Genomic DNA, 71295 nt, shown 5'->3' on the forward strand with positions numbered 1-71295 from the left:
GGGCAGTGGGCACACGGCACAACCTTGGGCAAGTCATTTAACCCTCTGACCTTCAGTTATTCCACCTGCGAAGCAGGGATGAACAGTCACCCTATGTCGCAAGGTGGCCGGGAGAATGAAACCAACAATGGTCAGTACTGTGATGGGCACCGGCCAGCTCTCTCCCACTGCTACTCGAATACACTCTGATATGTTCCAATAAACGCATGGTTACCACAGGTCCGAAGTCTAGAAGGAGCAGGGACGGGAGATTCACTTTCGTGGGGGTCCTCGCTCCTGCCCGCAGGGTAAATGTTTGCAGGGTTCATGTCGAAGCATTGAAGGGCATCAGCTCTCCACAGATAGAGGTGGGTTCTTTGGAGGAACGTGTCAGAACGCAAGCAATTAATATGCCAATTGCAAACCAAGTTACTCCACTCAGCAGACCTTCCCCAGGGGACAAGTTGTTGGTAGCGCTTGAGAATTTAGCTTGAGTTACCGTATGAGTTCGAGAGCCATAAAACTACAGGTCACCTTTTTTGAAAAAGTGCAGTTCACTTCTTATTCTGACTGATCTTCCCTCCCGTTAGCCTGGATTAATGCAGCGTCTGGAATCATTTCGAACTCACTTGTGTTTTAGTTCTCAATGGCAGGTGGCTGTGCTCTAAGGTGGGGATTGGGGGACACGCTCCTCTGCCTCCGGGGAGTCTGTCTGAGTAGCCGTGGGCGGCGGATGTTGTGAATTAGGATGATAAACCCAAGACCCCTCACCAGGCTCCAGGCTGACCATTTCTCCAGCCCACAGAGACAGACCAGTTGAACCAGAAGGCTTGAGAAAGGGGGCCTAGTGACAGAGGGGAGGAGAGGACAAAGAGGTAGGCCCTCTCTATCAGTTCTCTATTGCTGCGTAAGACACTGCCCCAGACTCGGTGGTTCAGGGCAGCGGCTCATCTGACTGGAGGCTTCTCTGCTGGGCTCACCATGGGGCTCCATCCAGTTTGGCCCCGGGCCCCGCCTGGAAGTCTTGGATGCCTGAGCCTCCTCCAGTGCCTGGGTCATCCTGACCTTCCCCTTGTTGCGAAACCGGATCACGTGGCCAATGCCAGCGTCCCTGTGGGCGAGGGGACCACATTAGTGTGGGTTCTGAGAAGGGGGATTTATTTGTTGGGGTCGCTACTAAGAAGATCTACTCCGGGAATCCACGCACTGTTTCCAAGATTCCAAGGGCTCACTGAATCACGGGACAGCGATGATGAGGATGCTGGTAATAACCCTAATACTACGATTAATAATGTATACCTTCTTCTTTAGTGCTTATTAAGTCCTGGGGCCTAAATAACGCGTTCGCTATTTAATCTCAGCAATTCTGCGAGATCAGGGCCGCTCCCGGGTTACGGAGGAGGAAACCGAGGTTTGAAAGGTGACGTTTGTTTCTCAAAGTGCATCTAGAGGCTGCAATTCTCTCTGAAGGGGGAGAGGCCTGTGGGGGCAGAGCGGGCGTGGAATCGTCCCACTCTGGCCCGGAGATCTCAGGACAAAGCCAAATCACCGTTTGCAAAGAGGGTCCTTGGATTTGTCGAAACGTAAGCAGCTTTCACCAAATAGCGGTTTGAGGAGCTGAGATGGTGTGAATCAGAAACACGAGGCTGATGTTTGTCTCCATCCTCGTGGGGGTTTGGCAGGCTCTGAGTTCCCTTGGCAGGCGGGATTCGGCCTCCGTCAAAACCTGGAGGTCTGGCAGAATAGTGTGGACCTTCCGGTCAGGCCAGGCCTCCCTTCCTGCCGTTCAAATCCCAGGCCCAGCCTCTTGTGGCTTCTGGCTTCTCCTGCTGCCTCTCCCGGCCCTTGAGCCCCGAGGACAGAACAGCAGGAGGCGTCTGCACAGCCCCGTCCCCGGCAGAGAAAGACGGCACAGAGCATGATTTCCTGGAGCCCAGTCAAGGAGCAGTTCCCCGGTGCCAGGAAACCCAGGGACGGAAACTGTGGCTGCGGGACCCATCCACGGGACGTGCTGTCGGGAATAAGCCCAGAGAGAGGAGGAGTGCGGCCGAACAGAAGGGCCAGACCTGCCCCGGGGGCGCCGACCAGGAGGTGACCTCTGCCGGGTTCCTTTAAGACCGTGGGATGTAATTCTGAGAAAAAGCGGCTTTCGGGCAGAAAGTGTTTAGAGCAGACCGGGTTCATCAGGCTTTTCTCTAATTGCACACCTTCTCAGAGCCTTCACTCTCTGAGGTGAAGTCCAAGGTGGGAGCAAGGGCTGTAGCAGATTCAGGCTCATCTGACAGAGGAGCACAGTGCTGGGCATTTTGTGGGACTGCTGTTCTACGGGGACGCACCGGGAGGAAGGCGTGCCGGTGTCCCTGCAAGTGTCAGGACACAAGCTCCGTGACGCGGGGACCTCATCTGCTTTCCCCGTGCCCCGAGTCGAGTACAATGTCCGGCACAGTAAAGAGTGGATCAATCAATCACTCGATGTGTGCAGGGCTCTCTGCTTTCTTCGTTCTTGTTTCTCTCCCTTCCTGCAAAGCCATGTCCTCCCAACCTTCCTTCTTGTTCTTCCTTCCAAGTGTTTACCGTGACAAGCTCTGTGCTGATCCCGGGGACACATTAGTGAAAGAAAACAGGCCTGCTGCGTGCTCACTAATCGCGGGTGAGTAGCTGGAGAAGGTGAGAGAGGGGGGATGGGGTGGGGGCCGCCCAGACCCGCTCACGGCAGGCTGGTGGCTGGCTCGTCTGGGGCAGTCTCCTCCTTGCTTCCGTTGATACCCTTAATATCCCATTGTCCCGAGGTCCCAGATACCCCAGACCCGGCAAAGCAGGCCAGTGGCCCCTCACGGCTCCCCCACTTTTCCTTGCCTGCTGCTGCAGGAACAAGCCACTGGCCTGTGAACTCTGCGAGAGCCTGGCCACATCAGTCGTGCTCCCAGGGCACCTCCAGGTCTGGCTGGGACCTGGCACTAAGGAACGTGGGACGAGAGATGAGGCCCCGGGGATGAGGCTGGTTTAAAGCAAAGGCCCACAGCCAGAGGTGAGGGAGAAACAAAAGGGGCAGGGGATGTTCTGGGACGTTCTGGGACGTTCTGGAGTTCCCGGCCACGGACGCAGCTCTGGGGATCCAGATGCTTCTCCTGTGAGGGCCGCAGGATGTCCTTCCTAGCCTTAGTCTCTCCTGTCCCTTATTGATCCCCAAGGCTGCGGCTCAATCGGTGCCCCTCTTTCTCCTTTCCTCATCAACTCTTCTTCCGGGGATCCAGAAAGGTCTCTTGGCCCCTTAGGGAGCTTTGCAGGTGCCATCAAGGAAGAGCGGTGTTGTTACTCTGAAGGGAGAAAGCTTGTGTGGGTTTAAGGTAACCCCAGCTTGCTCCCTATTGGCTGAATGCTTCGGGTCTTAGAGAGTCACAGGGGGTCCCTGGGGCCGTTTCTAATCCCCTGTCTGCCCTTAGTGCCTGCATCTGGTGGTGACAGTGTTTGGTTTATCAGGTAGATGATGGAGCTCCCCTTGCTGGATTCAGGGCAAGGATCTGAAAGTGTGGGGAAGGTCAACGTTGTCTTAACCTAAGTGTGAAATCTGCTTCAGACCACAGTGAGGTGATTATGAGAGATGTGGTTTGAGAGGGCTTCCCCCCAGGACTGAGCCGACACGAGGTTCAGGGCGCTGGGCTAGGCCTTGTACTCAGGCTCCATACAATCCTGCAAGGGGCGGCTGGGTGGGGGGGGGGGGGTTGCTGCCCACTTTGCAGATGAAGAAACTGAGTCCCAGAGAACAAACGTGACACGTCCAATTTGCTGAAATGGGGTTTGAAATCAGGAATGGCAAATCTGAAGCCAAGGTGACTTTCAGGCCACCCTCTGTCTCCTGTGATCAGAACGATGTGTGCCTGCTGAGGCAGCCTCCCTTGGGAACCTTGGTGACAGAAGGGGAAGGCCCAGAGGAGAATAGGACCAAAAGGCCATGTGGTGAGGAGAGAGGAGGAAAGTTACTCCTTCGTTCATTCAGATAATACTGAGCATCCATGTGACTGAAATGCCGGAGATCCAGCAAAGCGATACCCAGCTCTTGGCCTTGGAGACTCAGTAGGTGAGTCAGATATTTTTCAAGTATTACACAGAAAGTATAAATCGCATCTGTGGGCAGTTCTCTGAAGGAGAAATACAAGACACTAAGAGAGATTCTGAGAGGGCTGTGGCATGGTCAAGGGGATCATCAAGGTGGCTTCCCTGAGGAAGGAATGCTTTAACTGAGATCTCAGACAGGAGAAGGAATCAGCAAAGTGAGTGTGAGTGCGGAAGGGGAGGAGCAGGAAATGTTTCAGAGAGTCAAAAACACATGCAAAGTCCCCGTGGCAGGAGACATCTTGGTGCTCTCTGGAGACAGAGAGCAAAGGGTCGGGTGAGGTCCTGAAGTTAGAGCATAGGAAGCCAATGAAATATCTCAAGCAAAGGAGGGGACATGATTCTATTTAAGTTTGGAAAAAGATTCCCCTGACTCCTGTGTAGGAGGATTTGCTTCCTCTTAACCATTGAGAGTAGGCTTGGCAAGAAGGGACTGGGAACTAATGGGCAAGTCAATTTCTTTGGCCAGGCTTCAGTTTCCCCCTCTCCCTAGTGAGTTTGGCTTCAGCGGTTGATCATTTTCACCTAGAGCGGATGTTCTGCCTGCCTTCCTCACTCCCTGAGCTGTCTCTCAACAGGACACTGAGTACCATTTACTATGAACCCTTCAAAAGTGAGTTTCCATGTGCACATGGACACATATCTCTACCCCTGGAAAGCAGAGAGGAACTGCTGTCTTGGGAACACCATGCAGTGCTATGTACGAAACCTAAATGTGCTGGGGAGCGCAGATTCTACCACTTGGCATCGACTTTCCAGAACTACCTGCAGTGGGCGAAAGAAGAGTGTGGGTGGGTGTTCATGTTAACATTGTTTATGAGCAGTGCAAACCCTGGAGTCTGGACTTGGCAACTGGTAAAGACTAGGGCACATGCCCACTATGGGATACTAAGTAGCCATTAAAAGAACTAAGTGGAACCTTTGGGTGTTCAACGGCAAATCGCGGAAGCATTGTGATGGATGAAAAAAGCAAGTTGTAGAAAGATACATTGTGCAGCGCTAAGAATAGAAATGCCCCCTTCCCTCCCCCAACCAGGCCCCTAGCCTTTACTATGAGCTTCTATGTAACACATAACACCATACAAAGAACAGAGATTTGCAAGAGAAATAATTGACACTAGGGGTTGCCTCTGGAGTGGATCAGGATTGGAGGTACCGGCCTTCCCAGTAATAGTCTACTCTTTTTAAAAAGAAGGATGCATTGGGACACCTGGCTGGCTCAGTTGGTTAAGCATCTGACTCTTGATTTCAGGTTCTCTTGATTTCACAGTTCGTGAGATCGAGCCCTGCGTCGGGCTTTGCGCTGACAGGGTGCAGCTTGCTCGGGATTCTCTCTCTCTCCCTCTCTCTCTCTGCCCCTGCCCTGCTTGTACTCTCTCTCTCTCTCTCTCAAAAATAAATAAACTTAAAAAAAGAAGGGTGTATGTATAGATTTCTATGTAACTTAAAAGTACTTAAAAAAATAACAGGGCTCTTGAACATGCTCGGGAAAATATTGACTAGATTTGCTGCTGCAAAGGGGTGGCTTCCTGTTTCTCGTGTTCTATATTTGATTGTCTTTACATTGTTCAGAACGAGAATATATTTACACATTCATGGTGTAATAACACAAGGAAAAATGAAGCAGTTCTTCTCATTTAGTCTTCTCTAGCTCCTTAGCCAGGAGCGCTCGGGGGGGAACTGAGGCCCAGAAACCCATGTGACTGCAAGCCAGCCTGCAGTGAGTCAGTGAGTGAGGGAAGAAAAGGCCATCCCAGAGCCCGCTGAGTCACGTGATGCCGAACACAGCAAACTGGCTTGTTTTGCAACCCAGGCAGGCCCTTTAACCACAAGCCTGCTGGCCGGCCCCATGCAGGGGCGGGGGGTGTGGGGGTGTGGGGGAAGAGTGGAGACGATGCCAGTAGTCTCCCCTCCATGAGTCATGCTCCTTCCCGCAATAGTTAGGGGAGGATGTGGAGACGATGGGCTGGGGAGTAGAGGCTACTGCCTTTAGACCCTGCCGGGCTGGGTGCCCCAGAGGGTAACGGGCCCCGGGGCCCCTACAAAGGGGCTGCTGCTCCCCTGTGTAGATTAATAGAAGCACGGACGTTTGCATCAGACCACCGCTGTGAGTGCCTGCGTGGTGACCAAAAGGACGAGGGCTTTCGGGGGCTTTCGCTGACCAATGAGAGCCTGTGGATGTGCAGGCCACTGTGCTCATGGGCCAGGAGAATTCCTAAGGCAGGGTTTGCTGGCTCTTTTCTACAGAGGAGAAAACTGAGCCTCCGTGGAGGTAAGTGAGTTGTCCAAGGTATAAGGTCCAAGCTGCAAAGTGGCTGCAATGGGATGAAGTCAGATGTGGCTGAATTCAAAGCCCAGATGGCTTTCTTTGCCCTCTGTTGCTTCCAGAGAGGCGTGTGCTCACAGGTATGTGTCCTTGGAAGCCACTCCTCACGGGTCACACTCCAGAGTTTGCTTGTGGAAAGGAAGGTCGGGTAGGGGAAGTGGGAAATCCTCCGAGGTGGCAGCAAGAACCTGGCACTTCTGAGCACTCACTTCTCTGGCCAGGTGCTGGACTGAGTGCTTTACTTTCATGGGCTCCTTAGTCCCTTCAACAACTAGCAAAACAGGTGTCTTTGTTCTAAGGACGGGCACACTGAGGCTCAGGGAGTGAAATGACTAACTGCACAGCTAGTGAGACGAGGCAGAGTTCGAAACGGGGTCTGTCCGATTCCAAAACCTCCCCTCCATACTTACCCATAAGCCCTTTCCCCCTGCAGACATATGAGGCCCAGGTCTCAGCTCTCCCTTTGCTCCGCAGTCTCATCCTTGTCCACCAAGCAAGTCCTCTTTCGCGCTCAACACCCCATGCGGCATCACCTTCTCCAGGAAGCCTTCCTCAGCTCCAAAGCAAGGGCTTCTCACGGTGCCCCCACAGCTCCCTGACCACACGTGTCGTTATTACCCGTGGTTTTGTGACTCTTCCTACTTGTCTTTCCAGAGGACTGTGAGCTCTTTTAGGGTAGAGACGATGTGATGGTGCGTTTTATGTGTCAACTTGACAGGGCTAAGGGATGCCAGTGAAGCACCTGTAGGTGTGTCTGTGGGGGTATCTCTGGAAAAGATTAGCAGAATCAGTAGACAGAGTAAGAAGATGGGGCGGGGGGCGTGATCCAACCTGTCGAGGGCCCGACCAGAAGGAAAAGGCAGCGTGAGGGTGACTTTGTCTCCACTTGAGCTGAGACGTCCATCTTACCCTCTCAGGCCTCGGAGCTCCTGGTTCTTGGGCTTTCCAGCTCCCAGTGGGGCTTCTCAGACCTTCGGCCTTCGGCTAAATCTCACCACCCTCTCTCCGGCTACTCCAGCTTGTAGATGGCAGCTTGCGGGATTTCTTAGCCTTGGCAATCACATCAGCCAGCTCCTAGAATAAATTTCCTCTTACATGCACATCTCTGTGGAGTCTATTGGTTCTGTTTCTAATACAAATGGTATCATGTTCACCAACAACTTTTAACACCCTTTGGTCATATTTTCCATCCAAGGCTAGGGCAGTGGTTATGCCGTGAGCCTTATCAACCCATAGATCTGGGTTCGAATCTGGTCTGGGTGGTGTTGTGTCAGTAACTTGACTTCTCTCCATTCCATCTACAAAATGGAGATTCTAATGTTTACTTCTCAGTGTCAGTGGAGGGACTGAGTGAGACGTTTATGGAGAGTGCTGAACACGGTGCCTGACGCACAGAGTGCATTAACATCAGTAGCCTCCCAGCCTAGCCCGGTCAGAGGTCAGCAGATGACGGGCTGGGAGGAAATATGGCTGTCCTTCGGTGTGGCTGCCCCCAGGCCGGGGTGAGGACCGTATTCCAAGCTCTGAGTGATGCCCGTCATTTATGATGCCATCCTCTGAATAGATCATTCCTTATTTCCCAGAGGGGGGTGATTTACGCCCAAACTTACAGACGCAGAAAAGGAGTGAGAAGGTGAGCTGAATCGACCTGTAAACCAAAATTCACATACAAGTAATATGAAGAATAAACAAGCATTTAAAAAATGTTCACTCTTCTTCTTTTTTTAATGTTTATTTTTATTTTTGACAGACAGCACAAGCAGGGGAAGGGGGAGGGGCAGAGAGAGAGAGGGGACAGAGGATCTGCAGTGGGGTCTGACCGAAGAGAGCCCGATGCGGGGCTCGAACCCGCAAACTGCCGAGATCGTGACCTGAGCCTGAGTCAGAAGCTCAACCGACTGAGCCACCCCGGCGCCCCCAAAAATGTTCATTCTTAATTCTGTCCAAGGGAATTACAATAACTTACATCAATCACCTAAGGAAAAAAAAAATTATGCAATGATGCCCGATTCTAGTGAGGTTGGATCGAAAAATCATATACACAAACACTGCTTGTGACCATCCAAATTCTTACAAACTTCGGGGATGATGTGACAATTTATTGTCGCACCCTGGTATTTATCCCGAGAAAAGAATGTTGAAGGAAGGAATAGGTGTAAGCAGAGATGTTTGCTGTATCAGTGTCTGTCAGGGCAAGCACCTGGGTAACCCTCAGAGGATCATTTACAGGGGACTGGTAGGTGAAGTGGGACATCAATGGACTTGTCAACAGTGTCAGTGATGGAGGTCTTGTTGAAACATGCAAGATGTTTATTACACAATTACCAGGAAAGTAAAATGTGACCTGGAATTTACTCTGCGAAAGCAAGAGTGTCACGTTTGGGTAAATGTGAGCAAGGGCAGGGAGGCAAAAAGAAAGAGTCCTTGTGGCAGGGGTGGGGGAGGGGCTGTGGGTGGCTTCGGATGTTGTTGTTGAATTGAGTCACTATTTCTGGGGCACACTATAAGTGGCCGGGAGCAGTCCCCTCACAATGGGATTTCATACCCAGATTGCTTCCTGCCAAGCTGCCCAGCCTCTCTCTGGCTTTCCGGCAGCCAGATCACCCCAGCAGGCCAATACCGCTTCCGTGCTAGCCTCAAGGTGCAAACACACGTAATGGCCTCTTGTCTGGCCTCCGAAAGAGGACTCTTCTTCACCAGGGACTTCCAGGAAGCCAAAGCACTCCAATCTGGACTGGAAGCTTCTCCCTTGAGGTGCTTTCCGGCACTGGTCAGCAGGGGCTGGTCTTGCAAAATGGCTCCTGAAAGCACTTTCCATAGAGGCAGAGAGCCCTGCACGGGAGGGAGGCTGCGTGAGTCCTAATGGGGCTGATGGGAGTCCCATTAAGTTAGGGACTTTCACCGCCCAAGAAGCACACGTGGGAGTCATGCACTTTTGCCCACAGGACCTTTTCGAACTTTAGACAAAGCGAAGTCATGGATGAAACCATTTCTATCTGGACGGAACTCCAGAGGGACCCTCAGAGCAGGAGGGAAAGTGCTCAGCTCCCCAGCAGCCTTCTTCCCAGGATCCTCTTTGGTCTGGCTGATGCCCATCGGTGTCGGATGCAGGCCCTGCCCCCTGCTGCCACAGGTCTCTGTCACAGACAGCCTCTGCCTGTGCCCAGCTGCAGAGGACAGGCATCCATTCCCAGTCAACCCCGACCTTGCCCCAAATCCTGGTCTTCCAACCTGCATGACCAAGTAGATGGAGACTGATTTGCCTTCATTGCCTGCCTTCCTTCCTTCCTTCTTTCCTTCCTTCCTTTCTCCCTCTCTCTTCCCCCTTCCTTCCTTCCTTCCTTCCTTCCTTCCATTTATTATGTTTTTCAACCATTAAGTACCACCTATTCTATGCCAGGCATTATTCTAGGCCCTGAGGTTATGACAAGACAGCAGTGGCCCTGGGTATGAATAATAAACAAGTGAATAATAAAAAGCTAACAAGTTCTAGAAAAGAAACCCCCTGAGTGTTGTTTTCTGTTGGAGGACAATAGCTGGGAGCAAGTGGGGCAGACCTTCATTGCCTCGAGTGGCCATTGGAGGCCTTTCCGAGGAGAGAGGAGAAAAAGCCAGCGATACAAGAAGCAGGCAAAGCATCCTCGAGGCAGGGGTAACAGCTGAGCACAGGCCTCGGGTGGGGGCTGCGTGTGCTCTAGACGTCCCACCGGGCCCCCTCACCCTCCTTCCTTTTCTGTCCGTCTGCCTCGCCTTCCCAATCTCGCCGATGACTTGATGTCTGTCCCGTTTTGGCTCCTGGCTCACTTCGTCTGAGCCTGGCCTGTGTCTTCCTGACTCTTGTCTTCCCCCACCCAAGTGGCTCAGGGCCCCCGAGTCGGCACTGCCCTTTCTCAGCTGTCGTCTCCCGTCCCGAGTGCCGGTGCCGTCTCTCTCCCTTTCTCGCTCTGTCTCCACTGACTTCAGCTCCGTCTATCTCCCCTGTCCCACTCCTCTGCCACGTCTCTCCTGTTCCAGAGCAGAGGCCACCGCGAAGCCCGTCTGACTGATATTGCTACTGACAGCTTAAAGCCCCGAAATCTTCCCACAGGGCATCTCTGGGAGGTGTTAAGCTGGCAGTGTTTTGTCTGCACCCGGAGAAAGACAGGGGTTTTTAAACAAATATATACATTCTCCAAAATCCCAGCGATTGTATTTCTCCATTGATCCGTTATGACGTTGAGTAAGTATAAAGCTTCCCTGGTGCCTGCGGGGGGATTACAGAATGAGCAGGCTGTGCTGGGGAAGGAGAGGGAGGGCAGCGGAAATTGTCCCAGTGGGGGCCGGGGCTCGGCCTGGGCTCTGAGGACCTGACAAAGGGGCTAATTTGTGGAAGGGAGAGAGATTACTTCTTGCCGGGGGAGTCACAGGAAGCCTGGTGATGCCCGAGTATCACCCCTTCAGTAGAGCCTTGCTGACTGCCTCTCCAGCCCCACGGGGTGGGGGGGTGACAGACAGCTAGCTCCCCTCTTTGTTTCCACTTGGCTGTGTTGGGATATCTAGCACAGCGCCGGGAACTCTGACAGGCCTTTATCTGCCACAGATTCCTCTTCCCCACTGGACCGTGAACTTGGTGGAAACAGCGACCCAGAGGAGCTCCGGGTCCCCAGCGGCCGTCCCCCCAGCCCGTATCCCGTCTGGCAGGGCCAGTTTCCAGTGAAACGCTCATTCGGGGGTCTCTGCAGGGAACACGTGGCAGATGGCATTTAGTGGACTTTGGGAAAACGCCTCAGTTTCCCCGTCTCTGAAATAAAGGGGTCAGTGAACCGTGCAGTCATAGTACTTGGAACACGGTGAAAGTGCTCCGTAATGTGAGCTCCTGTGACTCTTAGGACCATCACCTTTGTATCACTGCCATCAGGGACACCGTCGCCCTCTCCAGGCCTGGGCGCCATGCAGATGATTGGCCACAGAATCCTTGCGCGCTGCGTTATGAAAGGATAGAAGACGGTGATTTTGGGTGCAAAAGGCTAGTCGTGACCCGTGTGAGCTCTTTCTTTCTTTCTTTCTTTCTTTCTTTCTTTCTTTCTTTCTAAATTCTCCCAACTATGTTCTTTTACACCCTGTGTCCCTGCCGTGAGATATTTGAAGATTTCGGGGACCAGAGCTTGGTCACATCAGAGTGTTAACTCTTCTCTTTTCTCTCTGTGTGTCTGCTCTGTCTGGAAAGATCTTTCTGTGGTGAGGCTTCTCCCCTACCTCCAGGTTGGCTCAGTGCCTGATTCCAGGCCCTCCCAGGCCTTGGACCGAGCTAGGCAATCCCCTAAAAGTTTCCGTACCTGCTGAGTCCCTGCTCTGTCTGCTCCTTTGAGCAGTGTTTTGGGGGTGCTCAACTTATTTTATTCCAGAACTTTTTACCACTTCTCTGTGAGTCTTAGTGTCCCCAAGGATAGAATGGGAGTATCTTATAGCTTGAATGTCAAGATGAAGTGAGATGGTGACTGAGATACACTGTGTCCCAACAGTCAGCAAATCTCAGCGCTCTGTCCTCACCCGAGTGTGAAGTCTCCAAGGGCAAAAGCTCTCAGATTCATCTTCAGAGATCTACAACTGGGCCGTCCAATATGGTAGCCGTGGACCACGTGCGGCTGTTGAGCACTTGAACTGTGGCTAGTCCGGCCGAGCTGAGCTGCAGGTGTGAAATGCACACTGGGTTTTGAAAGCCTAGGATGAAAAGAAAGATGTCAAATAACTGGTGAATGTTTTTATCTTGACGACATGTTGAAATGATCATACGTTGGCTATACGGAGTTAAAATGAAACGAATGACAATGTCAGTAAATAGGATTTGTATTTTGTATGAAAATAAATATGTGACGTATGTTAAAAGACTTACACCATTCCATAACAACAATAATTATTAAAGAATGTAATTATTACATAAATTGACTTCATTGGTTCTTTTAACTTTATTTTTTATTATTTTTTATTTTATTTTACTGAGAGAGAGACAGAGAGAGAGAGAGAGGGTATGTAAGTATGCAAGAAGGGGAGAATGGGAAATTGGAGAGACAGAGAGAATCCTAAGCAGAATCCACACTTAGCACAGAGCCCAAAGTGGGGGCTCAATCCCATGACCCAGGGTTTATGACCGGAGCCGAAATCAAGGGTCAGACACTCAACTGATTGAGCCACCCAGGTGCCCCCTCTTTTTTTATTTTTTAATGTGGCTGTTAGAAAATTTAAAATCCTTTATGTGGCTCACTTTATAGTTCTGTGCGACAGTGCTGCCTTAGGACATAGAGAAGAGTCTTTGTAGCACAGAAAAACAATACACGTGGACGGCGTGGACACGTGGAGGGGTAAGTGGAGGAAAAATAAATGCGTGACAGATACATGAGTAGATGAACAAGTTAACAAGTCGCTAATAAATGGATAAATGAACAGATGGGCATGGATGAATGGGTAGGGGAATGAATGAATGAATGGAACGGTGGGTGGACAGAGGGACGGAAGGAATGATGAATGTATGTGATGATGGAACGGAAGAAGGGCTAGAAACAACAACAACAAAAAGGATAGATCAGCAGATGAGTCAATGACTGAAAAGATTAAATATAAGTAAGTGCTTAAGTACAAAAATAAATACATACGTCCAGAAAGAATAGACGCCCGGTGAGCCCAGGGTTTGACTTTGATGAGAAGCCCTGCTCGTCTTGCTGGGCTCATGGAGTGTAAGCCTTTGACCAAGAAGAAAGGTTTACCCTTGCTCTTGGGGGATTTATTATTTTAATTGTTAGTCTTCATCAGAGGTTATTGGAATTTTTTTCCCCCCTCGGACAGTTTATCACTTGTAAATTATTTGTCACATCGTTGTAATTCTATCCAGATCCTTAACTTTCTAATCATGCATCTTTTATGGGGTCTCCTTTAAAGAAGCACTATAATTACGTGCCAAGGGTCCCAGTAAATTTTATCAGGCCATAAAATATTATACTTTAATTATTTGGAAGGGGAAGAAAGGCAAATGTTCCCTCTACAAGGCTGGCGATCAATGCTGCTGGGCTCGTGGTGGCACAGGTACATTCAGACGTCCTCGTCTGCCCCAGTCGCGTCTTGCCCCAGAGCAGTGGGGCCCCGCGGGCTCAAGCCTCTGTCGTGATTCCCGGGCGGACGCGGAGCCATCATGAACTCATCGTGTCCATCCTTGAAAGGGTCTCGCTGTGCACAGCAGGTCCAGGAGGAGGTTGGGGAGGGGGGAAGTTGTTCTTTCACTGTCTTCACACATGAGGAAACTTCGACCCAAAGAGCATTTGGAGATGGGACTCCAACTCTGCTCTCTTGACTCTGCGGTAGATTTTTCTTCCCTCACCATGCCACACCCACTCAAACCCGAAAATATATACACGCTCAGCGGGGGTCGGGCTTTTTTTTTTTTTTTTTTTTTTTTTTTTTTTACTCTCCAGGTAATGTAGAAATGCTGTGGCAGCAGAGATTTCCTCCAACATTTCAGTCATTGGAATAAATATTTTAACCAGGCCCCCACTGGGTGCTGGGCCCTGATACTAGAGTGAAGCTGTAAAAAAATACAGATAAGTCTCTGGGGCTCATGGTGTCTTTGAGGAGACAGGCATTAGTTAAGTCTTCCCACTGATCATGGAAATTGCATCTGTGGTAGGTGCTAACCAGAGGGGCTTTGAACACTTAAAAAGAGAGTTTGTTTTTTTTTTTTTTTTTAATGAGTGGGGGAGGTCAGGAAAGGCCTTCCTGAGGAAACAAGTGATCTGATATCTGAAGGACAAGTAGATAAACAGACAAGGGAAAAGTATTCTAAGGAAGGGAAAGAGCATGTGCAAAGGGCCTGTGGTAGGAAGGCCTGGACAATAATCCAGGGTGGCCAGAGCAGAGTTACCAATGGGAGACTGTGAGGTAAGGCTGGAGAGGTATCAGGAACTGGGTCACACAAGGCCTAGTGGGTCATGTTATGAAGGCTTTAAGTTTTTATCCTAAAACGTTGAAACTTCAGTAAAGGTTTAGGTGAGGGAAAAGAGATGTTTTATAAGGCAGTGCAGGCAAGGGAGGACTGGGCCCGGGAGGAGGGAGGGAGAGTGATCTTCTGCATGGATGGGTGTTGGGCAGGCGAGGGTTTTTCTGAGCACAAGGGCAAACTCAGGAAGAGGAGGAAGGCAGAGGGTGATGACTAATCCCCATTCATTCCCCTGGTCTTGGCTTTAGTGTCATTTCCTTGAGAAGACCTCCCCTGACCCCCAGTTGGGCCAGGTCCCCCATCCCCAAATGGTGGTCCCCACCCTCCACTTCCCCTTTCACAACACACAACACTATTACTGCCACGACTTACGTAATGGCCTCTTCCCCTCGCTGGAGGGGGGCCCCCTCCCTGAGGCAGGATTCAGAGTGTCTCCGTCACTCGCAGTGACCCCACTCCCAGCCCAGGACCTGGCTCCCAGCTGGCAAGCAATACACAGACCTGAGTGAGCGAGTGCGTGAACGGGCAGCCCAGAGAGAAGAATTGATGGGGGGCACGTTTCTTCCAGCCTCTTCACCACTACTGTCCCTCCCGGGCCCTCCCCCTTCTCCTCCCTCCCTTCCTTCCTTTTATTACCCTAAAGCTGGACTCCTCCAAAATCCCTGCCCAGGGGCTCTCAGCTGAAAGACGTGATGACACATGAGACAGTGTCTTAGCTCTGGATTTGAAGCATCAGTTTCCCCGGGAAGGCCTGCGACGCATATGTTCATTTTAGAGAACTGCCTTGTGTCCAGAGGTAAGGCGACTTGGGCAAGACTGCTCCCAAGGAAGGTGGCGGAGCAGCTTCTGAAGCTCCTCCGTGTCACTGACTTAGGGTGACTCATCTTGTCGCTAGGCTTGCCGCTCGTTATGTCGGCGTGAACACTTTTTGGTGAACCCTGTGGTTATGGGGCTGGTGAAATCCCCAACAAACTCTGCTGCCTAAAGACAGTTGCATTTATATCAACAACAATAATGCATATGCTAATGGTGGCTGGCACTTATGCCGGGAACTTTCCCAATCCTTTATTGCAGGGGTCTGAAGTCTCTGACCCTCAGGCCAGATCTTGTTTCCGTAAAAGAGGTTTTATTGGCACACAGCCATGCCGATTTGTTTATGGACGCCTGTGTCTGCTTTCTTGCTGTCATGGCAGAATCGAGTGGTGACAGCCCGTAGGGTCCTCGAAGCCTAAAATATTCACCATCTGCCTCCTCACAAAAGGGGTTTGCCAGTCTCTGCTTTATATTCCTTATTGCAACACCATGACCTAGGTCCTATCATCACTCCCTTACAGATGAAGAAACCGAGGCTCAGAGAAGATGGTTAATTTCCCTGAGGTTTCAGAGAGACCAGAACTCGGAGATTCTATGTTCAGAACCTGTAATTATCCTCACTTACTCTCCTAGAAGTGACAGCACGGGGTCTGGCCTTGAAGGAGAAGGCAGGGGCCGGGCTGATTCCTAATAGACTCCGGGACTCCAAACACCGAATTCTCCAGCAGCATTTGCTTCTTGGGCAACTACTCTGATTCTCTGTTGTTGCATAAAGATGACCCCCAACAGGTGATTGGAAACAGCCATCACATACTTGGCTCTCAAATCGGCAGTTGAGCAGTGTATGGAAGGGACAGCTGTTGTCCGCGTAGCATTGGCTGGGGCGGATCAAGGGGGGGCTGGGGACCCACCTCCAAGGTGACTCACACATGGCTGGCAAGTCGGTTCTGGCTCTGGGTCTTTCTCTGCAGGAGCTGTCTCCGTGGGCTTCCTCATGGTGTGGAGGCTGGGTCCCAAAGAGGGAGCATCCTAAGATACGGGCGGGGGGAATTTGCCAGTTGCTGAAGGCCTGGTCACTGCACGGGACCACTTCTACTGTGTGCCGTTGGTCAGATGTTATAGACCTGCCTGAATTCAGGGAAGGAGACAGAGACCCCATCTCTCAGTGAGACAGATGTCAAAGAATTTGGGGGCCATATTAAAAAAACCCATAGGAAATATTCATATTCACCTCAGGGGTCCTTCAGGCCATCATTTTGGTCCAGCACAGTATATCTCTGGTTAGGGCGACCTGGTCATTTTTTTTCCCCAAACTGGGACTCACCAGGGGAAAGAAAGAATGGCCTGAATAATAACACCACCAGTCAATGAGTGCAAAACAGAACCGTCTCAACAAAGTAGCTATGCGGTCACCCCGGGGGCAATGATAAATGTCTTCTTGATGTCCTCAAGTTATCTTGGGAAGGTTATATTAGGACCCCTGTGCTCTGTTTCATTATGGAACACATTAAGGAAAAAGTTGGCAAAAAGTTTAAAAATGAAGAGTGATTTTTCCCTGGGTGTAAACCTTCAGTTATCTGGAAAACTCACTTAAGTAGAGCTTCTGCTTCCCCGAATATTCCAGTTAACCACACTGCTCTTGTGGGATAGGGCACCCTCGCACAGAGTCCCCCCTGAATGCAATGGCTGTGGCCGTGCTTGACTGTATGTTCCATGTTCAGTCAGGTACCAGATCCTGGAAAAACAGAGATGGGTAAAACACGGTCCTGACCTCCAGCTGCTCATGACTTATGACATAAAATAGTCCAGTCAATCAACCAGTGCAACACCAGGTCATAAGGGCCATCAGAGAAATGGAAACCAAATATCATGGAAGCACCAGCAAATGGCTCCGTGGAAAAATCCAGGCAGGTTCCGCAGAGGAGGTAACATTCAAGTTGGGTGATTTATTTACTTTTTCATTACCTAGTATGTCTCAGGCGCCTTGCTAAGCATTTTACCTGTATCATCTCATTCGATATTGAGAAAGCCCGCTGTGAGGTGGGCATTGCTACTATCCCATTTTATAGTTCAGGAACTTGCTTAAAGCACTTGCAGTAATTTTCTGGAGTCTCAACAGGCAGCAAGGAGCAAAAGCAGAGCAGGTGTTGAGGTTGGAGGAAGGATGGGTAGGAGTTTCTAAAGCCGCCGAGAAAGAGAGGACATGTTGGGGGCAACAGGTGTCAACACAGGCAGGTGGAAGAGGGCTGGAGACCTGGGGTAGAGCTGGCTCTTTGGTGTGTGTGGAACACAGTGGGGGTGGGGGGACGCAGTGGGGTCCTGGCCGGGAAGGACTCTTGCAACACGGGGGCCTCGGATCTTCCCATCCCAGGCACCCGGCACCAGGCATCTCGAGAGTGGGCTCCTTGCCATTCCGGGTGTGATCCGGGACCAGAGGCGTCGCCTGGCTTTTGCACAGAAATGCAGCATCTCAGGCCTCGCCTCAGACCTCCTGAGTCGGAGCCTGCATGTTAACAAGACCCCTGGGTGGTTCACCGGCACACAGACGTTTAGAAGCACCGATCCAGCACGCTGCAGTTCAGAGTTTATAACGTATATCATGTTTGCTCATGGTCAAGATCGTCCACTGATAGCTCCCAGTTCCGAAAACCCTAGCAACGTCTGGCGAGGGATTTGGGGGAGGATCAGAGGTCAGTAGGACCAATGACTGCAATCCGTCCATTAGATTTTCTTCCGGTCATTTTAGTGACTGCAGCCTGGACCTTGAGGAGTGGAGCCAGCCCCAGCCCTGGTTCCTGCTCACCCCTTCCAAAAAACTCTGAGCAGGTCAGCTCTATGGCACAATTTTGGGTCACCGAGCCCCCTACCCTGAGCATCTGCTGGGTAACGCCCCAGGTGCCGGTCCCTGGGGACAGGCACAGAGATGAACAGATCCCTGCCTTGTCCAGCTCCCAGAACCACCAGCCAAGGCTGCAGGGGAGGGTGATATGGACGTTTCACCAGGGTAGGTGTTGCTCTGGCTGAGGGTGGGGGGCTGGAAATTGATCCCTTTGGCTGTCATACTCCCTGCCACCAGGAGATGCTCTGGGGCGGAAGTGGGGGCAGAATCTGTGTGTGTGTGTGTGTGTGTGTGTGTGTGTGTGAGAGAGAGAGAGAGAGAGAGAGAGAGGAGAACACGCAGAAATGTTGGCCCTTACATTTTCCTCCTGGCTCTCAGAGAGCCTTGACTACGTCCTGACGTCAGAAGTGGTGATGCTGATAAGACCGAACATTCCCGTCTCTCTCTCTCTCTCTCTCTTTCTCTCTCCCATTCCATGAGCACCTCCTGTGCAGCTGTGGGCGCTGAGGAAAGGAGAAGGAGCCTCTGGTTCTAAATACTAGACAGTCCTGTCATTCACTGTCTTTGTGCCTGGGAACAAATACCAGTCTCTTGGGTCCTCAAAGTTGTGGCCCATGTCAAGGTTGTGCTAGGTCCCTCCTTCAGAGTTTGGATGGGCACTAGACGGGGCCCAGCCGAGGATGTGGTGGGTGATTGGCGTTCGTAGACTCCTGGCCCCTGACCTCAGACTGCGAGCTGGGCCATCCATCCCGGCACACCATGGACGGTGAAGTACAAGATCTGGTTTCATTTCACAAACCACACTTGGCCCGAGCTCCTCCCCGTGTTGCAGGGAAGTGAGCTTCCTCAAGTGCCCAGAAGACAAAGGGCTCTTGCAACACTGACGATTCCCTCGCTGCTGTGCAGGAGTGAGGGGGAGAGAGGAAGCAGGGGTCCCTCGTTCCTGCATGGTCTGCAGGGCTCTGCTGCTGGCTGTGGGACGTTAAAGCCATTGTTCTGCGGATGGAATTCGGGGTGATTGAGGAACTTGCCCTGAAAGTCTGTCTTCCTTTTCCGCTTTCTCCTCCTTCTCCTTCCCCCTCTTCTCCTCCTCTTTAACAACACACCTTCTAGGTGCTTCCTTGAGCCTTCTTCCACAGCAGGTGGCCCTCAGAAAGCAGGGAACCCGTCTAGGCTCTGTCAGGCTTGGCAGATGGGCTGGGCAGACAGCGTAGAGGAGGAGGCCGTGCTCGCAGGAGAGCAGCGAGGCATGAGGCTGGTTCGCAGAACCCACAGAAGCTTCAGAGACCCGGAGCAAATAGGTGTGGCATCAGTGGGGACTGGGTCCAGCGGAGGACGAGAGACATCACTCATCCCCCCTCTGGCCAGACTCCACTGGTTCTCGAATGCTCAACCCAGAAAGTTTTCCCCTGAGAATCTGCTTTCTTGGCATCCTCAAAGCCTTTAGTCTCGGCAACAGGCGATGACTAACCCCCTCGTGGGAGCAGCCAGGACTCTGCTGTCCTTTGAAGACAGCGTGAGTAATGGGTACATTTCTGCACTGTGGCTTGGCCTCCTGTCCTGGTAGTCCCCTGGGGTGACCCATGGCACCGACTCTTAGGGGCTCACAGCCACCTCAGCTCCCCTGCATGCCCACTGGCGCGTGCACGTTGACTTTCACCCTGCCACACACTTGCACGCCCGGCACGGGTGCAGACACCTGCCCCCAATGGCTCACAGTCTCCTCCACACGCGAGTCCCACCCACCGGCTCCATTAGGGAGCTTTACTGCCTGAGCTCGCAGGTGTTTGCAGACCTGATGTTGGCAGTGACTGAGTGGGCCTTTTGGTGACACTTCCATAAAACCCCATAAATCGCCTCTGTGCAGCGTCACATGCACATTTTTAGTTTCCTCAATAAATATGCACATTCTTATTTCCTAACTGCTCCAGCCTTGGCTGAGTGCCCGGCCAGAGGGTCCACTTCCTGTGCGTTTGGCCGGGATGCATCGTGGACAGGAACGGGGACCACTCCCGTTGGTTGTTGGAGGCCCAGGACATCCTCGGGGATCTGGGGTCACAGAGGCCTGATTTGATGGGATATTTAGGGTCAGCTCGTCCAGCTGCAAATTACACCCCTCCCCTCGCAAGCCATTCCTCTTTGTGTTTGTTCATTTATTCCATCTAGACTCTTCCACTGACATTTTAGGTAAGGGCTGCTACTAAGCCTGTTTTTCAGACGTGGAAGCTGAGGCTCAGAGAAATGAAGTAACGGTCGATGCCAGGGCCTGAAATCCACATTCAAACAGTATTTCAGAGCATTCTGATGCAGGTAGCTTTGGTCACACCTTGAGAATGAAGGCCTCTTTGTGAATGGCTTGGGTCTCAGGGTATAAGCCATGTTTCCCCCTTTCTTAGGACAAGAACCCTTTGGAAATGATTGCTTTGAAGGGGTAAAGAGCCATTCCAAGGACAAACCTTTTTTAACTCAGAGCATTGGTATCCCTTACAGCTGTAAGGACCTTGGGGTTGACTCTCCAGAGAGGCCGGCTGAGGCCGGCTCTCTGCCAGTTTCCGTGGCTGTGTAGCCCATCACCTCTCCTGGCTTGGGTGTAACTTCAGTGCACTGTCCTCTGCCCCTCCTGGAAGCACAATTGCACTACTTGTACGAGGTGATAAATGTTTACCCCTACAAGCCTCTTCCAGTGGTTGTTTTCCTCTCTGTGGTCCAGATTGGGAAGCGGGGACGTCAAGGTAAGTTTCACTGCCAGAAAGTGGCAGAGCCTGGCTTAGGAGTCCGGTGTCCTGACCTTCGGAAGAGCTTGTTGTCTGAGCAACATTGTGTCCACCTGTCCACCTGATGTCAGGGGGTTAGAGAGGGGGGAACTTCCGGGGCCAGTGGGATGTGTGTTCGGAGTCCCAAGACTGCCGTGCATATGGCCGCGCTAAGCGATCTCATGGAATGGAGAGAAGGCAAGAAAAAGAGAGGTGAGGGCTGGGGGCAGCGGTGAGGGGGAGAGAGAGGAGGGTCTCGCACTCCGTGCTGCCCTATTTTCTGCCATCAAGTCATACTCGGTAGGTGCCATGTCAGGAGCAGAGGGACGGAATGTAAAGTAAAGGAGAGGCCTTTTCTCTGAGGCTTTTAAAGTTAAAAGCTTGGCTAAGGTGGAAGGGAGGGAGGTGGGTGCAGGATTTATATCTTCACTTTGACGTGGTCCGTTGGGAGGTCCATTACGAAGGAGCCATCAATAGTCCGTGAAGGTCGCGGAACAGAGAAGGGCATGGGCCACAGGAGGGCCCATCAGCTCTGATGCACTCACTTCTCTCTGTGGGTCCCCCAAACCATGCCACGAGGATGTGGGACAGGGCAAGGGCTTGCCTCTGGGGAATGCCCGCTGAGTGGGGTGTGTGGGCAGATGCATGTGGCCGATCACTTACAAGCGCTGTGCCCTTCAGAGATACTTCTGGAATACACCGTGAGAAAGACGATAATATTACCCCCACTCTTCTGACTCACCCACGCGCAACCATTGGGCGCTCCAGAGTCCTGGCTTCCCTGGTTCCCATTGTCCCTTCCTGCTGCGTCCTGCTTTGCTCTTTTGTCCGCCTAGCACAATGAGATGTGACCCGGGAGTCTCTTGAAACCTCCTCTGTTACCTGAGGCCTGTATCTCATCAGCCAAATGGCTGCAGTGGCAGGGATGGAGGTTCACATGGGTTCAAGAACAGGGACTCTCATCCGCCAAGGTTAATCTGGTTAAAGTGACTGCTTGGTGCTCTACCTGCGGCTGGGAACAACCAACTCTGAGCCCCTGATATGGTTCTGTTCCCCAAGGGACCAGCCCGGTCGCAGAGAGAGCGCACTGAATTGTTTCTGTCATAGACGGGGCCATGCTTTGATCTCATTGGAATAGAAACATGGATGTCATTGGAACTCTGGATATCGGTTTGCCTTCCCTGCCTTTTTCCCAAACTGCAAAATACACGTGCAAAACACGCCCCTACAATCCCCGAGGTCTTCATTCATTCCCACATCAACTCGGAGGGCTAAAAACCCAAAGTCTCATCTAAATATCATCTAAATCAGAGCTGAGTGACCCTCCAGGTGTGATTCATCCTGAGGCAAATTGCTCTCTGGCTGTGGAGCTGTGAAATCAGACAAGTTAGGTGCTTCCAAAATGTAAGTGTGCGACATAGAATAGATATCCCCATTCCTAAAGGGGGAAATAGGAAAGAAGAAAGGGTTAACAGGTCCTGTGAAAGTCCAAAACCTAACAGAGAAAACACCATGAAAGCTTAAGGCTTGAGAATAATCTTCCTTGACCTGATGCTCTGGCCTTAGACCCAATGGGGTCCTGCCGCCATCGCTGTCTTGGGTTGGAGTCATCGCCTTATATATAAGGGATATGAAGGAAGGTAATTAATGTGACTAAAATAATGGAAAGACAATTCACATTACCATGTAGTGAAATCAGGTGCTTTTCTACTGTATTATTTCCTTCCATGTCTGGTGGAAAGCATTACAGTTTGTTAATAAATGTCTCTCCCATTTATTGATAGCTTATTACCAGATGTTTTATGTTTTAAGACAGATATAAGGGATCTATATTTTTACAGTTGTAAAACTGAGAGATTTCCATTCCATTTTCTAATATGTTATTATTGCAATATTGAAAAATGTATATTTATTTCATATGATGCCCCTTTTAAATTTTAAAAAATTTCAGTTTTTAAATTAATGCATTTTTAGTTGATTTTCTTTGGGCTTGAGGTAGGCCAATATATCATGAACAAATATTCATAATTTTGTTTTTTTTTTAAATAATTTCACATCAGTTTTTTTTCTTTCCTTATTTCATTGACTAGAATTTCCAGAGTGATTATTAGTGGTGATACTGTAGGGAAAATTCTTGTCTTCCTCTTGTTTTTAATAGCAGTGCTGTTTATATATTGTCATTAACTATGAAATTGAGATAGATATTTCAATCATGATATATTAGACTTGGTTATTCTTTTTTTTAAATTTTTAACATTTATTTATTTTTGAGAGAAAGAGAGAGACAGGGTGCAAGTGGGGGAGGAGCAGAGAGAGAGGGAGACACAGAACCCAAAGCAGGCTCCAGGCTCCGAGCTATCAGCACAGAGCCCCACGCGGGGCTCAAACTCACGAACTGTGAGATCATGACCTGAGCCGAGGGCAGATGCTTAACTGACTGAGCCACCCAGGTGCCCCCTAGACTTGGATGTTCTTATTCATTATATTCTGTAATTTTTTTTAAAGGCATGGGCATCAAATTCACCAATTACTTCTTCATATTTGTTACGATGATTGCATTTTAGTTGACCTGATAAATATATTTGTAACAGATTTCCTAGCATTAAATAATCTCTTCATCACTGGTTCTGAGTGACTATGCTTTTTATATTTCAACGAGTTAAATTTGCCGGTGTGCTTTGAGAGTTTTTGCAACAATCGTTAAAATCAAGATACGTTTGTAGCTCTGATGTTAATATAGTACATGCATACTGTTATAAGAGATGGAAGCAAAATAAATCAAACTGTTAGCAGTGGTCTCCTGTCTGTTAGGTGGTAGAATAAGGGTGGATTTTGTTATTCTTCCTTTAAAATTTAATATGCATTTTAAAATGAAAGAATCGAACATTGTATCAGTTATGCAGAGCTGTGTAACAAGCCATCTGAAAACTTAGTGGCTAAAATGACAATGATTTTATTTGGTCACGATTCCAAAGGTCAACCATTTGTGCTGAGCTCAGATGAGCCTTTCTTCTGTTGCTCTTGCCCAGGGTCACACGTTTTGTTGTTTCAATGCTGCGATTAAATGTGATTAAATGCCGAATTTGCATTCAGCTTGTGGGTCCGCTGGGGGCTGGTTCATCTAGAGACCTCAGGTGGCACAGCTTCTGTTTCTTGTGACATCCTTCTTTTATTTAAAAAATTTTTTAATATTTATTTTTGAGAGAGAGAGAGAGAGAGTGAGAGCATGAGCAGGGGAAGGGCAGAAAGAGAGGGAGACACAGAATCTGAAGCAGGCTCCAGGCTCTGAGCTGTCAGCACAGAGCCCGATGCGGGGGCTTGAACCCATGAACTGTGAGATCACGACCTGAGCCGAAGCCGGACGCTCCACCGACTGAGTCACCCAGGCGTCCCTGAAATCCTTCTTTTTGATGGAAGAAGCTGCAAAGTCACATTGAAAAGTGGGGTGCATGCAGAGGTAGGAGGAACTGCTGGGGACATCTTTGCAAACAATCTGCTATGAACACATGTTATAGTTAAAAATAAAAACCACAGATTAAGAAAAAGACAAAAGGGATAATACCCAACGCTGATAAGAATATGGCAAGATAGACTTTCTTACACATTGCTGATGGGTCTATTGAAAATATAATAAAAAAGACTTGACAATGTATTTCATGAATGGTAAACTATTTTTAAAATTATTATTTTACTGAAATTAACCAGTTTATTAAAGGGTATGATAAAGGGTGTGAATCAACATCCAGATGAATAAATCCATAGGGTGAGGTCTGGGGAAAAAGTTGGTTTCCATGCTCTCTCCAGGCAATCCGTGAGGGGTAAAACGTTAATAGACTTTGACTTAGTTTTTCAATACCTTGGAATTTATCCTAAGAAAAAAATGAGAATTCCGCATACACAAAAAATTAGGCGCAAAGATTTTTATGTATAGCATTATTTGTAAATGAGAATCTAGACCTAGCCTAAATGTCCAATACGAGAGAAATTAATGACATCATCTCCATATGATGGCATATTATATAACGATTACATTCATGTTTGAGGATATAAAGTTTAAAAAGTAGATTTGTGTGTGTTTGTTGTAATTCTAACTTTGAAAGTTGATTGCATTCATACATAGGTATGTGTATTCCCATATACACGTTGTATTGCATATGTTGAATTCATACGTATATTTGAATACAGTCAACTTTCTATGTACATATATATATATATACATAAAATACTACACGTGAGCATAGTAATGGTGATTATTTCTTGGAAGTTATTGTGTTTCTGGTGTTTTTCATATTATAATGATTATTGGAGCCACAGGTATTAGAGGCGGGTCACCTTGCCATTTTGAACTGAAAAGAGTGAACTGTAACTGTCACCTCATGTCCCGTGGAAAGTCTCCATCTGACTCCTTGAGGGTTTTCATTCCCATTAGAACCTCTGTGAGGGCCTTCCTATCTTTGGAATCATGTTGCTCCTGTCTTTTGTGCTTCCTCTTTGATACCTGCCCGGGCATCTTGCCCGATACATGGGCCACAGTCCCTTCCCCTTTATTTCGACTTCCAATCTTCTCACAAACATTCTGGAACTTGCTGCGTGTACCAGACTTTTACTAAAGATCTCTGTTCTGTGTCCCATCATGGAGACGGGTTATCGTGTACAATATTGTAGTCAAATTAAGTCCCATATTAGACCAGAGGGACTTGAAAGATTTTTTTTGTTGTTGCTATTTCTTAGACCCTCTTGGCAATCTTATGAGGACTGTAGACCTCTTCCAAAGTGTAATGTTTTTAAACGCATATAATAAAATACAGAGGATTTCCAAGAAAATGAATGATATTGAAACAAACTCGTTGAATATTTAAGAAAAAACAAATTTGTGATATGGTGATGCATGCGTTTCTTCATTAACAATGCATTAAATGATATGCAAGGAGATCTAGTTAGCCAGCAATTGAGTATAATGTGAAAGTAGCAGTAGATATAAGTGGTATTTTGTGATATAAATACAACAACCATACTATGCTATAAAAATATCTGTGATTTCTATTGGTTACAAAGCTGTAAAGATTGCAACTACTGTCGTTATGGGTTGTTTATGTTCATAACTTTAAAAATGCCAATTTTCAGTTGGAGAGTGGTAAAAATCAAGCTGTAACTTTACTTGGTTATTTATTACTTACTATTTATTTTAGAGAGAGAGAGAGAGAGAGAGTGAGCACACATAGGGGAGAGGGGCAAAGGGAGAGGGAGAGAGAATCCCAAGCAGACTCCACGCTCAGTGTGGAACCCTGATGCAGGGCTTGATCCCACAACCCTGGGGTCATGACCTGAGCCAAAATCAAGAGTCGGATGCTCAACTGACTGAGCCTCTCAGGCGCCTCAAGATGTAACTTTTCCCTCATCTCAAGGATCCCCTGAGTTCTGTCTGAGCCATGTGGGACCCATGAGCCCTGAGTTAAGAACCCTGGTCAGGCATGCCTGTTCTGCCACCGGAGGCCATGTTAAGCCCCGTTCTCTTACCATGTTTCTTTACTCTTCTTCCCTTTCTCTCCTTCCGGTTTTTTTTTTTTTTTCTGGAAATGTGGAATCCTTCTCAACTCTATTAATGTGATTGATCCTTCAATCTCTGGTTCCTAATTTTGAAGCTAGCTCCTGCCTTATCTTTGTCCATAACCCATCAGAGTGTTTTTAGCCAAAAGACGTGGTCATCTACTCCATGTGACATCACCAGAGTCAACATTCATGCAGTATTTTCCTCCTGGGCACTGCTCTGAAGAAGGCATTATTTCTTTTTATTGCCCAGCATTGGGAAACCTGCTTGAAGTCATGTAGTTATCAGGCTGCGGACACCAGGCTTGTACCCACTGCACTGCACGGCTTCCCTTTAGTGGCACCCAGAAGAAAGTGAAATTCAGCTACTCGGGTCCCTCCTTTAATAGAACCAGCCATCTTTAGGAGGTAATGGGACTTGAGAATAATACTTTGTTTCCGCGGGTACGTCTCTAGATCTTCCACAATGGTCATTGATTTTCAATGTTCTGTCCGCCCAGGCTCCTGATGCTCTGGGAACCGCTGGGAGAAAGCAAATGCATCTGATGTGCAAAAACCAGGGGAAGGACTGTGAGAGGAGCAGAGAGGGGACGTGCCGGCACGTCCTGGTTCCAGCTTGTCCTGACGCTTGGCTGGTGCCTGTACTCTGGGTTCTATATAACCCATGTCGTTTTCTATCACAGGCTCCCCTTAGACATAAGCTGGCTTCCATTGGTTTCTGCTACTTGCAACCGAAAGTGTTTAATAGTGAATAATAGACATGCTTTACTTTTAAAATCGGAAAAAGGAAATATGTTATCAGCAAAGTGTTACCGGTTGTGGGAAAGGATTTGTCATCCTTCCCAGCCTTACTCCGGAGGCATTCTAGTGACAGTAGAAGTGATGACCATGGTGGTAGAATGTCGCCTCCCATGTGTCTCAGATCACCCAAGGAGAACACACACCCTTCTTCGGGTTTCTGCTCTCTTATACCTCCTATCTTAGTCATTCTTTTTAGGACAAAATAACCTTCTGCTGCACATAAATGTTTATTTGTTGAATTTGTCTTTCTGTATTTCCACCCTTTTGGAGCATATATATCAGCAAAGCAAAGGCCTCCTTTGTATCTCCCAGAACCAAAAGCCCAAGGAAAAGGCCAAATGCTGGATGGCTACCAAGATGCTTTTGATACTTGGTGGATCCTGATGCTGGTGAGGGTGGTACCTCCCATCCTGATTTGTATTTTTGAAGTCAGACCCTTACCTCTACTACCACAAATGTCGATCCATAGAGGAAACTCACTGCACTGCACTGGTGTTGGGAGCACTTGTCTCAGATTGTCTGCTCTTGTTGCGAACCTGATCTTAGCCTAATTCTTCTAGACCTGACGCTTGTGTTTTGTCGCCTTGGTATGAGGTGCCTGCTTTTCCTTGTGGAATCTGGCTTCATCTTATCCCACTCTCTTTGGGCTAACTTGGGTAGGAGAAGGTAGTCAGCCATTAGAATCTCTGGCCCGGGCTCTGGCTTAGCAGACAAAACCCCAATATGGAATGCCAACCCTAAGTGTATTTGGGGGTGAGGGTGAATGATGTAGAGTAGATGACAGGATAGTTGTTTTGATCAGAATTCTTTCATTTGCAAGTGAAAGAAATCCCATTCAAACCCTGTTTCAAGCAAAACAGGCAACATTTGGACGTAAGTGATTGAAGATATAGGCGTGGCCAGATCTAAGGGGTCTGATTTCCTGAGGAATCCTCTTTCCTTCCTTCTGACCTGCTGCCTCCGGTGTGCGCATCACTTTAAGTAAGCTCTCTTTACTTGGTGGCTCTAGAGGGTCTCTAGCAGTTTTAGGCTTTACCCAGTTCATCTCTGTGATCCCACAGAGAGAATGAAAAGAACAGCTGTGAAACAAATATGGTTGAGTCTTGGACCCAAATGCAGACTGATGACAGATCCACATGGATGGGGAAGGGAGAAGGGAGAAGAAAGAGGTGTGATGGGAAGACCCAAACAATAGATGATTCACTGCAGCGGAGAGGGCTGGAAGGACAGGGATTGTGGGGAAGGTGGGCAGGGCAATGGTGAGGATGAGAGAAACACAGTGTGCTGGTGCACGTGGTCCAGGACGTGGTGATGCTGCTTGTGGCGAGGTGTTGGTGGTCGTGACAGTGAGGCAGAACAGATATTCCTTCTTGTTCCAGGTCCTACGGAGCCCAAGACCACAGTCCAACAGGATGGTGCCTCCAACCCCATTAGTGGAGACACATGATTTCCTGTGGTTCTTGCCTTGAAGGGCAGGGAGGGCGGCACATTTGTCCGAGAAGAAATCCAACGGTTCCTGAGTCAGCAAACTCCCCGGGCTGTGGAAGCAGATCACATGGTATCTCAGAAACGTACCTGTGCATGTTAGCAGAAAACCAGAGCAAAACAAGCTTCCACCACCAGGATGGCAGGAAATGTGGTCAGCTTTCTTTGAGCACCCAGGGAGGTGGAGCCAGGATGGAAGGTCACTGGCTTTTCCTAATGAAGACGCACAGAAACTGCTGATTTAGAGGATAATAATAAAAAAGGCACCCCGGGGGACATTTTATTGCACTTAGAAATGTTCGATTTCATCCCTCATATGAAAAAAATAAAAAAAAGAAGCATTTTGATTTTCATAAAAGCCAAAAGATGAATATGAAGAGGAAAAGTTCCCAGCCAAGAACTGAGGCAGTGTTGTGTTTGTGGGTATGCCTGAGCTGACTCCTCTGGCCTCATGTGAGTGCCTGCATTTGGCCCGCAGATCCCTTGTTCTGTAAAAACTATTTCAGGAACACTTTGAAAAGGCTGCCCAGTGATGGCTGCCTCATTTGGGATTTATTATAATATCATTAGGAGGGGTTATATCACTTGGTATAATGTCAGACACATTGTAGCCTGTGGTTTTATGATGTGGACAAATATCACACTCAGGAATAAGATGGTTCTGAACAAATCAGTTCCATCTGGGTCCTACTGTAAACAGAGCTTTTCCCTTCTGCTGTGGGCAGAAGGATTCCACTCTGCATCCGGCCCCCTGACCTTCTCTCTTGCAGGCTCTTTTTCTTCTAGGTCTCCTTCCTCTTCGACCCCCGGGGCCTAGGAAAGAGAGACAGAGATGGTTCTGTAGGACCCCCAAACCCACTCTGCGGGGGAAGGTGCTTGTCAAAAAATGTGGGGAGAGAGGGGAATTAGGTTCTATCCGATGTCTGCCGCATGTCTGCACCCGTGCTGTATAGCTTCACCTGTGTCACCTCACTCTGCCCTCACAGAGAACCTACAGAGTAAGTAGATGTCTCGTAGCTGTTTTACAAAGAAATGTTGAGACGGTACGATTAAAAATGGTACTTTGCACGAGGTCTGTACCCTACGAAGTGAGGGTATGGAGTGTTGAGGGTTGTCTGACTCTGAACCCTGTGACCCCTCACGGTACCCTTCAGGGTCTGTGTGCTCATGAGAGGGAGGGAAGGCAATCAGGACAAGTGGGTGCCAGTTGTGTTTAGTTAAGACCTGGACGTTTTCAAAGCATGTAGGCGCATGGCGGAACCACCTTGGAAAGCTATTTGGCAGTTTCTAATAGAGTTAAATGTGTGCCTCCCCTAAGACCCGGCAATGTCATTCTCAAGAGAAAGGAGTACCTATTTCCACAGAAAGACTCGCGTGAGAATGTTCACGGCAGCTGTTCCATGACAGCTGGGAACTGGAAACAGCCCAAATGTTCATCGGTGCTGACCTCTGGGATAAAAGGTAGATCCTGCTTGGGAAGGGGAGAGAAGACTTGCTGAGGGGTGCCTGACGGGCTCAGCGGGTGGAGCACGCAACTCTTGATCTTGAGGTCATGAGTCTGAGCCCCATGTTGGGCCTAGGAAAATAAATAAAGGGGCATTAAAAAAAAAAAACTTGCTGAGAATGGCCATGGAAATACTCTACCTGGGTGGTGTGGCATGGGTGTATACGTAAGTATAGACGAATTGAGCTGTTTGTTTAAGGTTTTACTGGTTATAGACTACACCTCAGTCAAAAAGCAGAAAAGGGGCGCCTGGGTGGCGCAGTCGGTTAAGCGTCTGACTTCAGCCAGGTCACGATCTCACAGTCTGTGAGTTCGAGCCCCGCGTCGGGCTCTGGGCTGACGGCTCAGAGCCTGGAGCCTGTTTCCGATTCTGTGTCTCCCTCTCTCTCTCTGCCCCTCCCCCGTTCATGCTCTGTCTCTCTCTGTCTCAAAAATAAATAAACGTTGAAAAAAAAATTAAAAAAAAAAAGCAGAAAATAATAACGAGTTTAATAGAAAAACTAGGAGAAGGTAGCCAAATGTGTCATGTCCCAAGTGTTTTTTATAAACTGGTTGTTTGATTAACTTTGACTGTATTCATAAAAAAATAGTATGGAAATGAGGAAAGATAACACGTTATGCTGGAATACCAGATGTTGGATGTTCGGCCAGAATAGTCAAGTGTCATTTCCTCCCTCGATAAATCGTGACGCGCACCTCCGACACCTGCCTGCCCGCTTTCCTTTTCTGTTCTTCCTCCTCCTATGAATGCTACTGCAGAGTGCCACCGAGGAAGAGATTTTAGGTGGAAAGAAAGAGGAGGAAAAAGAAAAGCGAACCACTTCCATTTTGGTGTTAGAATGTGACAAAGCACTTTGCACACACAGTTTGCACAGTTTTTATTTTCTCAGAAGAGATCTTGTGGGTCGATTCCCAGATTGTCGTAATGACCTGTTTGTTTCTGCCCACAGAGACAATCGAAATGAGATTGTTAATTTATTTGAGCAGACGAGGATCAGATTCCCTCCGAAGACCAATGCCAGGATGTCGTATCGGCAGATACTCTTGAGGATCGCAAACATGGTTTTATTTCTGTCACTCTGAGGACAGCACTGCTACACTGGGATTTGTGTCTACGTATATTTCTTCCACCAACACTCCTCACCTCGGTGGTCTCAGTGAAGGGTAGGGGAGAACAATTCTCGAGGAAGGTGAGGCCACCTAGGAGAGGATGACCCCACTCTCTGGCTGACGACATCCTATTTTGCAGAGATGTTTGTTCTGAATACGCAAGGGAGAAGGGTGAACGGGTCAGGGTGAGTGGAAGATTAACCTTTCGATGGTAGAAATGCAGGAACTCTTGGATTCCTTCTTCCCACGAACCACAAGATGTTCTCCACTTCTGTAGTTGGAGAAGAAGTGAGAGCAGAGTTTGTATCATCGCTGGTGGGGAGTAAGTTGTCTGGGCTGGCACAGAACAGAGGACACAAGAGCCAAGTGCTGACCTCAGTGATGTATGCCTAATTTCTAGTGCAAGGCTTGGCTTGGTAATGGGATCTTGGTCACAATTACTCATGGATGCTCATGGCTACCTCGACAGGCCCCACACCCTCTCTGTTCATGGCAGGAAGTCATATGAGGCCAAAAGATGTGAAATTCATAAAGTCCTTTTAAATACCTAAGTCTGTGAATACTATTAGTCTGTGAAACATGAGGATAACGGGACCGTTTTTTCCCCCTTAATTTAAACCTTCAGACTTTAATTTCACTCTGTTCCTTATAAAATAGATGTTTTCTCAGCTACATTAGGACACTTTAACTTTTAGTCTGTGGAGGTTTTTTTTTTTTTTTAATTTTTTAAATGTTTATTCATTTTTGAGAGACAGAGAGAGACAGAGACAGAGCATGAGCAGGGGAGGGACAGAAAGAGAGGGAGGCACAGAATCCGAAACAGGCTCCAGGCTCCGAGCTGTCAGCACAGAGCCTGATGTGGGGCTCGAATTCATGAACGTTGAGATCTTGACCTGAGCCGAAGTTGGCCGCTTAACCAACTGAGCCACCCAGGTGCCCTTAATTTTTTTTAAAAGTCTATTTACTTTTGAGAGAGAGAGAGAGAGAGAGACAGACAGAGAGAGAGAGAGATAGCATAAGCTGGGGAGGGGCAGAGAGAGAGAGAGGGAGACACAGAATCTGAAGCAGGCTCCAGGCTCTGAGCCGTCAGCACAGAGCCAGATGTGGGGCTTGAACCCACGAACCATGAGATCATGACCTGAACTGAAGTCTGATGCTTAACCGACTGAGCCACCCAGGCGCCTCTAGTCTGCTGAGGTTTAACATCCAAACGCTTTAAGGTTTTCTCCTCCATGTATTATGGTTATTCTTTGTGTACACAATCCATTCCACAAATGTGTGTTGAGCACCTAGTATGTGCTAGGCAGAATTCTAGGCCATGGGAACAAAGGGGCGAAGGAAGCGGACAGCATCCCTGTTATTACAGGGCTTGTATTCTCGTGGGGGAGATGAGCAGTAAAGGGATAAACACACGCACACTGCCAGGTAATGAGATGTACTCTGGCTGAGAAACAACATGGGATTCGAGGGTGTGGATGGAGCAGGGGCTGTGCTTGTAGCTGGGCAGACAAGGAAAGGGCTTGCTGATCAGGAGCCTATCGCCCAGTCGCCCTCCAAGCATTTGTGAGGGTGGTAGACCTCAGGGACGAGTGGCAGTAGGGGCGCCAAGAGCAGCTTAGATCAGGGCATCACGAGCTGCTTTCGAGCGAATGTTAGACGATGCACTTAGTCAAAATATTCTTGGGTCCCAGGAGCTCTGGAGAAGGCTCGCTGGCCCATTCCCTAGCCAACGCCACCTCAGCCTTCTGGAATCTTGATGGCCTTTTCATTCTTTCCCCTTCCCCAGCTCTCCTGTTCATACCCGCTTTCACGGAGCACTCTTGGAACCTCCAGATTCCTCTGGTGTTGTGCAAAAATGTTCGACTGTCCCCGGCTCCAACTCTACCTTCAGTCAGTACTTATCTATCTAAACTTATCAACATCCTCGAGGAGCCTGGGTGGCTCAGTCGGTTAAGCGTCCGACTTCGGCTCAGGTCATGATCTCGCGGTCCGTGGGTTCGGGCCCCGCGTCGGGCTCTGTGCTGACAGCTCAGAGCCTGGAGCCTGTTTCCGATTCTGTGTCTCCCTCTTTCTCTGACCCTCCCCTGTTCATGCTCTCTCTCTCTCTCTCTGTCTCAAAAATAAATAAATGTTAAAAAAAAAATTAAAAAAAAAACTTGTCAACATCCTCAACAGGACAAGGGCCTTTTATTAAACACGACACATTTCCTTTAGAGGGCATCCGAGACAGAAGACTGCCAAGAACGAAGCACCGTGTGCATAAATCTGGTACGGATTTATGGTGTATTCTGCTGTGTTTGTCTAGGGGCTGAGTCCGGGGTTGCCTCCTTATGAAGGGAAAGGGATGATTGTTATGTGTAAGAATCACCCGGAGAGGAGGCAGATCCCGAAAAAGGATCTGGCGATGTGGAAGCCACACCTGTGACTGGAGAGATTCCCTCTTTAGGCTTCTCTCTTGGGCCCAAGAGTTCGGGATGTGTTCAAGGCTTCCAGGAAGAGAGATCTAGGTTTTATCTGGGGTTGCAGCTCTACGCCTACATGACTTGATAGCCTGGAAACGCTTCGCGAGAAGAGGCCACGTATGGCCACGGAAGCACGTACAGCTAGCATTCCGCTTTCAGGGACACCGTGTGATAATTCTGTTCTCTGCGAGTATTCAGCAAAGGCACCAGCCCCTGATGAAGGCAGGATGTACATCAGAAGTGAGCAGGCCCGTTCTCTTTGACCACCAATTCTTCTAGAAATATGACCCACGGATACACTTTTACATGGCATATGCACAAGAATTATTTATTGAATCCGTGTTTGTGATAACAGGTCACTGGAGAGAACCTCAACGTACGTATTTGGGAGATTTTTAAATTTCAGAAATGATATGTTTCTAGATGCCTATAATGGGAGCCATTGGGAAGGATGCAGACTTTGTTCATGGACCGATACGGAACGATATCCAAGATATGTTGTCAAGTGGAAGAAACAGAGAACAGGAGGATACATACAGCAAGCTCTGTAGACGCAGCCTTGCAAGAGTATTTCCAAGGAAAAGACTTAGTGGGGATTAGTGTTAGATTGAGCTGTGTCTCATCGTCTGGGCTGGTCCCTCCTTTTTAAAAAAAAAATTAAAAAAAATTTTTTTTAACGTTTATTTATTTTTGAAACAGAGAGAGACAGAGCATGAATGGGGGAGGGTCAGAGAGAGAGGGAGACACAGAATCCGAAACAGGCTCCAGGCTCTGAGCGGTCAGCACAGAGCCCGACGCGGGGCTCGAACTCACGGACCACGAGATCATGACCTGAGCTGAAGTCGGACGCTTAACCGACTGAGCCACCCAGGTGCCCCCCCCCAAAATTTTTTTTAATGTTTATTTTTATTCTTGAGAGAGAGAGAGAGAACGAGCAGGGCAGGGGCAGAGAGAGAGGGAGGCCCAGAATCAGAAGCAGGCTCCAGGCTCTGAGCTGTCAGCACAGAGCCCGACTTGGGGCTCGAACCCATGAACCGTGAGATCATGACCTGAGCCCAAGTCAGGCGCTTAACTGACTGAGCCACCCAAGCACCCCTGGGCATGGTCCCTCCTAACCTGGGTGTTCTGGTTCCCTGGGAGTAGCTGTCCGAGTACCTGGCATGGTTTCTGACACATGGAAGGTCTCCATTTTTTCTGGAACCCCTCCAGGGACAGAGCCCACCACTGCACTTTTGTGCTTCACGATGCCCGTTCTCAGGAGAAACCCGATGTGAGCCCCTGTGCCTCTTTCAAACCTCTAGCAGGAGTCCCCGCTTGGCTTGGGAGCAGGGATCGCTCACTTCAGGAGGGCTAGTACCTTGCACGGATGCGTAGATTCTCAGCCCGATCTTCTTCCAGATTCTCAGTAGCTCCGACGTAGACGCCAAAGCTGGGAAGAAACATCCACACTTTTGAGATAGAGTTTCCGCGGAGCGCGTGGTCAGAGGCCACTGCTGTTAACACGTCCTGACACATCTCTGGACACGGAAGCCTGTCTCCCCATTTGGTAAGTTCTTCATTGCTGTGTTCTTGGCCCTCTCCTGTACAGGGATAGATCTTCCGAAACGCTTATCTGGCTGCCTCCAAGTTCAAGGCTATTGGCCATCTCGGCTCTGTTTTATGTGTTTTAATTAATTGTTACTCTCTTGTGCCTGTGCCCTACGGTGATTTTTTTTTTTTTTTTAAACCACAAAGAGCAAGCTTAAGAAAATCAAATAAATAAATACTAATGAACACAGAAATGAGGCCTGGGGAGGTTAATTGAGTTTCTGGGGCTGCAAGGCAGCCCGGGAGCCGTTGTCGGCTCTGGGACTGGGGGGGGGAGGGGGATGGAGGGGGCTGGTCTGGCCACCTCCTCCGGGCTGACCGCTTTGCCATTTTACTGCCCGAACGAGGGCCTCCTTCGCAGCAAAGATATAAATGGAAGTAACTTTTTCAGCAACTTTTGGGTCTTTTTCCACTTAGGAATATTGATTTTTTTTCTTCACTCAGCCCGGGACGGAGCTGAGTAGATGAGTCTTTCCGGGTCTGAACACCAAGCCTGTGGGTGTGGTGCCCACTTGCATGAATGTCAGTGAACGAGGGCTGTGGCTATCTCCCTGAGCCCACAGCCTCACTGGGATGGCCTGATTATGTAAAAGCTCTGAGACACCATAAAAACCTGGCCCGGTTTATACATGGGAGGAGGCAGTTATATGATGTACATTACACTGTTCTAATCACACCATTTACTTTAATGAGATACAAAATTGTGCCAGTTTCACAATTATGATATATATCAGGGCTTAATTATATGTACAGGATGGCGTGTTTGATTGAGCACATGGAAATGGAGATTTCCATTTTACGCGCTTCCCCCACTTTCCCCGACCAAGAAGCATCCAGACCTTTCGGGCTTATGGGCCTGCTGGGGAATCGACCCACACCACACACTAGCTTTCAGAATAACCAGGAAACACTGGAACCCCATGACCAGAGACTGGTCAATAAGGAGACTGAGTAAATAAAAGTGAACATGATAAAAATATCATGGCTTTGAGAGCCATGCAAAACAATTAGGTTTTATTTTGTGGTTTTTTTTTTTTTTTTAAAAAAAAAAAAAAAAAAAAAAAAGAGCTAATAAAAATTCTGTGGTTAAAGGTCTTTTCAAAAGTACTAGAAAAGCAAGTTGAGAGCTGTTGCTGCATTCATTACTGATTACGGGCAAAAAAATAGGGACAAATATTGACCTCGTGACTTGGATCTGGACGTGCTGATGAGGCCCTAGGGACCTGGGTGTGTGTCACTTTTGGATGCCCGGGGAATGTGGGTCGGGGGGCAAGAGGGGGAAGCCCCTGCCAGGCCCCTGCTTTGTTGCATGAGTGGCTTTGGGAGGGTCATTCTCGCATTCTGGCTCCACTTTAGGACATGCCTCCAGTGGTCAGGAACGTGCCCCCTTAGAGGCACCTGGTACAGGGGGCAATGCAAAGTGAGAAAGAAGAAATGGAAGGCGAGAAGGAAGGGTGGGTGACTGTCTTCTGTGTCCCTGGGTTTGGAGTAGGTGCTGGGCGGCACGTCGAGGGTGACCCCATATCTCCAGGAGGCAGGGAGCGAGGCAGCCGATTTTAGGAACACTTGTTCCCACCCAGAACTACCAAATGACTCCCAGAAAAGTCTGTGCAGCCTGGGTTTGGGCAGCGGGCGGCTGCTCTTTGTTCGTGCTCTGCAACCCTGACGCTAGGGAGAAAGCGTTAGCGGTCCGTTAAGCAAGCTGCGTTACTCAGACCTGAGAGCAAGTGAGTATCTCATCCATTCGTTGGCTCACTTCCCTTACCCATTCTTCATATGAGCCCCTACTATGTGCTGGTTCAGATGCTGAGGCCTTAGGAATGCAGAATGAAGAAAAACGAATCCTGCTCTCAGGACTCTGAGACCTTCAGCATCTTTTGGCTGCCTTAGACGATGCCCGGGAATGGTGTAGCCCAGTGGCTGCAAGAAAATAGGCCATACTTGTGGTAAGTAGTGTCCTAGCTGAGGTTCACAGAAGCAGGTATAAGGAATGTCGCCTTAGGTGGGTGTGATTTTGCAAAAGAGAAGATGGTTGAAGTAGCAAGAGAAATTCGCCAGGTTGGAGAGAGAATTTCTGGTCAAGGGGTTTGGGACATAAAAGGCAAAAAGCCCCAAACAGTCAAGGGTTGTGAGAGGTCTGCGGTCTGGCCACATGGACACTGGCTTTTAGTGAAGCGTCTTGATCACTGGATCCAGCCCAACTCAATTCAGTGAAAGCTTTTTGATTCACATCTAGAGCTCTGTCCAGGCAGCTGATGTCCTCTGTGGGGACAGGGGAGCACAGAGACTAATAGGTGAGACTCAGGTTTTGTCCAGGATGGGTTTCAAGTCTAGGTGAGGTAGGGGCGCTTGGGTGGCTCCATCGGTTGAGCATCCGACTTTGGCTCAGGTCATGATCTCACGGTCCGTGAGTTCGAGCCCCGCGTCGGGCTCTGTGCAGACCGCTCAGAGCCTGCTTCGGATTGTGTGTCTCCCTCCCCCACTCATGCTCTGTCTCTCTCTGTCAAAAATAAAATAAACATTAAAAAAATTATAAAAAAATATCTAGGCGAGGCAGAGGCACGCAGGTCTCCTGTACGGGGTGTGCCGGGGCAGTGCATCTGGGAGGCTCAAGGAGATGATTGCTGGAAACAGGGGAGAGACCACGTGTTCCATAAGCAGTCCAGGAAGGCTTACTGGACAAGGATGAGTTAGGGCTGGGCCTCTGAGGATGGAAGAGTAAAGACCTCCTCCTAGGCAGAGGAGGATGCATGAACAAAGGCGTGGAAGGCAGGCATGTGACATTATTTCTACTGCCAAAGGCCAATGAACCTTCCAAAACAGACAGTCTCCAGGTTATGCATCAGGTCCTCCGGGGGATTAAATAGAAATTACTGGGACTCCCTTCCAGAAATTCAGATTTTGAGTGGAACACACATTTCAGCACACCCTGCAGGGGATCCTGATGCCCAGCCCACAGGTGAGATTCCATGTGCTGGGGATCAAGGACAGGCTTTGGGCATCTGTGGACATGGCATTGAATCATGGATTTGCTTTCTAATCATTTTGTGATTTTGGGTAACAACGCTTGATTGCTCTTAGCCTCACATTCCTTGCTCTTAAAAGGTAATAAATAATAAAAGACTAGAGGGGTAGTAGTAAAAATAAATGAGATGATATGGGTCAAGTTGCGAACCCAATTTCTGGCCAAAAATAGGTGGTGGATAAATCTGTTTCTTCCTCTCCTTTGTTTAGTAAAACTGACATTGTCTTCTGGGGAAGTAAAAAAGCCCAAAAGGCACAATTCTTGGCCCTAGGAACGTGTCAGTCAGAGACAGGCAAGACATTTGTGTTCTGGAATAAATCGTTAGGCACAAAGAAGATTCCTGGACTTTCAGCATCTTTTTCGTGCCTTAGACGATGCCCAGAAACCTCCAACAATGCCCTTTAAACGTGAGTATTAAAAAGGTTTTGTATTCGGTGAATGTACAGGGACCCTGAGGAATATCAGCAGATTAAGCCCTTGAGAACTCACACTTTAGTAAGAGTTAGTGAAGTGACAGCTTAATGCTGACGTGATAGAGGAGTGTCAGCTCTCCAAGTTCACAAGTCATGGTCTGAGTCCAGTGCTTTGTGATGCCCTACAGATGGGACCGCCGTGTCTGGTTATGCCCTGACCATCTCTAGGAGGAGCCGTCCCCATAGTCTACAATGTGGACGGCACCTCCTAAGGTCATGTGGTCTGTCACCTGCACAGCTGTCTTTGGGGGGTCTACCCAAGGGCTTCCTTAAAGCCGATTTCATCAGGAGGGTGAGAGGGCAGGTAGGGACACACGGCCACAGGTATTTCCTTGCCTTCAGATAAGCCCCGTGGTACAAAGTGAGGTTCCACGGAAGGTTCTCTTTAAAGATAAAGAGAGGTATAAGCCAGCATCTTATTCAAACTCTCCATTTTGCAACTGGGGAGCTCAGGTTGCGTTGCGAGAACGGGGCAGACCTGGCACCAGAGCTCGGGGTTCTTTGGCCTGTAGGGTCAGGGGTAGGTGTCCCCGTCTCTCAGGGCCAGGGCAGAACGTGAAGGCTCTGGCCAGGGCAACGTCCCGGGAAGGACACCCCGCTGCCGGCGGAGCCTGGGGCTCGCCTCTGGAGAAGCTCTGCGGTCCCAGCTAACCAAAGGTTTCGGTAGCAAAGCATCTTCCGACTGCCTGTCCTTCAGCCCTGGGAGCCACTGACAGAGTCCTCTCTAGGCCCCAGCCCAGGTCTCAGACGGTGGATTTGCTCATCAAGGCCGGGGAGAAGCTTTGAAGAATCCACTTCCCCTTTGCCTGTTGAGTTACAAGAAATGGAGAGAGAAGGGCCCTAAGAGCCAGGAAGATAGGCGGAGGCAGCCACTGGAGGAAAAGGAAAGTGAGATCAAGGGCAGGGGTGGGCGGGAGGGGGCTGCTCCCTCCTCCTCTGACCCTCCCGCTGTGAGCACCTCTTGAAGCCTCACGGGGAGCCCGGGTCCGTTCCTGTGCAGGGACCTGAGCTGTGCCTGCGGTCGGCCTGCCAGACGTGGGGCACCTCGGGGCCTGCCTGTGGGTCTGGTTCCCTCGCCCCAGGGTCTCCTGGGAAAGCAGAGATGAGGCGGGCCAGCCTGGAGCACTTTCGGGCAGCAGTGACTTCAGTGCTTGTCCCCAAAATAAATGCACCACAGACAAGACAATGTGGTCAGGGGCCGAGGACTTACTGTAAATACCAGCCTGGGGCTCCCTATTTCTGTTCCGATGACTCCCTGAGGGGGGGGGGCGGGGAGGCCAAACCCTTCCTGGTGCGTTCTCTTCTCACTGCCGTCTCCAAGGAAAAATCTTGGCCTGGGCTTTCCTCACTGAGCTGCCCCAGGGACCCCTTGGGGGATTTGGGCCAGGGACCCTACCTCCCAAGGTGGGTTTAGACCCAGGGTCTGACTTTCCCCAAGAAAGGGGTGCAGACTCTAAGTGTGAGGTACTGTGGTGTGTACTTATATATTCTTTTTGTTTGTTTCAAAAAAAAAATTTTTTTTAACGTTTATTCATTATTGAGAGAGACACACACAGAGAGCAGGAGCAGGGGAGGGGCAGAGAGAGGGGGAGACACAGAATGTGAAGCAGGCTCCAGGCTCCAAGCTGTCAGCACAGAGCCCGACGCGGGGCTCGAACTCACGGATCGCGAGATCATGACCTGAGCCGAAGTCGGTCGCTGAACCGATTGAGCCACCCAGGCGCCCCTGTACTCACGTGTTCTTCTACGCACGTCTCATGACAAGTCCGAAACACGAGTATAAGAGGAGTAACATCCATTATGCACTTAGTGTATACCAGGCACTGTCTTAATGGCTTTCCGTGTTTCAGTGCATATATGGTCCCTCCCAAAGTCATAGGATGTAGATCGTATTCCTGTACTCATTCTATGCTTGAGAGAATCAAGACAAAGGCATAAAGGGTCTTGGCCAAGAGTATCCCATCAGGAAGCCTGAAGTTCAGCCCAGGCAGCTTGGCTCCAGACCTGCATTCTTACCTCCTCCACTGCACGGGGAAGATGGTCATGACCTCATTTCGCAGATGGTGGAAAAACCGTGTGGAGAGGAGTAAAATCGTTTGTTGAAAGGCATGCGGCAAGTGGGTAGGAAGGGTGGATTTGAATCCAAGTCCGGTGGACCCCAAAGGTCCTCCCACTGCGCTGAGGCGCCTCCTAGAGGCGATTGGGCAGCGTGTCGGTGAAGCCTCTGTTGGGACCCCTCCCCAGGTTCTGGGCAGCAGCTGCTTCCCAGTGTCTATACTTAGCAGAAAACCAATCCACATTCACGCACACCCCCATGGAACCTTCTAGTTTGTGCGAGTTTACTGTTTCCAAGGCAAGACGGCCCCTGCCGTTGACCTGATTGTGGTGTTTCCTGTCTCTAAAGTCTCTGGTGCCCCAGAGGCATCTCCCTCAGAGTTCTTGCAGTCTTGAGTGGGCACACTGCATTTGTAAACTGACTCCTGCCAGGAAATCTCACCGTGAACTCAGGGGGTGTCCGGCCCACTCAGGAGATGGACATTTATCTCATCCCATTCAACGCGTCTGCTATAGAACTAAGAAGCCAGGCGTTTTCCTTACGAGGGAACGGTTGATAGGGTTGCAGACTGGGAAAGGAGACGGCGGTCCGAGTGACCACACGCAACAGAGGTTAAATGCTGGGTCGTTTCTTTCAAGCAGATCTGCTGAGGCCATGAGCAGGAGTCATACCTTCCTGCTGGCACAATGCACTCAGGGGGGATGCCAGGGCTGGCTGAGAGCAGGCTGCTTTCTGCGGGCAATACAATTGTGGCATCTCATCACTTTGCCTTGGCCCCTAAGATGCTCATAAACTTGTACTGAATTGTCACAACTTTTATCAAAAAAGAAGTTCTTGAAATACTTATACTCTCTTCATCCTCTACATACTTGTTCCTTTGTTTGTTTGTTTTTTGTTTTGGATAGGTCTTCTAAAAAACTTCTATTTTATCAGAGCTCTTATTATAAATCACCCGGGATTCAGAGTCAGATAAGTAAAATCCTACATGAGTCTGCTGATATAAGGCATCCAGAAGAGTCAGATTTTTAAAGTTTATTTAAAAATGTTTTGATGTTTATTTATTTTTGAGAGAGAGAGAGAGAGAGAAGGAGAGAGAGAGAGAGACAGACAGAGGTGAGCAGGGGAGGGGCAGAGGGAGAAAGAGACACAGAATCGGAAGCAGGCTCCAGGCTCGGAGCTGTCAGCACAGAGCCCGATGTGGGGCTCGAACTCACGAACCACGACGTCATGGCCTGAGCTGAAGTCGGATGCTCAACCGACTGGGCCACCCAGGTGCCCTGAAAATAGTCAGATTTATAGTTGCGGAGGATAAAGTGGTGGTCGCCAGTGGCTGGAATGGAGAGCTGCTGATCAAAGGGTACAGAATTTCATTTTCGTAAGAAGAGGACATTCTACAGATGTGCCGTTCAACATCATACCTGTAGACGACGATACTGTATCGCACACTTAGGACTCGGTTAGGAGAGCAGATCTTATGCTAAGCGTCCTTACCGCAACGAAATAAAAAAAAAAAATTGTAAATAGTATGTGCCAAGTGCTATATAGTTTAAGTTCACATTCCCTATCCATTCATTATTTGTTTACTTATTTCTCAAATACTTTTTGAGCATTTCCCGTAAGCCAAGCTGTCATTCTCACGCTGGGGATACTTTAGTGTGCAAGACTGACGAGGACCCTGCCTTTCTGGGGCTCAGTATGTAGCGTGGGGGTCAGTCATTAAACAAGTAAAAGGCACACACGGGCACACACACACTCACATGCGTGCACAATTTCACCAGCGGGGCCGGCGAGTGTTAAGTGCTCTGGAAACAAATGTAGAACAAGGAGCGTGTCTGGGCGGTGGGGCGGGGAGGTGGGGGCTTTGCTCTTTTATTTAGGGTCACCCACGAAGCCCTCTCAGCTGAGAGGTGAGCAGAGGTCTGAAGAAACAAACCACGGTCACGTGATCATGGGGGGAAAGGCAGGCAGGGCCCCTAACCTTTGCAAAAGCCCAGGGAGCATTAACGCCACCAGGAGCTTTAAAAAATTAATTTCTTTTAATAGAGGAGGAATCTGAGGCCAAACCAGGTTTGCGATCCAGGACTGTGTTATTTCCCTTAGAGCGAGGCACTACGATGGTTACATGTGGAGGATTTGGGGCTGGACTGACCTGGTTTTGAATTCCAGCTCTCCCACTCATGAGCTGGATGGACTGGAGCAAGTTCTGACCTCTCTGTGCCTCAATTTCCTCTTCTGTCAAATGGTGATGAACACAGTCCCTGCCTTGTTGAAATGTTTGGACAATTAAGCGGTTGGCTCAGTGTCTGGCCCGAGGTTGGCACCCAGTACGTGAAAGCAGTTACACAATACTGCCGATGATCGGTCAAAGGAGACCGGGACAGACCCCTAAGTCACCCGGCGGACAAAAGTGAAGTCCAAGGACTTGCTTCTGGGGAACTCGCTGACCTCCTTCATCTCTGCCAGGGGCTCAGGGAGACTTAATTCGTACCAGAGAGGATTTCCTTGCATGCTGGCGCAGGGGAGCCCTGGGAAGCAGGACGGGGGTGTTGCTCTCTCTCTCTTGGGTCTCTGTGAGCGGGATTTGAGGCTCCCCTCCCGTGGCATTTGGAGGTGGTCTAACGGGGCCATTGAAGTTGCCCAATGAGGGGTGGGGTCGACACCCAATGAACAATATAGCTACTTGGCCTTTCCTACAAACTGTGCAGTGAAAACCTGAGTCCTGCCCTCCACCCACCAGCACGTTTCTTCAAGAATACAGAGGGAGATGCACAGGGGAGGCAGAGTTAATCAGAGCCATGCCGAATGGGCTACAGCTTTGGCCCTGGATGGCCGCGTGAATCACCTGGGAGCATGCATATAGAGAATGATTTTTTGCTTCAGATAAAGCCCTCACTGGCCTCCTCTCCTGGTAATGTGAGGCTCTGGGTCTCGGACATGATTGCTTTACCACGAGGTAAGGCTACAACCTTCAGCTGTAAGGAAGAGGGCAGGAGGGCCGGAGGGCAGGTAGGGTAACCCACTCAATCTGGTTTCCCTGGGACTTGCCTGGGTTTAGCACTGGAGGTCCCGCCTACATTGGGGTAGATGGTCACCCTGGAAGCAGAACTGATTGTCTGAATGACCTCGATGCCTTTTGGGGAAAAAATGCTGACTGCCAGGCCCTCCTTGGACCTCTTGAGTCTGCATCTCTGGGAGCAGGATCCAGGAATCTGTGTTTTTCAGAAGTCCCCTTAGTGGTTCCAAGGGAGCCTGCCAGGCAAAATGGTGGGTAGGAGCACCCCCTGAGCCCTCACCAGTCACTGTGAGCATCCTGCCCAGAAGCAGTGGACAAAATGTACCCCCAGGAGGGAACTTCCTAGGGGAGAAAGTTGGAGGAGGAGGTGGGAAGAAACTCTGAACTCCAGGAATGGTGGGGGATGGGCACGGGAGGTGGCCCATCAGGCTCATGTGGCCAGATAATAATTAGGGGACAGGTAAGGGGTTTCCTATTCCTTCTCTGTGGACATCTGTAGCTTGCCACAAGGAGCTTTCTCTGATGGGAGCACCAAGAAAGAGCAGGGTTGATTTGGAATTTATTCATTTATTCGTTCATGCACGCACGCATACACGCATGCCGTACTCAGCAGGCATTTGCTGGACATCTGTGTGCCAGGTGTGGGTCCTAGTTTGGAGATACCACGGCGAGTGGGGCCAACTAAGGGCCTTCCTTTGTGGAGGTTCAATCCCGGTGCGGTCCGTGTAGCCACAGAAAGATCAGAAACTGAAGGGAGCCCATGCCTTCCAAATCTGCTCCATCCTTCCCCACCCTACCTGGTGCTCCAGGAGGCTGGCCTGTCACCTCGCAGGCCGTGATCAGAGGGATCATTTATTCCCTGGCTTCCTCCCTGCAGGGCCTCTGAGGACTGACCGCCTCCCTCCAGCTTGGCTTCTGCTCGGCGGTCCTCTCCTCGGGCCACAGCTGTCCCGCCTAGGCCCCTGCAACGGTCCCTTTCCCCGTAGGCCTGGGGAGGTAACGGCTTCTCAGTGATGCCAGCCCCAGGACGCAGCACCAGCTCTCCAGCTCTTCTGGGTCTGCCGAACCCCGCTCTCCCCGCTGTGACTGCCCCTTTACTACCCGCTCCTCGGTTACCCCATCGAGCGTGCCGTCTGTCTCTTCCCGGGACTTTCACCAACACAACCCTGAAGTGCATCTGCGTTCTAGAAAATAACGACTCAGTTCTGCAGACAGGAGTGGCATTCATTTTTAAAGAGACTTCCCACACTTATGCTTAGGGAATAGCAAATTTATTATTGTGTCAGTGAGGGAGGCTTTATGAGACAGTATGTTGACCATTAAGAAGTGTAAATGGCTAACCAACCGGAGAAGTCACCTTAAGTATAATAAAGTAAGTTACAAGTAAATGAAAATGATATCTCACTTTTGCTCTCTCTCTCTCTTTTTTTAAAAAGTTTATTTATCTTGAGAGTGAGAGAGAGTAAGGAAGGGGGTAGAGAGAGAGAGGGACAGAGGGAGAGAATTCCAAGCAGGCTCTGCTCTGTCAGCCCGGAGCCAGACGTGGGGCTCGAACCCAAGAACTGTGAGATCCTAACCTGCGTCGAAACCAAGAGCCGGATGCTCAACCGACTGAGCCACCCAGGCCCCCCTCACTTTCGCTCTCTTAAACCCTGTTGCAGAGGTGTAAGTGAATCACTCAGAGGAATATATCAAGAGCCTTAAAGATTTTATTCCTATGGATCAAACGCTACTTTTGTTAAGAGTGTCCACTTAAGGAAATACTCAGAAACACAAAGATGTATGGGCAGAGATATCATCACAGAATGACCTAATAGTGACACATTGGGAACAATATAAATATTCTACAAGAGAAAGCTGGCGAAAGAAATCCGGCCGCTTCTGGAAGGCCGGCGCTTAAGTGCACGGACTCTGGCAAGAACTCATTTGGTTGCACACTCTTGTCACGGTGCTAAGTGCTTTGTGGATGCGGACCCTTTTAATCCTCCATGAGGAGGAGACAGAGAAGCCCCTAAGAAGCACTCAGTGGACATGAGCCTTTATGGATTTTGAAAAATTATTTTGTGAACTACTGAAAGAAGAGTTTGTGAAGAGTATTTAAATATGTAAACGTATTCATAGTATAAAATAAAAATAAGAATAAACAATAGCCAGAATTTAGAATAGCCCTCATTATTTAAGCATGAAGGACATACGCTAAAATGATGGCTGTTTGGATCTGGATGGTGTGATTACCGTAGACGTGAATGTTTTTGTTAGTTTTCAAAGTATTCAAAATAGATCATTATTAACTTGCTTCTCCCATCCTTCAATGTAAAGAAGTAAATGACAACAAAAACACAAATGGCCCACGATATCCCACCACCTCCCAGATATCTTTCGCGCGCGCACACACACACACACACACACACACACACACACAGCGACCATGAGCCTAGCGCTCAGTTTAAAACTGTACGAAAAGGTACAAAAACAAAACCGAAAGTCTTCTTTCTCAACCACAAGCCTCCCAAATGAAACCATTGATAATAAATGCTTTTGATTCATTGCAGAATATATGCATATGCCAGCAGACCCAAGTTCTTTTCAAATAAGCCTGTATTGATTTTACAATTACAAAATTGTAGCACGCACGCATTTGAAATGTGGGCATTTTTACTGTCAGTGCCTCGAGCGGCAGACTGGGGCCCTGACCTGATTTGGAGGACAGGGGGGTTAGGCATCACTGCTTGGAGGGGGGATCCAGAATGAGTGGAATGGCCATTGGCTTGGGATCTAAAGGTCTTGGATGGGCTCTGAAGCTCACACAACCCCTTGGTCCTCAGTTTCCCCATCAGAGGAATGGTACAGATAGGAGCACTGACATTTAACTTTGGAACAATAATCAGCGTTAATACACAAGTATTGATCCTCAAGTTCAAGATTGGTGGTTGCTGTTGGGTCTTCATGAGCATTGCTACCAGCTACTTTTCCATGTCCGTGCAAATTCTGGCATTGGTTCTTGCCAAGGACCTAGACACTCTTGACTTCCCCAGTCCCCTAAACCTCTTCCTTCTGCTTCCAGTTTCCCTCCCTCTCCTTCAAACGAAGCTGAGTACATGTGTGTGTTTGTTTTGTCTTTATTTATTTAGTTTTTCTTTTTACTTTTCCCTATTTCCCCCTTGCCCTACCCGACTTCCTTAGAATTTGGGTCATTGATTGCACAAAAAAACAGGGAACCGTAGGGTTGAATGCTCATGTTGAGCAACACACATAAGGTTCATAAAATTCACTGGAAGCTCTTTCTCTGGGTGCAGTTCCCTACTCACTGAACTCATGTGACTTTTGAATAAATCACTCATCCTCTTGAAGCTTCCGTTTGTTCTGTATGCAAAAAGAGATGGCTGGATAGATTGGGGTACAAAACGATCACGGATGTGTCGGTGCTAGAGAAACTTCCATCTTCGCAGTACAGAGGAAAGATGCTGTGGGGCTTCACGGCAGCATTTGAAACCAGGGGGGTCACTGACTTCACGTGGAGGGTCGGGCCCTTTTACCAGAACACGTGCCATCAGGGAGCCAGGGCAAGATGGCTGCAGGAGTCCGCCCCGAGGTCCCATGTGGATGCAGGGCCAAGCTTTCATCCACAGACTCATGGAGCTCGTGCTGTTCTTTGGTTTGTGTGCATAGAGAGATTGGGTTGGAGTCTTTGCCCTTCACTCACCTGCCAAGCCCTCACCCGGTCAGGTTTCAGAGCGTTCTTCTGCAACACGGGCACGATGTTTTGGGACCGCTGTTGTGACAATAAGATGAAGTCATTGCAGCAAAAACGCTTTGCAGACACCATGATGTTAGGAGCATGTAAGGCATGGTCTGAGTCCAGATATTGGAAAATGAGCCCTATGGTAGTGAGAACGAAAAGGTCCCTTTCTTGGCGCCCCTGGCTGGCTCAGTCAGTAGAGCGTGTGACTCTTGGTCTCGGGATCATGAGTTTGAGCCCCACATTTGAGTAGAGATTACTCAAAAAAATAAACAAACAAACCTAAAAGAAAGAGATCCCTTTCTTCGTTTATTTTTTCCAGTAAACATGAAACACGTAAACAGTCTTTGCTGGGTACCATGTAGCCTTCTCAGTACTTGACAAATATCAACACATTATCTTGCCCTAGTTACCCAATGAAAAAGGTACAACTATCGTCCCTGTTTCGCAGATGAAAAAACTGTGGCACAGAGAGGTTAAGTCACGTGCCCAGAGCCACACAGCTAATAAGGGGCGGGAGTGGAACCCAGGCCATCTAGCTCCAGAGCCTATGCTCTTCAGCATCACTTATGCTGTCCTCTTTGCTAGTGTCATTTGGCATAGTAAAGATAACATGAGGCTTGGAACAGGCTGCTTGTGTATCTTAGCCCTGCCACTTGCCTGGGTGGCCTTGAGAAGGTTAATTAGCCTCTCTGAGCCTTGATTTCCTTATTTTTTTTTTTCAACGTTTATTTATTTATTTATTTTTTGGGACAGAGAGAGACAGAGCATGAACAGGGGAGGGGCAGAGAGAGAGAGGGAGACATAGAATCGGAAACAGGCTCCAGGCTCCGAGCTATCAGCCCAGAGCCCGACGCGGGGCTCGATCTCACGGTTTGTGGGATAGAGCCTTGCACTGGGCTCTGCACTGAGCGTTGAGCCTGCTTGGGATACTTTCTCTCTCTCTTTGCCCCTCCCCTGCGCCCCCACTCTCTCTGTCTCAAAATAAATACACTTAAAAATATAAAATAGGAATGAATATGCCCACATCATACAATTTTTGCAGAGGGTAAACTGAGGCACACCGTCTGGTCCACATGGGCACAATGAGGGTGCACAGGGAATGTGTGTTAAATCTGCATGTGGGACGTGAACCCAGCCTCTGTCACATGTCGCGTCTTCGCTTGCTGATTGAGTTTAGACTTGCCCATGCTGTACCCTCTTCCCTCCCAGAGGGACGTCCCGTCCTCGCCACATCCCTCAGGGGGTGCGGGACCCTACCTAGGCCAGCACACCACCCCAGATCGGGATCTGCCTGCCCTGCAGATCGGGGAGGGAAGCTCTGTTTACAGGCCTGAACACATTCAACAATAACAGCTTTTCAGGCCCAAGGAGTCTGTTCTCAGAATCCTGTTTCCTTTGGGTTCTGTATAGCAAACACGGACCCACACTTTCCTGTCTACCTCCCTTCCCAAAGCTTGCCAGTTAATGTTATGTTTGGAGGGAGGCTCTGATGAGGGCCTGCCCACGTGGGGTTAAGGTTACCAGTGGACTCTGCCTCTGGCCAGACTCGGTGGGAACGCAGCAGCCACTTCCCGAAGCTCAGTGGGGGCAGAGCCACGGCCTGGGCAGTGGGCGGTGGGCGGGCCCAGCATTTCCAAGATGCTGGGAGCCCCGCCTCGGCAGACCAGACCCACAGCCCAGGGTTTTTGCAAAAGAGGCAGTGAGTATATCCAGCAGTCTGGATAGAATTTTAACTTTAGATATGGTCTGACAACAGCTGCAAAAACCTGATCGGGGTCGGGGAGGGGAGTGGGGGAGGGGGCTCCGTCTGCCCCTTTAAGGGATACATGCTGACAGATTATCTTGATAATAAGGATAATAAATCAAGCCACAGGACTTTACTCTCCATGAAAGGTATCACAAACCAGGTATTGGTTAAAAAATAAATAAGTAAGAAGTGTGTACCAATTAAGAATAAAACTGACGGTTTATTACACTCCAAGCTTTAAGGCCAATAGAGACTAGAAAAACACTTGGTTTGGCCTCCTCTATTGAGACATAATAATTAGGCAACTATGTAAATAACCTTATATTAAAACACGAGACAGGCTGTCATTTGCTCAGGGGTTCCTTGGTTGTGTGTGTGTGTGTGTGTGTGTGTGTGTGTGTGTGTGTGTTTTCCATTGGATCATAAGGATCAGCCTGTGATCCTGGTTCTCTGAATTGGGCAAAACTTTTTCCCCCCTTTCTGGCTATTCTACAAATTGTTACCCTCTCTTTCTTTTGCTGTGGATGGGCTTCTCCAAGACTCATCTTCCCGCTTGTTGGCGAGTTTTGCTGTTGAGCGAGCTCTGAGAGATCCTTGTTCACTTGGGTGTCCCATAAGCCTGGCCTAGGCACAACCCACATGTGGTGCTCTCTGTATTAGGTGGTGAGGAGCCCTGTGAAACATTAGGCAGGACAAGAAGAGACCGGGAAATCTCAGGACTGTAACATTTCAAATAATGACAGTGTTTTCACTGAGGTAGAAACTAAAAACAAGCAAAATATTTGAGCACTGACCTGCTGTAGACATGGCCAGCTAAGCCACCCTGTGTGTGCGTGTGTGTGTGTGTGTGTGTGTGTGTGTGTGATGATTCTGGGCCCAACAAACGTTTGTTGAAAATGTAAATAAATGTCTCCCTCTGTCTAGAAAGTAAACTCCACCAGGGCAGGGTTTACTTCTTGCTTGCTGATGTATCCCACACATGGAGAACTGTGCCTGACACGTAGCAGGCCCTCAGTGAATATATGTGGGAGGAATAGATAGTTGTCTTCAGCTCATGCATGTATGCTGTGTTCCCAAAGTCTTTCTGAAGCACCTGCTTTGTGGCAGGAAGTGAGTTAGGTGCTGGAAATACAATCCCCAAAAGACTGACCTGGCTTTGTCTTTTCTGATCTTTCGGGCAAGGGGAGGACAGAGAATTGGTTGAACTAACGCTACACTGCTTTGTAAGCAATCGCTCAGGAGCATTTGGGGAGACTGCCTTGGAGGATAGACTAAGATGCCTCACCCAGACCCGTGGAGTGAAGGAACAGTGGATGGGCAAAGACAGGACTGGATGGAGAGAACGTTCACCAAGAGGAAGTGAGGGAAAGCAAGGAGCCAGGAGGAACTGAGGATACCCTACACAGTAAGAGTCGGGGAGTCAGGTGAGAGGTGGACTGCCCAAGCAGAGGCCAGATTGGACAGAGCCCCTCAAAAGGATTTGGATTTTACCCTAAAGACAGCACGAAGCCGTTGGTGGGTTTCTAGGGAATCAACATGGGAAATTTTGTGTTTTGGAAAGATCATTCTGGTGTCTGTGTGCAGGGGAGACTTAAAAGGGAGATCCCATCAGAGAGGGAGGCTCTCCTGTCAGCCAGGGCACCCGGATGGGGGCCTGAGGGAGAGTGGGGGAGGGTGCAGGCAGGAAGAGCTGGAGGGACTCCTGAGAGATTTAGAAGGAAGAGCTGACCAGGGTTGGGGCGGGGGGAGGAGAGGCAGTGGCAATGGGTGATCTGCGTTTGCTGTTTTGGTCAACTGAGTAGAGGGTTCGAAACAGTTCAGGTGCAACGTGGGAGAGAAAATTCACAGTGGGTCCATGTGTACGCCTTGGGATTTGGGGAGTTTTATGGCCCCATTGAGATAATTCCTCAGTTTACTTTGAAGGCAGAAGGTTGAGGAGGAGGAAAAAAGATGATTTACCAAGTCGCGTGGACACACATACGCATCTGCACCAAATGCCTGCGGATAAAGGGTGTGGATTGGTGTCCTGGGCTGGGCACGCTGGCTGTCTACCTTATTCAAATGCAAGGTCTTTCACCCAAAGTCTCCTGTGACTCTGGGGGCATTATTTAAAATATTCTCTTGGACGGTCTCTGGTGCCTTGAATATGAGTCCTCTTCTGGTAACTGGGAGTGGAGTGGACTCGGGAGTTGGGCCAGTCACCTTTTTCAGAAATAGTTCTCCTTGTTTTATGGGTTTTCGAGGTCCTCACCTGGCGTTCTCAAAGGGCTTGATTTCCTTCTGTTGTACTAATTTTGGAAGTGTGATTTTACGAAGCACGATATCAATATTGCAGAAGGAATAACCTCACGCTTAGAATTCATTCACTTGTCGATCTATATCTACCTACTTACCAGTCAAGTGCTTTGGAACTGGAGTTGAAGTGCCTGATGTGATCCCTCTCGGGAGAGACTCAGAATGGGTGCTTTATCAAAGCTCTCCAGGTGATACTCCTGCGTGGCCAGGGTGGAGATTTAAGGTTCCACAAGAGCAGAGGCCATGTCTATTCCATCTCTGCCACGTTTCCAGTGTTTCGGGCAGTGCCTGGCACAGAAGTAGTGTTCAATAAATATTTGTAGAATATATTAGTGCAGTTATGCACACATCAACGTTTATTGAGGCTTGCCAGATTTTTTTTTTTTTCTAATTGACGATGCACATTACCTTGTGTCATTTTCCACAGACAGTCCCCGGATACCAGGGTTCAGGAATTTAGTTACTACTGAATCATATTGGAACAAGGTTAGGATTTGTTGCTCTTTATCTCCTCAAGTACTGGCCTTTCTTCTCGGGCACTTTTTCTCGTCTGTGGTCCCCTGAGGCCTCTGAACTGCCCGTGATTAGGGACAGAGGAAGTAAGCACAATGCTCCTTAGTCGGGGAAGGTGGCTGTCACTGTGCTGAGACCCCTTGTCCCTCTTTCAGGCACCACCTCAGGACTCCCCATCACTTAGAACAAATGCTAGGGGCACAAATATTTCTGAGCTGCAAGCCCAGAGATGCCCTCTCTGCCTTGTTTTGTCATGCCCTTCCGCCTCTGCGAAGCCTTGTCCATGCCTTACTTTCTCCTTGATTCCTCCCCTCTTCGTAGGTCCCCGGGGCTGTGACCAGAGACTATTTGGAGGTCTTACTTTCTCAAGTTATGGAGATGGCTGCCACAGTTCTCTTGACCCACGAGAGTGTCTAGCTGATGCAGCAGGACCTTATTTCACTTGACTCCAATTACCTGTCCTGAGCCCCTTCCTTATATTGCCAAGAGATTTCCTGCAGATATGTAGCCCCGTGATTCAGGCAATTATTCACGTATTCCCCCACATCATTAGTTTTATGGAACACTGCCAGGGGGCATATTTTTCGTTCCCAGGACTCCAGAGAATAAAGGAAATAGAACTCTTACCGTGAAGTCATATTAAGGAGTTTATTTCTTAGAAAATACCCCATAGCACTTTTATCAAACCTTACGTAGAGAGACTGCACTTAGGAGAATAATTATTTTTGCCTCACCCGCTGCCGTGAAAAGCACTGTCCAGGCTTCCTGCCTTCCAGAGCACGACTTTAGAAACAATTTCTGTGGTGTGTACTGACCCCAAAGGGGTGCCTGCGTGGCTGTAGGGAGGCCATGGTGCATGATGGGTCTCTCTGGGTTTAGGGAGGATGACTGTATAATTTAATCATCCAAATCATGATGCATGCGTGTGCGTGTGCGTGTGTGTGTGCGTGTGCGTGTGTGTGTGTGTGCGTGGGGTGATAACAGGCGTAAATCAGGACTTCCCAGCTCACTGGGACATATGATTACTCTAGACTTAGGGCTTTAATCCTACAATTGACTGAAATTTCCCTCCATGGGTCTGGCATTAGAGTAAAAACACTAACCAGAATTCAGCCAAACTGGACAAAATATTAGATTATAGTCCAGAGTGGCTGTTCTCACCACTGAACTGGAGAGCAAAGGACGACGGGTCATATCAGTCAGCTCTTGCTACAATATGCTGTGCAACGAACGGCTGAACATCGTATCTTAAAGCAACAATAATCTATTCTCACTTAGTATACGGCTCAGTTGATCCCGGGGGGGCTTGAATCCAAGCTTCGGTCGGGTCCGGCTCTGCTTCACGTGTCTCTCCTTCTCCATGAACCAGCGTGCCAGCTGGGGTGTGCTCACCTCATGGCAATGGCACGTGAGCGGAAACATAAGCTGCCACCTAACACTAAGCCTTAGACCTGGCGCTCTGTCACTTTCGTCCACATTCTGTTGGCCAAAACAAATCCTGAGGACCGGCCCGAGCTCGGTGGGGCGGAGAAATACACTGTGTCTTCGGTGAGAAGTACACCGAAGGCACATACAAAGGGCACAGATTTGGGAAGGGGTAAAGAATCAGGGACAAGAGCATCATCTGTCACAGGGACCACTGGGCTAAAAGGGGGTTTGCTTCTCCCCAGACCTCCGTGGTGGGCTGGCTGAGTTTATTCAACCGGTTGCAGGCTGAGAAGGTAGGACGCCAGGGGCAGGATGCAGAGAAGTGGGCTCCTTCGTACTGAGAATGTGAGAGGAAGAGATGGGTAGAGACCCTCACGATTCAGAGCCCCGATCCTGTCTGTGAAATGAGGGGTAGGGTTGGACTCTTCCATACACCAATCAGATGGCGCATCTTACTTCCCACGGGATGGGGGTGGGGTCGTGAGGCTGGGGAGAAGAAGTGCTCATGCCCATGCTGAGAAGGAGGAGGGGAAACCCTCTGCCTAGGGGCTTGAAAAGTCTCCAGCTCACAGGCACTTCTGGGGGATGTGCATGGGCCCACAGGGACCCTCCCCGCCCCCCCCACAGGTGGACGTTTGCAGGCTTGCCCAGTGAGCGCTGGCTTGCCCCTCTCACCCCACAAAGAAGAAGGGGCTCTTTCATGTTCAAGGATGGCGGAGGCAGCAGAGGTGGTGATCATGCAGACGGAGTGCTCATAGTCTGCAGAGCACCCAGTGGCGGGGGGCAGCTGGTGGTCACCAAATGTTGTAGGGTCCTTCCCACCCTGTTCTCCCCACCCCCTGCTACTCTTCTCCTGGCTCAGGTCCTCTCGTCTCCGATGCGGCTCCTGCAATCACTTCCTGGCTCGTCAGCCTGACTCTCGTCTCTACCGTCCTATATAGCACAGCTGGAGTGGCCTTTTCTAGTTTTTCATTATTTTACATAATTAGAAAAAAATGTAAAAAAATAATATAGAGAAGTGCACAGCTCTTACAGCTGACACCTACACATTTGCCATTTCAAATCAACAAATGCCTTCTGCCATATTTTATCTGTCATCTATTTCTCTATCATCTATCTATCCATCTATCATCTATCATTTATCTATCTATCTATCTATCTATCTATCATCTATCTTCATAATCATGATCCTTTATTAAAACACAGCGTACACATGGAAACATACAGGCCACAGTTGTCTAGCTGTTGAATTTTCACAAAGTGGACACAGTCATGTAACCAGCACCACGAAAACAAACACCATTACCAGCCTCTCCTTTTGCTTCCTCTGGTCATTCCACTTCCCTTACCCCCAACCCCCACGACAGGGAACTGCCGTCATCAGGCTATGGCATGGGTTGTTTTGCCTTTTCTTTTCTTTTTTTTTTTTTTCTGGTCACACTTAAAAAAAACTATATAGTTGACACACAATAGTACATTCATTTCAGGTATGCAACGCAGTGACGCGACAGGTTTACACATTATGCTGTGTTCCTCACATGCACAGCCACCCTCTGTCCTGATGCAGCGCTATGACAATGTCATTGACTATGTTCCTTATGCTATGTCTTTTATTCCCACGACTTCTCCATTCCAGAACCGGAAGCCTGGACCTCTCGCTCCCCTTTGCCTAATTCTGCCCATCCTTCAGCCCCCTCCCCTTCGTAGTTTGCCTGCTTTTGAACTTCACATAAATGTAGTCCCTCGATATATGCTCTTTGCACGTCGTGTTTATTCTGAATCTTCCCTTTACAGAATAACATTTTTAAAGATAAATGTGAAGTCCTCTATGTTTTATTTTTTTATTTTATTATGATTTTTAATGTTTATTTATTTTTGAGAGAGAGAGAGAGAGAGAGAGAGCACGAGTGGGGGAGGAGGGGCAGGGAGAGAGGGAGACACAGAATCCAAAGCAGGCTCCAGGCTTGGAGCTGTCAGCACAGAGCCTGACACGGGGCTCGAACCCACAAACCATGAGATCATGACCTGAGCCAAAGATGGGTACTCAACCCACTGAGCCATTCAGGCACCTCTATGTTTTAATTGTTCGAATTCTATTTCCTTCCCCGATGGCAGCCACATATCATAAATACAATCGTCAGTTCATGTCTTTATATGTTTACGTATGTGTATAACATTTGCTTTGGATGTGTTTTGTTTTTATTAAAAAAAAACGGCTTCACAACGTGAGAAAGTTCTGCCACTTGCTTCTGTCCCAGAGTAAGCCTTCTAAACTGCCCATCAGGTCATGAGACTCCCTTTCCTTTTTTCTTTTTTTCCTGCTCCCCTGACCCTTTCCAGACTGCTTCTGCCCCTTAGCATCCTGTGAGTCTAACATTGTGCCTGGTGCTGTATAACAATGTGTAGGGTGAATGAATGAATGAACAGAAGAAAAAAGGCTCTTCATGCCTTGAGGAACTTGAAAATCCAGAACCAATATTTCCCTCCTCTACTGGTTCCCTCTTTGGGGGAAGGTTTTTTTTTTTTTTTCTTTTTCCTTTTTTGACTGCTTTGTCAATGTCTGTCTATAAAACTCCCCAAGGACTTAAGGCCGTCATCAAGCCCAGCCTAGACATTTGACTTTATAAAGTGTTCCATTAGAAGAAGCAGACCTTTCAGAGCTGTGTAAGATCTCTGTAGCTGGCTCGAGACCTCTCTTCTTGGAACGGGGGACACTAGTGTTTTTCCTAGGCTTTTGCTTACTTAGAGCAAAAGTAAGTTTAGGACACACAATTCTCAAGGGGGTCTAAGGAGGTCACAATGTTAAATTCACACCCCTACAAATGGCTAAGACATCACTCATTGGACTTGGCCAGCTCTGGGGTTTTCATCAAATTGTGTTGGCCCTTCCATGTTCTAGGGAGAGGCATAAAGGGGTGGATCAGGGCCAGAGGCAGATGGGTCATTGTTGATGGTCACTGTTGAAGGGGAAATCTCAAGGCGGTGTTGGGAAAAGAAACCGTAGTCCTGTCCCGTGTGGCCAGCCTTACTATTGTTGATAGTTCCCCAAACCCCAGGGCTTAGTCCTCAGGACTTATGTCCCTCCAGCCCTCCCAGTCCCTTCCTTCACCCAGGGCTCAGTCTCCATCCTCACGGACAAATGCCCTTTTAGATTTTGAATGGATCTTGGTTAACCCGCTGACCACATGATTTGGATAAGCTTGTGACCTCTCTGACATTAGTGTCCTTAACTGAGCTGTGAACATAAATCAGATTTCTTGACAAAATTAAACTACGATAAAGGCAGTAAAGGATGTGAAATGTCTGGCTTCTAGATGGCACTCATGGTATTTTTCTACTTGTGTGTACAGGTAGATGAAACAGTAGAAGAAAATATTACAGTTATGTTAATGCACCTCCATGCATTTTCTGTGTGTTTTTAGTGTCTGACTTTATTTCTAACATTTTACCATAAACATTTTCTCATCTCATTAAAAATACCTGCTGTGCATTGCTTTCGATGGTTGCATAATATTCTAACATGTGGTTGCACTGTGAATACACCTAATCTTCCCACATTGTAAGCCACTGTATTCATTTTCAATTAAAAATTTTTTAACGTTTATTTATTTTTTTTTTGAGAGAGAGAGAGAGAGAGAAGGGGAGGGGCAGAGAGAGAGGGAGTCACAGAATCTGAAGCAGGCTGTAGGCTCCGAGCTGTCAGCACAGAGCTTGACGCGGGGCTCCAACCCATGGACCATGAGATCATGACCTGAGCTGAAGTCGGACGCTCAACTGACCGAGCCACCCAGGCGCCCCTATTTTTTATCGAGGCAAGTTCTGAGGTCAGCCCACCCTGATTTTGCTTTTTTTTTTAAAAAAAAAAAAAAAACAACTCATTTGCAAACAATGTGTCTTCTATTATTTTTGCTTTGCTTTGTTTTGTTTTCTGCCTGGGATAGTTATAATTTATTTATTTTTCTTGATGTTAAGCTGTGGGTTGTTTTTTTTTTTTTATCAGTTATGCTGGGTGCAACATAGATCATTTTGTTTTGCATTTTTAGACCATTTCTTTCAGTTCAAGAATGTTCTATAGATTCGATTGGTGTTTCAGTGTCATTACTTTTGGGAACACTTTTTTAGGAACACGTGCTTCTTTTCCTTTTGTAAATTGGATCACTTTTCTCTGTTCTTCATATATGCCATCTGTTTGCTCATTATTTTCAAATCTAGATTTTAAAAGATATGTTTCAAAGTTACTATTTCTCTGAAACTCAGTTTTCTGCAGTATAAATTCTGCTCTTCATTCCTTCTAATGTAAACCGTGATTCTAAGAGTGCTTTTATAGTTTCTTTGCCTGATTTGGGAACTTGGCCAGACTTTTCTTCATCTCAGCCTATATATTCCTTTTGTATTTTGTCTCATTTTTAATCTCTTTTCCCCCTCTAGAAGTCTTGCCGTCTTGCAATGTATTGAGAAAAAAAAAATTACGTGTACTTTCTAAGATCTTCCATTTTTTTAGTAAACAAATTTAGAGGCATTTCTTTTCTCTGTACCTTTAGGGACACATGCCAGAGCAATATAGGGTAAACCATGGTCCACGGGCCACAAACTGGTCCATTCCCTGTTTTTGTAAATAAAGTTTTATTGGAACACAGCCACACTGACTCATTCATATCTTGTCTATGGCTGCTTTTTTTTTTTTTTTCACCACACTGCAGTGTAATTATGACAGAGAGTGTGTGGCCCACAAAAATCTAAAATATTGCTCCTGGCCTTTTTGGGGAAAAAGTTTGCCAACCCCTGCACTATTCTCCTCTGTTGAATCATTGTGACGTGAAGACAGATTTTCCATTGTTTGACCCCAGAAGGGTACGGGTCCCGTTGCCTCTGTAGATGTTAATAAAGTTATTCTCTCAGATTTAAGTTCAAACAGAGCTTACCATCAGGGTACTCACAGGAAAGGGATAACACACTCATTCTGGCTATTCATAAAATATTTATTAAGGGACTATTTCCAAAGGTGTGGAAGGAGTTCAGGGATATAAAAAGGGATGTTGCAGTACCCCAAGTTTAGTACCTGCGAGGCACCCTTATCTACCCTAGTCCTGAAGGTGTCAGGAAAGGAGAGGAGGGAACCAGAACCTAGAGAGGAGAGCTGTATGGAAAGTCGCTTGACACGAGTTGCGGCTTTCAACAGAGACCTGCATCGAAGTCACGGTGACCAGTAGGGAGGAAGCCAGAGTAACATATATCCTGACCTTTCTCTCCTGTCCTGAGGTACCGTGCTGGGGTCTCCCAATGGCTGAAGTCAACCAGAAAGAAGAGGACAAAGGATTCTTTCACTGCCTCCTATACAGGTCTCCCTCCTGGGGGCACAGCAGAGAGCGGGGAAGGATGAGTAAGTGAAAGACATCCAGCACTTGGAGTTTAGGTTCCTAGACTCGAGATCAGAGCTGTCTTTTAGAACTTTATGCAGTAATGGAAATGTTCCTTACTTATGTTGTCTAATATGCCAGCCACTAGCTACATGTGGCTACTGAGCACCGAGCATGTGTCCATGGGCTTAGGGGCGGAATCTGTCATTTTATTTAATTGAAATGAATGGAAATTAAAACAGCCACCGGGAGCTAGTACCTACCATAGAGGACAGACGGCACGGGTCTGGTGGATTTCTATTTTCCTGCATGCATGGACGCCAGTGTGCTTTGCTGGACTGTCCCGAGATCTTCTGTCCCCCTGGTTCTCTGACAATTCATTTCTGGACATTCTGAGATAGTCTGTCTCTTTCCTCTTCTAGAAATAATATCTGAAAGCTCACGACCTCTAAGAAGCGTCACTTCCTGGCCTCCTTTCATGACTTTGTCTGCCTAGCATCCCACCTCGGACCTCTTCCCCTTCCTTCCCCTTGTGCAGTCATGTGATGGCCCCTCAACCGAACTGGAAAACGCTTCCTGGTGATTTCAGAGAAGATGACTGTAGAAGGCTCTCTGAGCACATGACAGGGTGTCTGTTTTCTGTTTTCAGCAAAGATCTGGGGTCTCTGCCTGTGACCTGGGGTTTGACTGTGCCTATCAGCCTTGACGCTTTGCTTCAAGAGTCAAGATGCGCCCATCGAGAATGATTCGGTTTTATCCGTTCCCTTCCCCAGAGGTAGTTGGCAAAACTTCCGCTCAGAACTTGAGACTTGGTTGATTGTGCTTCTTAGCTCTGAATGTTCCATGTGTGTTTCAGAGGGAAGCTGGGAGAGGTCACACCGGGGTGGCTTTGTGGATTCTATTAACCCCAGAGCCTCCCCTCACCGTTTTCTCTTCGTGATTGCCACTGTTGCTGTTGAAAACACATCATGATTTTGAATATGCATAATCTTAGGTCTGATGCAAAGTTAATACCAATTGCTTGATTTTCGCACCAAGACATTAATTACTATTTGTTTTGCATTTACATTCACAGGTATCTGTGGAGGCAAATTAGCATACTCTGTTGTTAGGCCATTATTAAAGTGACAGTTGGGAAAACATTTGAAAAATATTGTCTTTCTTTCTGCTTTTGTCTCTGGCATTGCCGTTATTATTCTTTGTCTTCTTGGCAACTTACGTTCATTGCACGATCTTGAAATTCCCGATAAGTAAGGGGAACCGTTCTGGGACACTGGGACTTAGAGCAAAATCCACGGTGTGGGGACTCGGGCTTCCTCATGGCTTTTGCATCTGTGTGCAAACAAGCTGAACTGGTCAGGCTGTTTAAAGCTGGTGAATCAGAGGCACCTGTGAGATAATCTTTTGTTGCTTAAATCCTTGGAGGGGCACAGCCAACACATTTGGCTGGCTGCTTCCTGCGGTTGGACCTGCCTGTGTCTGGGCTGCGAAGAGTAAGCAAAAGAGAATGACGGTCTTTCATCATTGTATTAGCAAAGAATCCTGAAATCGGATTCATGTGGCCTGGGGATGCCGGGGAGTCGCAGAAGACACTTGGGGAAGGCGCTTCATTTTCATATCTGTGATAATGCGACTCGCCCCAGCATGTCGTGGCAAAGCTCCAGTGAGGCGAAGCACCTTGTCAACGCTGGAGAACCACGCAGGTTTGACAGGTGGCTGCGGCTACAGTTGCCTGTTTTGTTTTCTCCTTTGGTCTTTTCCTGTGAAGGTGAGATTTGGCCATGCTCTCACTGGGTGTTCATCCTCCTGCACCCGGGGCTCATCGCCGGGGTCCCTGAGTCTGACTCGGCAAGAAATGATTGAACGTCGACACTGCCAGGTACAGGGTGTTCTGGGTTCCCATCCTTGGGGACTGAACGATCCGGGACAGCTCAGGATGTGTGAATTTTCCCCAAAGATGGGAGAATGTATTCGTTCGATTAATAGATTAATCTGTTCATGGAACAATCTTTTGTTGAGCCTCTTATGAACTGGGTCCTGTGTCAGGCACCAGTGACTGAAAGCGCACAGGGTAAGGTTCCCTTCCTGCAAAGTTGCCAAACTCTTTGTGCGCTGTGCCTACAAATCCCTTGTGGGCTCAGTCTCACATTCAGAGTTCAGGACGCTCCCTGTCCTCACTCCCAGGGGATTCTGGCCAGGCAGCAGGAGTTGAAAGCTGCATTTTGAACAAGTCCCTGGGTGGCGGAGAACAATTGGAAATACTGCACTGGGGAATCCATGTGCTGTAAGACGCGCACACACACACACACACACACACACACACACACAGACACGACTAAATCAGTGTGGGAGAGCCAGAAAACGTTTGTCCGAGGTGGAAATCAGCTGTTCAGGCAAAACCTGCTTCCTGCCTCCACCTGACTTCCTGGGCCCTTCCTGCCCTCGGTCGTGATTTCTTGCCCTCAGCAGTGAAACAGCCATAGCCGGCCTCTTCACAGCCCTGAAGTTCCATTATAAAATATGCACATTTTTATACAGAAAAAGACAGGGAAATATTTTGTGCATTATACCGTAAGTTTGTCCCCCTTATCGCTAAATCTTTTTGGAAAGAAAACCACCTTGGGTCGCAGTGTTTCACGCTCTTTGGCACACTACCCTTTGTGTAACTGATTTGTTTATTTTTTATTAGTTTTGGATACAACGTCAGCAGTGGCTATGTAGTGAACCTTTACTCGGTGACTGCATGAAGCGCATTCCATGCATTATCTCAATTAATCTTTGCAGCCAATCTATAAATTGAGTGTTGTTGTTTCCCCCATTTTACAGAGGATACAACTGAAACTTGTAGAGCTAGCCTCTGGCCCAAGGTGGCCCATTCACTGATGGCATTTCCAAATTTCTATGCTTGCTTTTTTAGTGTTTCTTTATTTTTGAGAGAGAGAGAGAGAGAGAGAGACAGAGCGTGTGCAGGGGAGGGTCAGCGAAAGAGGGAGACACAGAATCCGAAGCAGGCTCCAGGCTCCGAGCTATCAGCACAGAGCCCGACGTGGGGCTCGAACCCACGAACCATGCGATCATGACCTGGGCCGAAGTCAGACGTTGAACTGACTGAGCCACCCAGGCGCCCCTGCAAATTTCTATTCTTCTAAATGGCACCAAAATGCCCATTGTGGGACAGAAACCTTTGGCCATGTGCTTGATTATTTCTTTATAACTGATTTCCCAAAGCAGGGATATTTGGGCGATTCTGTGCCTCATCCGGACAGACCTTCTTCCCTGACCTTTCCTTCTCTCTCAGTCGCCCTCACTGCCCCAGGAGCCCAGGGCTTTAGTGCTGTGCCTTTACTTCCCTGCTTTCCTGGGACTACCTCCCTGTCACAGATAGAGGGCTGTGAGTCAGGGCTCCTGGGACCCCCTTTCTTGGCCACCAATGTCTCCTCACGTCTCTGTGGGCAGTGACAAGTAAAGGCCAATAAAATCAGATCGGGGTGATGCTGTGACAAGGTGTCAGCACCTATGGTTGTCCCTGGATTGTGACAGGCAACTGGGCAAGCTTTCTCCACGACCCCTGGGTGACGAGTGACAAACAGCATCCATCACGAGTACGGCTGGACTGAAAGCAGAAGGAGACTGCTGAAGGCAGCTGTGAGGAAGTCCCCCAGGCCTCCTGCCACCGTGAGCCCCTGGGACACCGCCAGCGGGAGACCTTCACAGGCCAGCAGCAGGAGGGGAGGTGCCGGTAAGCGGGGAGTTAATAGCACGTGCTCTCTCCCTCCCGCAGGACAGGCCGAGGGTATTCGGAGGTTTGAGGGTCCCCAGCTTTTGGAGGTTCCATCCTGCATCATCAAAAACATTTCAAAACGCACTCACATCTCAAATTAAGCATGTAAATTGAGCTGCATTCAGTAGTCGCCATTTGGAGTATTTTGCAGGCATTTCGTGAACATTTATTTGTTGTCATTTTTTTTGTACTGATCCGTTGGAGCCATATTTTGCAAAGTCCTAATATTTTTGGAGGCCCTTGAGTAATTCCATGAGCACTGAGTTTGTAACGCCCCTGTGGGTAAAACAACCCTACCCTCTCAAGGACTCCAAGAAAGAGACCCTCCAGCTTATTTGTGACCTACGTGCAAACCTGTCCTCTACTCAGCCCCAGACTCCCCTGGCACCTTCCTCCTTCGTGTTTCAGTAGCACCCAGCTTCCATTGGCGCATAGGGACGATCTATGCTTGGTTGCTGTCATATCTGTCTCCTATGTTGGAACTGGAACCGGGACTCTCTCTCGTGCCTGAACGCCCAGTGGCTTCTCAGGGATGCCAAGTGGGACATAACAGGACCTCAACACATGCCTGTCAAATGCATGGAAGAAAGGGTGGTGGCTGGAGCTGCGAGGCATGTTTCTGGATCTGGCTTCTCAAAATGCGATCCCTGGTTCCAGAGTGGCAGCCGCAGCTAGCATTAGCTAGAAGTGCAGGTTCTCAGGGTCCTACGCTAGAGTCAGAGTCAGGAACTCTGGACCGGGGTTACCTCCAGGGGATACCAATGCACTCTGAAGACGGAAAGCCATGCTCTGTATCAGGGCTTCTCCAAATGAGCACCCAAGGGTGTCTTAAATTGCAGATTCTGATTCAATATATTTGGGATGGGACTGAGATTCTGCATTTCTTTTTTTTTTTAATGTTTATTTATTTTTGAGAGAGAGAGAGAGAGAGAGAGAGAGAGAGAGAACCGGGGAGGGGCAGGGAGGGGGAGACACAGAATCCGAAGCAGACTCCAGGCTCCCTCCGAGCCATCGGCACACAGCCTGACGCGGGGCTCGAACTCACGAACCGTGAGATCATGACCTGAGCTGAAGTTGGACGCTTAGCCGACTGAGCCGCCCCGGTGCCCCTGAGATTGTGCATTTCTAACAAGCTCCCAGATGATGCCGGTACTGGGTGCATGGACTGCAGTTTGAGTAGCAAGGCTCTAGACTATCCCAGTCCAAGGTCCAGCTTACTCATTGCCAGGCAAAGAGAAGGAAATCTATACTTGGTAAGTGACATCAATTCTCTGAGCCTCAGTTTCCTTATATGTGACAGGGGGACAATGATGCTTCCTTCACAAGCTTATGATTACGGATAAATGAAATAATACGCAAGACACAGTGTTGGGACATTGTGGACGCTTGGTAAATACTTCTTTTCCCTCGATCCTTTCCATACAACTCCTTATCATTTCTTTTTCTCTCTAATTCAGGCATTAAAGCTCTTAAACACAAAGGCTGTGCTTTTATCCTTCTGAAGCCAGCCAGCGAAGGTAGTTATTTGAATGACTGATGTTAAGCGATGAGAAAAACCTTTAAAATCTCCAATTTTTCTTACGATCGTTTAGGATCTGACAAACAGGATTAAAAAGGATGGGGTGAATTCACAAGGGGTAGGAGTCAGGACTGGAAGGAAGGAGGTTCTTTTGGTTGAGGCTCAGGGAAGAAGAGCTAAGAGAACACCCACGTGGCTCCGAGCCAACGGGCATTTACTGAGCACCGACTGCATGCACTGTGCCCGGCCCTTGGGATCACAGCCTCACTGGGATGCTGGAGAGGAATGGAATGCGGGGGCCCCGAAGCATTTTTCCTAATTGTGATCATTTGTCTTCGTGTAAGACGCAGACCCTCATTTGGACTTGGCTGGGGATTGTGTGGGCAGAGGAGGTATGGGTGTGGGGGGAGGCAGTCAGCATGAAATTAATTCTCTGCCTCTCCCCTCTGGAATGTCAATAATGTGCTGAGGACAGTGGGGGAGTGCGGTCGGCTGCCAGCACCCCCAGCCCCCCAACCTGGGCTCAGAGCCTCTGAGCCCTCCTGGCCGTTCGGGGGCTCCTAGGTCCCCAGGCTTGTGGCACACTGCTTCTCCCGTCCCGGAGAGCCAATCCACCATCCAGCAAGGGGAATCCTGACCGCCCATTGCTAGAATTTCCCTTTCTCCCAGGATGTTGGGTGGGGACATCAACAGAAGTTGGCTCCAGGTGGCAACAGTTTGGCGGGTGCGGGGGCCGGGAACCCAGCCGCCCTGCTCGAGGCTCCCGACAGTCTCACCCTGTTGTGCCGTCTTGCTCTGGCTCAGCTGCCCTCACGGGGTCTGCAGCCAGCCACCGAACTGGCCCGGGCAGCTGTGCCCCACGTTACCACGCATCAGAACGCTCTGGAACTGCATTAAAATATTTCACATCGAGATTAGGCTCACAATTACACGAAGTTATGTTTATACAGGCTTGTGGCAGGAAAAGGGCTTTAACGTGTTCCAAAATGTCTCATTTTATAGGTGGGCGACCGCAGCACAGGGAGCCCCGGGGGACTCACCGGACGTCCCACGGCCAGGCGGGCCAGGTGGGCAGTGCCCGGCTGGCACCACCTCTCAGGCTAGTGCCTTTGACCCCGGGGGCGGGCACAGCCAGCTCCAGCTGTTCGCACTGCTTGCCCGGTGGTAAGCATGGGCTGTCAAATTCCAGCTCTGCAGACACACGATGGCAGGTGCTCGCCTGCTGGTGATGCCCCGAGAGGTGGAGCACTGCCCACCTGTGTGGAGGACAGCGTGCAATCCTCTGGCCCGGGAGGCTCTGACTGAGCCAGCAGGTTAGTGAGAGAGCTGATCACAGAGGGGGAGAAACTCCTGGCATGGCGGGAACCAAGGGATTTTTGTGGGAGGGAGACGACAAGGTGGGGACACAGAGGGCTGTTCCCATTCTGTTTTGTGTCTACAGTTGGTGAGACGGTGAGGGCTCCTTCAAATGTCCATATGCTAATAAGTACCACAGCACGTATGTACACACATATATTTGTCTGCATAGTTTTTCTATTCGAAAAGTAACATGCTTGTTGTAAATAGCTTGGAAGTACAGAAATGAGAAAAGGCAACTTCCCATGTTTTCGACATAAAGGGACGAAGATTATTAACCACACAGGTACATTCCCATGTTTTCCTATGTATTGTTTTACCCAGGTGGGTTCATAGTGAGTCTAACCTTTTATATCTTGCTTGTTTCACTTACCAGGTGCGTTTTCCATGTTATTACACATTCTTTCTTTTCTTTTTAAAAAATGTTTGTTCATTTTTGAGAGAAGGAGCATGAGCAGGGGAGGGGTGGAGAGAGAGGGGGACAGAGGATCTGAAGCAGGCCCTGCGCCGAGATCAGAGAGCCTGATGCGGGGGCTCGAACTCACGAACCGTGAGATCGTGACCTGAGCCAAAGTCGGACGCTCAACCGACGGAGCCTCCCAGGCGCCGCCCCCCCCACCATGTTATTATAAATTCTTTATCAACTCCCCCCCTTTTGGATGCATAGCAGTTCACCATCGCTTGTGCCTCTTTTCAACGATTATCGGACATTTGAATTGTTTCCACATTTTCCACACGATAACCCGGAAGTAAAAATTACCTCTCTACCCATAGATTTTATAGACACATAGCTAATAGTTGTGACATCCCTTAATAGCTAATAAAGATCAGAATGATATCAGGTTGTTTTTTTTTTTTCAGAGAGATACCGAGGAATGGAGAACACCTCGATCAAAGCTTGACCAAGCTCCTAACGTGCTGCCAAATTATATTTTAAAAGGAGGGTTCCAATTGTCCATCCCGCCAGCCCTGTTTGAGAGGTACCTGAGTAGCTACAGAGAGCTACTGGGGCAGCGGAGGGTCGGCTCAGAGATCAGAGTGTTTGTTTTAATTTTATTAATTTTATCTATCGATCGATCGATCAATTTATTTATTTATTTATTTTTGATATAATTTATTTATTTTGATATAATTTGATATTATTGTCAAGTTGACTAACATACAGTGTAAACGGTGAACTCTTGGTTTTAGGGGTAGATGCCCATGACTCATCGCTTAGAGTGCCTGCACCACAACACTCCCGACGTACCAACGGCACGGCCCAACACGAGCCATTTAACCCCCACGGGCCTTAGTTTTCTCGTTTTCCAAACGGAGATGCCATAGCGGCCTGGGATGAGCACTGGGGGTTGCATGGAAGCGATGACCCACGAGGACCTACCCGGCAAACCAACAGCATGCTTTACACACTGTATGTTAGCCAATTTGACAATAAATTGCATTAAAAACATAAAAGTGTAGTTACATAGCAGGTTTCCTTTTAAAGGATTAATCTATTTTGTTTACGTAGACTGTTTTGGGTTAAATTGCGTCTTAATCTGGCTTTGCATTCTATAATAACGTGCTTTCTTTCCTAGGGGACTTGCCGCACGCTGGTTAGCTGTAGTTCCCCGTTTACCTGGGTATTTTGTTACACGATGACAGTGTTCATCTGGCACATTTTAAGACAATGTGAGTTTAAGTCCAATATGAATCAGCTTCATGCCTCAGTAAAATACGTATGTATTTTGTATAAATAAGACCCATACAAAAAAAAAAAAAAAAAAAAGAATTAACGAATGATGACATGCGGCATGCTCCGAATGGTGTTCACAGACAGCCCTAACCCCAGCAGCAGGTCCTAATGGTAATGATAACCACCAGGGTCCCAAGGACCCAAGCCCTTGGTTCACGCTCCCGGCAGACGCGGGGAGGCAGGGCTGACCCTGCGCTCAGATGGAGTCAGAGCACATGCCCTCTCCTCATACGTTGTGCTGAACAAATTCTTATAATTTAATCATGACTTTTAATGTTTGAAATGGTGGCTTTTACATTTTACCGAAGTGCCATTGCCAGCTGCTCTGTGTTAGACTCCCTGTTTATATTGCGATGCAAATTATTCCTGGTGGAGAGTTTACAAACTGCACTTCCATTATTAATAGGGTTATGATTTTCCCCATTCCACTCTTATCTCTATCGTTTGTGTGATACATAATTCATACTCACTACCCTTCGCCGGTCTCAGTGCCAGGGCACAATGGTCTCTCTCTCTCTCTTTTCCTGGAGACAGGAATTGGGATGCAGTGAGAGTAGATGACCATGTGCCTAGCATCTGGCTCTCTAAGGTGTTTTCTGAAAGGACGCACATAGAGGAGAAACAGAAGCACCGGACCGTCTGCGGTCAAGGCTTGAGTTCCAATTCTATCTAAGCTGTGAATCCAAGGCAGACACGTGGGGGGCTTCCTGGGCCCTAAAACAGAATCGATCCTTAAAAGGCAAGGGGTATCTTGGTCGAGGATGGGTCACATCATTGGCAGGAGGGCTGGGTTGGCAGGGGAGGGGTCAGCTTAGTGGGCTCAGCTGGCTCGTGTGGTCTGAGTGTTCCCAGAAAAGTCACGGCCCCCGTCCTTACCCCATCCTCACCGAGTGCCCCTCTCTGCAGGTGGGCAGGTGTCCAGCTCTTTACATACCCACCTTGACAGCTTGAAAATAGACCCCAAGGCTAAGTCCTGTCAGAAAATCCCAGGGTGGGGTTAGACAGCCATCTGTCTCAGGACTGGGCCTCGTTCTACATGCTTGAGCTTAGGGACCGAAGGTGGGCAGACCCTTCCTCCTCACGAAGCTCACGGGCTTGGCTGGGGAGCAGGTGCTGGAGGCTCAGGAAGGTTCTCAGAAGAAACTGATCTGAGGAAGCCACAGGCTGGGGGCCGCTTAGCCCCCAGAACACACGCAGCTGGGGACACGGGGCAACTGTCCTCGTGAACTGCTCTGCAGGCTTTCCCAGCTTGGTGGCAGTCACAGGCCCCTTGCCTCCATCTGAGTGGAAATGTGTTCTCTGCTCTAAATTCTGCCCTCTTCCTTAGATGGGAGGGTCCCGACCACCTGCACCTTCTCTTGGGGGGATGTTCTTTCTCACCTCTCGGTCCCCTTAGCACTGATCCTGTCTGTGTCCTCGATCATCCCCACGCCATGACTCTCAAGAGGCTCTTTCCCTGGCAGCCGTTTTTCCTCGGTGGATGGTGCCCCCTGCCCCTGGCATTGCAATTCCTACAGGAAAAGCTTCTTCTTGTCTCTCAGGCCTGAGTGCACCTCCCCTGGGTGGTTTGCAGGGTCCTGCAATGTCATCAACATGGCTTCCCTGCTGATGGCCAGCCACGAGGGCCCCGGGGGACAGGCCGGGTGAGAGTGCTCGTTCTTTCCCTGAGCACCCTCATCGGTGCCCGGGAGCTGGGGGCGGTCTCGGTTCCCCTATCAGAGAGTCTCCATTCCCACAGTCAGGGGCTGACAGGCAGCGTCGTGACTTTTCCAACTGCGAGTCCTTGTCTTGGTGACTGGCGGGGCCGGGTCCCCTGGGTGGGGCCACAGACAGCCCCTCGGAGGCCTCCCTGGGCTTTTGTACCCCCAGGAGGCTGCCTCATTCCCTGAGGCTGGAGCAACCACCTGACCTGAGAGAGCCCGAATGCTCTTTCTGGAACCCCTGGCGGGACACTCTGTGGGTCTGTTTCCTCACCACATCCCTGGCAGTGACAGGAACGTTTCAAGTCCCTGCCGGGCACATATCCCCACTTCCCGGCAGGCTCTGAACCCCACCCTCTCCTCGAATCTCTGTGGTCCCTCCTCCCCCAGCTCCTCCCTCAAGCACAGACACACACGCATGAAGGTGCCCACGGCCACACTCACGGGAACGCACGTAGACGTTACAGAACCAGATCCTCAGAAGTCCAGGCAAAGGCACACAGAGGCACAAATGCCCACAAACCTACATGTGAGCGCACACACCCGTGCGTGTGTGTACAAGCACGCAGAGGCACACGCGAACATATGTACACGTGAGCGGACACAGCCGTCCACAGGGGCAAACACAGGCCTCGCTCTCTTCCAGGAACCCCTGCTTCTTCCTGCACGTGCTGGGGTGCGTGGAAAGCCACGGTCACATAATCAGACCCGCTCGCCACTCCGAGGCCCTGAGTTACACACTGAATCAGGAAGCGCTTTCCTGTTTGAGTTTCTTTTCTTCTGGCAAAAGGGAGATACTTATTTCCAAGAAGCGGAGCCAGGGGGGGTTCGCTGAGCCCGCACGGCTGCGGCTTGGGCACATTCTAGCATCTGATTCTCTCCCGGTGTTCAGTTTACACAGCTCCTGTTTCTCCGGGGCCCTAAGAGGCACCGCCTCTGTGAGCCACCAGAGTGAGGCAAGCAGAAGACAGTTGCACACTAAAAAAAAAATTTTTTTTAATGTTTATTTTTGAGAGAGACACAGAGAGAGAGAGAGAGCAGGGGAGGGCAGGGAGAGAGAGAGAGAGAGAGAGAGGGACAGAGGATCCAAAGTGGGCCCTGTGCTGACAGCAGAGAGCCTGATATGGGGCTCGAACCCACCAACTGTGAGATCATGACCTGAGCTGAAGCTGGACACTTAACTGACTGAGCCACCCAGATGCCCCGAGAGTTGCACATTCTAAAGTTTCTATTTATCAGACGTTGACATTACCCCGTTGGCCGTTGCCAAGGATCTTGGAGATGACCTTTGCTAGCCTCTTCTCTGGTGTCTTGATTCTTAGCTCCAGGAGCTGAGGTCTCCTGCGACCTTCCGGAGAAGTTATTTTGGGCTAGGGACTCAGCTTCACAGGAATTAACCCCCTCAAGGACAGGGGATTTTTAAAAAAGTTTATTTATTTATTTTGAGAGAGAGCAAGAGAATGCATGAGCAGGGGAGTGGGAGAGAGAGAGAGAGAGAGAGAGAGAGACAGGGAGAGAGAGAGAGAGAATCCCAGCGCCAGAGCCTGATGCAGGCTCAAACTTACCAACCATGAGGTCATGACTTGAGCCGAAATCAAGAGTTGGACACTCAACTAACTGAGCCACCAGGCACCCCACATTTTTTTTTTTTTTTTTGCCTGTTTTGTTTGCGGCTGTCTCCTTAGCACTTGGAACAGTGCCAGGAACACAGTAGAGGCTTAATGAATATTTGTTTCATGAATTATCTAATGTGACACAACAACCCTTTAAGTTAAGTATTGTTTTTCTCATTTTATAAATTTCTCCTTTTCCAAACAGAGGCCTCTGGTGGAGCCAACCCCAAACCTGCAGTTAGAAAGCGAGCCAGAAATTGAAGCCAGGTCGCTGGCCCCACGGTGCAGGCTTCTGTACCATTAGGAGGTTGGCCTTGCTGGTCTCGGGATCCTGCACTTTGAGAACTGAGAAGTCTTCGGTTTATGCCACGGTCCCTTTAAGGTTGATGAAGAGAGAGCCCAACTTACGGAAACTGAGTCCCATAATCTGGGTAACTGGGTCACTCCTCTGGTGACTCCACTGGCTTTTGGGGTTTCCCCATTTGTCTTGCCAAGTCTGGCTTGTCTGTACCCAGAGCAGCATGAGACCACAGGTGACAGTTTCTCAGAGTGACAGAAACATACCTGAACCAAGCCCAGAAGTGTGCCTGCACTGGGCCCGCCGGGAAAGTCTCATCCTTGGGATGGTTGGGTGATGATCGAGATTGTTTGTTTGTTTGT

At 48.9% G+C, this 71295-nt stretch overlaps 2 long non-coding RNA genes across 4 annotated transcripts in view; both read left to right on the forward strand.

Moving 5' to 3' along the window:
* The first annotated feature begins 1730 nt into the window (after positions 1-1730).
* Positions 1731-8169, forward strand: LOC121012194 (uncharacterized). 3 transcript variants are annotated; one of them, XR_005782009.1, is made up of 4 exons: positions 1731-2070; positions 2547-2629; positions 3846-4057; positions 7751-8169. It is a non-coding gene; the product is annotated as an uncharacterized LOC121012194 (long non-coding RNA). The 3 variants fall into 3 exon arrangements; XR_005782007.1 differs by lacking the exon at positions 7751-8169 and adding an exon at positions 7336-7518; XR_005782008.1 differs by lacking the exon at positions 7751-8169 and having other exon boundaries at positions 3846-5316.
* Positions 8170-60389: 52220 nt separating this feature from the next.
* The window catches only part of LOC121012196 (uncharacterized), an 11183-nt gene continuing 277 nt past the window's right edge, over positions 60390-71295 (forward strand). Inside the window, exons 1-3 of the long non-coding RNA XR_005782010.1 lie at positions 60390-60810; positions 66449-66567; positions 70841-71295. The exon at positions 70841-71295 is cut by the window's right edge and continues 277 nt beyond it. This is a non-coding gene — a long non-coding RNA (uncharacterized LOC121012196). The remainder of the gene's footprint in view (positions 60811-66448; positions 66568-70840) is intronic.

Source organism: Herpailurus yagouaroundi, unplaced genomic scaffold (genome assembly GCF_014898765.1).
Source record: "Herpailurus yagouaroundi ecotype Mexico unplaced genomic scaffold, PumYag 196, whole genome shotgun sequence".
NCBI lineage: Eukaryota > Metazoa > Chordata > Mammalia > Carnivora > Felidae > Herpailurus > Herpailurus yagouaroundi.